The sequence below is a fragment of the Pinus tabuliformis genome, chromosome 7 (genome assembly GCF_031772625.1).
Source record: "Pinus tabuliformis cultivar Carrire ecotype Pingquan chromosome 7, CPIR1, whole genome shotgun sequence".
NCBI classification, from domain to species: Eukaryota; Viridiplantae; Streptophyta; class Pinopsida; order Pinales; family Pinaceae; genus Pinus; species Pinus tabuliformis.
The window spans coordinates 882,781,039-882,853,127 of record NC_142293.1 but is presented as its reverse complement, the minus strand read 5'-3'; the positions used below and the strand labels follow the sequence as shown (position 1 = coordinate 882,853,127).

At 38.6% G+C, this 72,089-nt stretch overlaps 1 protein-coding gene across 1 annotated transcript; it reads left to right on the top strand.

Annotated features, from left to right (window-relative positions):
- The first annotated feature begins 53,902 nt into the window (after window positions 1-53,902).
- Window positions 53,903-54,487, top strand: LOC149250433 (histone H3.2). Its single transcript, XM_089456434.1, has one exon. The coding sequence runs from the start codon at window positions 53,946-53,948 to the stop codon at window positions 54,354-54,356; it is 411 nt and encodes a 136-aa protein (XP_089312560.1). The 5' UTR covers window positions 53,903-53,945; the 3' UTR covers window positions 54,357-54,487.
- The last annotated feature ends 17,602 nt before the right edge of the window (window positions 54,488-72,089 follow it).

Below are 72,089 nucleotides of genomic sequence, written 5' to 3'. Positions count from 1 at the left end.
ACCGAAGAACTAGCCAGATCAAATGTAAGGCTGAAAGACAGACAGGATCAACTGGTTTGGGCACATGCAGAAATTGTATCTTATTCCCCAAAATTCGGGTATAAATTCTTAATGTCAAAAAAAGGTCGGGGAGATCCGGAATGGTGGGCCAAGCTGTTATGGAAACTCAAATGCCTAGCAAAAGCCAGACTTTTCTTTTGGTGTATTCTAAAAAAGAAAATTCCTACCTGGGACATTCTTCAATCCAGGTATAAGCAAGGACTGGGGAGATGCCCATTATGAAAATCTGAATCTGAAACCATTAGACATCTATTTTTAGTTTGTCCATCTGTTAAAAAAGTATGGGCGGAGGTCGGGAAACTCATCAAAAAACAGGTAGATTGGGAAGGGGAAATTTTTCATGATGTCTGGGACAAATGGTGGCGACAGTATCCTGAGGGGAACATGCGGAATCTACCTCCCATCATCTGTTGGGGGGTCTGGATCGCAAGGAACAGGTGTATATTTTTGGATAAGGAAACCTCAGCTGAATCAATAGTGGTTCAATGCACTTCTATTCTCTCAAATATTCCTGAATCAGAGGAGGGAAGAACCCCCAGGCAGATAAGGGAAGAACAAATTAAAGAAGGAGTCCCATGGGCCTACTTTGATGGGGCTTCTCAAAACAACAAAGCTAGAGCAGGGATGATTATCCACCTAAATGAAAACCAGATTTTAAAAGCTTCAGTGGGTCTAGGCACGGGATCAAATAACTTTGCAGAATTATCAACCCTAAAACTTCTTCTTTGCTGGCTCATTCACAGGAACACCCTCACGGTTCAGATCTTCAGAGACTCTTTAATTGTCATAAAATGGGTTAATGGTCAAAGTAGTTGTCAAAATTATATGTTGAGACTTTTATTAGAAGAAATACAGGTTTTAAAACTCTCTTTTAATGTGTTCTCACTATGCCATATCTACAGGGAGCGAAATGTTTCAGCAGACAAGCTTTCTAAGGAAGGTTTGCAGCAGGATCTGGGCAGCTGGAAAGTAGCAGAGGAGATTCATGGACAGATCCGTGTGTCGGATCAGCCTCCACACTTCTAGTTTTTCTTGATGTTCTTTCTATCATTTTTGTTTCACAGTGTGTTTTATCCTTTTGGGACTGCTGTTGTATATTGAAAACTAGTTTTCAAAGTTTTGATTAGTATCTATTTTCTGTTGGGTTGTTTTCCTCCTAAGAGGAGACCCGGGAAATAGATATGGAACTGAGACCTCTTGGTGGATAATGTTTTTTGGACTGTTTTTAGTGTCTTGTTGTTGGAAACGTAAACTGTTCATGAGGTTTACGTCTACAGAGGATACATTGTTAAGCTTTTTGTACAGAAAAGACAGTCACTTTTCTGCAGTAGCTTTATGATATCATCATATAGCAAAAGCAATGCCCGACATATACTATGTAACTTTTTATCTTGTTTATAAAAAGTTCACTTTTTTCTTTGGAAAAAAAAAAAGTCCAGTTAAATTAGTTCCAAATTGTTTAAGGAACTAATAGTAAGTTAACAGTTAGTTGATGCATTAATGCACTCAACTAATGCTACTCCAGTTAACTGAAGATTCCCTCATCAGAAACTCATGCATGTCTATTCTGAGAAAGACCTAGTTGAGATTAATGTTCAAGGACAGTGTACTATCAGTTGCATGTGTTTTCTCATGGAGAAAACGCATGCATGCAGTCAAGGGTTCATCCTTGAGGATTGCGCAGTTTTGAAGGTTTTTTTTCCACTTGGTAATGGGCTAATCATCCACAAGGAACAACGCAAGGAAATAGGAGCTTGGAGGGCAGAGAGGAAGGCTAGAGAGAAGCCAAGATTGCTTGTGAGCATCTGTGAGGATTTTACTGAGATCTGGTTAACTATGAGAGCTAAGGCTTTGTATAATTCCTATGTATTTCCACCATGTATGATAATACAATAGTGTGGGGTTTTTATCTAAGACTTTCCCCAAGGTATTTTCATGTGTATTGTGCCATTGATTCTTCTTCTTCTAGTTATATTGTTCAGCTCGATCTTTATGATTCCACAAATTGATAGTAGAAGGAGGTTATAGTATTTTGCATTGATTTATATTGCATTATCGGGTTAACCTATCACAGATTTTCTACATGGTATCAGAGCTGTGAACAGTATACTGAAAAGAGAATTCGAAGTTTGAAGTTCGGGGTTACAGGTGCAAATCGAATTCATATCATACTTCAACGTTGGCCAATGGCATTCTATGGCTTGAGACTTGAGTATGACTTGGAAGGTAGCTTGAATTACATAGCATGGAAAGATAGAATGGAGGTTGTATTAGAAGACAATGGCTTGAAGGAATTCATTGATCAAGAAATCCCAAAGCCAGATTCAACTAATGCACAAGAGTTGGCTGAGTGGAAGAAGTGTGTGGCGAAGATGAGACGGATCATCCTTGAGGGAGTTCAAGACCATATTGTCTCGAGTCTCCATGGGAAGGATACTCCATTTTCAATGTGGAAGACATTGAAGGACCTCTACCAGAACAATAGCGACCAGAGGAAATTGGCGCTCAAGGATAAGATTCGAAGAATCAAGATGGAGAAGGGCGATACTATTTCCACATATCTGAACAAGCTCACCACCTGCAGAGATGAACTTGACAGTGTGGGAATAACCACTACCGATGATTATATGGTGAGCCTCGCACTCCTTGGCCCTCCAAAGAGTTGGAATAGCAACCAGGACTGTGAATGGAAGGGAGAAATTGCCGGATTGGGAATGACTGTGGTTGGATCTTATGTAGGAGGAGATTAGGAGGAGCACACAAGATGGTTCTTCATCCAAGAATGATGATGAAGAAAATATGGCCTTAGCAAGTAAGGCAAGGAAAGGGAAGGGGAAGGCTTCCCATTTCAAATCGAATTCTTCTCATGGAGGGAAGAAGGGTGACATGTCTAAAGTAAGATTCTTTAATTGTCACAAGATGGGACATTATGAGACTAATTTCCCATCGAAGAAGTCCAAGAAGGGATCCTTGGAAGGATCGGAAGGTGAGGCATTAGCCTCTTAGTTTGAAATGGACTTTACCCTCATCGCATGCATGGTGTCATCGATAATGGGTTGTATCTGGTATCTTGATAGTGGAGCCTCATTCCACATGACCAGTGATAAAAATTTATTCAGTGCCTTGGAGGAGAAAGACCTCAAGATGCGCATAGAGATGGGTGACGAAGGAAGGTATAGTGTTTCAGGAGTGGGAACAGTTGCTTTTCAGAGGAAGCATGGAGCTCCTCTCACCTTGACAAATGTGATGTACGTGTCTGGATTGAAGAAGAACATGGTATCGGTTGCGATGTTGGAGGACAAAGGCTACGATGTTTTCTTCTAGTAAAGGAAAGACGTTCTTAAGACACATAGTTATGGGTCATACCAAGAGGATAAGGATTAAGGTGAAGAATATATATAAAATAGAGGTAGATGATTGTGCAGCATTGAGTACGAAAGCAGAATTAGTGCAAAGCCAAGACATTGGCGAGCTGTGGCATAGGCAGTTGGGCCATTTGCATCATGGGGCTTTGAAGATAATGCAACAGATATCTACAGGACTTCCCAGGTAAACTTGAGCAAGTTGACACATGCAAAGGTTGTACCTTGGGAAAGTACACCAAGTCTTCCTTTCATGATCGAGACAGTTGAGCTGAGGCTATCTTAGAGCGACTTCATACTGATTTGTGTGGACCATTCTTGACGGAATCCACAACGAAGCAAAGGTATTATGTGATTTTCATTGATGACTATTCTCGTAAATGCTGGATTTATTTCATGCAGAAGAAGGACCAAATCTTCACAAAGTCTTGTGAGTTCAAAGCTTTGGTCAAGAAAGAGTTAGGGAAGAAGATCAAGGCCTCGAGAAGTGACAACGGTGGAGAATATGTCTCTCAAGAGTTTAAGGACTTCTGTGCAGTGGAAGGAATTAAACGAGAGTTGACGGCACCTCATAACCCACAACAAAATGGGGTGGCCGAGGGAAAGAATAAAACTATTGTAGGGGCAGCACGGGCAATGTTGCATGACCAAGGCCTACCACTTCACTTGTGGGCTGAGGCATGCAACACAACGGTCTATTTGCAGAATAGAAGCCCACATTGCATACTTGGGATGAAGACACCAGAGGAAGCTTTCTCCGATAAGAGACCAGATGTGGGTCACTTCAGGATATTTGGCTCATCGGTATATTTCCACGTGATAAAGCATGCACAGACGAAGCTTGAGCCAATAGCAGAGTTGGGGATATTTGTGGGGTACACTGATACACCTCACAACTATCAGGTGTACTTTCCTGCCAGTCGAAGGACAGTGGTTCGCAGAGATCTCAAGTTTGATGAGCGGAAGGCCATGCGAGTTTCCCTTGAGAGGGAGCTCCAACTACAGGCTGTGGAGGAACTGTTGGTTCCTAAGAAGGAGGAGCCTCAGACTGATGTAGAGCAGCCGCATGCAAAACTTCCAGGAGTTGAGACATCCACTCAAGCAGATTCTTCCATAGATGGATGGAAGCGCATAAGAGAAGCTGACAGATTGTTGGAGGATGCGAGAGAGAATGTGGGAGCACCATCTTCTCAGTGCAAACAGAGGAGTTCACTTGAGATGTACACTGGATACATGTTCCCTATTGGGGAATGTGTTGAGACCGAGCCATATTCCTTTGAAGAAGCAGTGCAACAGCCGATTTGGGTTGATGCTATGGTGGAGGAGTATGACTCCATAGTTTGTAACAGTGTTTGGGATGTGGTTCTGAGACCGGAGAACAAGTCAGTTGTGAGTTCCTTTTGGCTTTACAAGCTAAAGCAAGTTGTTGATGGTAGTGTGGATACGCATAAGGCAAGATTTGTTTCCCATGGCTTTTCACAGGTCGAGGGAGTGAAGCTACAGGGCTTCACTGATGCAAATTGGGTAGGGAGTCCATCAAATTGGAAGATCACATCAGGAGGGATTTTCAACCTTGGGTCAGCGACAATTTCTTGGTACAGCGGGAAACATAGGTCGATTGCACTCAGCTCAGCAGAGGCAGAATACATGGCTGCAAGTCAAGTAGCATGTGAGGCCATCTGGATGCGGAAAATCCTAGTTAGTTTGTTTGATCAGAGGATGGATCCAACTGTGATCTATTGTGATAATCAGAGTTGTATCAAACTCTCTGAGAATCCAGTATTTCATGATAGGTCCAAGAACATCGACATCTGGTATCATCATCTCAAAGACTGTGTAGTGAGTAGGATCATGTTGCTGCAGTATATTTCGACAGAGGAGCAAGATGCTGACATTTTGACAAAGGAATTTCCAAAGTGTAAATTCGAGTTCCATAGAGACAGGATCAGGGTGGCGATAATCCTTTCTTGTTGAGAGGGAGTGTTGAAATATGGCAACAAGATATTCCAATTTAATTTTTCCTTGAATTAAATTGTGAATTAAAATCGAATTTAGTCTCAACAGCTACTTGGAAATAATTAATTAATTTATTTTAAATTAATTAGTTGGAGAAATTCAAGTTAGAAGTCTTTCTAAAGTCATGCAAGAGTTATCCCTTAAATTAAGGAGATAAGATTGAGTTATATTTGAGTTGTAATTAGTTAACTCAGTTTACTGAGTTAAGTCCAGTTAAATTAGTTCCAAACTGTTTGAGGAACTAATAATGAGTTAACAGTCAGTTGATGCATTAATGCACTCAACTAGTGCTAGTCCAGTTAACTGAAGATTCCCTCATCAGAAACTCATGCATGCCTATTCTGAGAAAGACCCAGTTGAGATTAATGTTCAAGGACAGTGTATTATCTGTTGCATGTGTTTTCTCATGGAGAAAACTCATGCATGCAGTCAAGGATTCATCCTTGAGGATTGCGCAGTTTTGAAGGTTTGTTTTTCCACTTGGTAATGGGCTAATCATCCACAAGGAACAACGCAAGGAAGTAGGAGCTTGGAGGGTAGAGAGGAAGGATGGAGAGAAGCCAAGATTGCCTATGAGCATCTGTGAGGATTGTATTGAGAGATGGCTAGCTGTGAGAGCTAAGGCTTTGTATAATTCCTATGTATTTCCAACATGTATGATAATACAATAGTGTGGGGTTTTTATCTGAGACTTTCCCCAAAGTATTTTCATGTGTATTGTGTCATTGATTCTTCTTCTTCTAGTTATATTATTCAGCTCGATCTTTAAGCTTTCACAAATTGATAGTAGAAGTAGGTTATAGTATTCTGATTTGATTTATATTGCATTATCGGGTTAACCCATCACATATTTTCTACAAAATGGGCCTGCAACTTAGTGTTTTCTTCCAGTCAAAGTATCCTTCTACTTTGAGCTGATGAGGAGGGTCTGATCAGAAGTTGTGAGTACAAGAAGAGGTTGGAAAGCACACAGGGTGATCAGAATATGAATCCAGAAGAGCGGGAAGTCTTGGAGAGAAAGAGAGATCTAGGAACAAGGAGAGAAAAGTCGGCAATTAAGAGCGTTCCCTAGCGGAGTCGCCAATTCTATTGTAGGGATTAATGCATGGATAAAAAAACCCTCTAAGGTCTCCCAGGACCCAAGGAAGATGGAATTAGGTGACCTGCAATTGTTCATAGATACATGCACATATTCATGTTAATCTAGAATCAACAAAGTAAAAGAGAAGAGTTACCTCTTAATCTCTAGTTTGGTTCCATCGGAGATCTCAGTGTGGCAAAGGGAGGACCACTTCACCTGCTCCTAGAGTAGGAACCTTCACATAAACAAGACAAGAAGTAACCTTCATATCATATACATCTTGACAATTAAAATCATTAACATATAGGAATATATAAAACTAGCATGCATCTAAGAGAACCATCAATCTCGAATTCGCATCAACATATACAGAAAATAAGTCTCAACATCATCGATTAGACAGAACTGAGTAGATCATATTATCAAATGAGAGAAGAATGATTACAACCATGGTTTCTGAATCAAGTCTTCCCTTAGCTCCTTGGCTACTTTCCATCTCTCTCTCAACTCTTCGACAACATAACAATACTTGTCTCAATATTTAGATCCCAGTTACAATGGCCAAGCCTCTAATTTATAGTTGAGGAGAGGCTCTCTCCTTTCCAATTTATTCATTAGTTCCAATGAGGCAAAATCTTGAATGTTACCTCGCTTTAGTGCTCTTTCCCTTCCCATGAAGCTCTATTAGGATTAGAAATATCCTTAGTTAGGATTGAGGCAGACGTTTCCTACTTTTCTAGCTAAAATTTGAGTGAAAAGCAGAGTGTGAGTCAGTCAACTCGTGCTTTGACCTCCAGAATCCCATAAATATCCAGTAACACTTCCCTTTAGGCAAAATAGAGCGTTAACCTAGGGACTAACAATTTTTTCTGAGTCATGAGAAACGTTATAACTCACTTTGTCTGTTTCTGGGGTGTGTTACCTAGGAAAATGGGTCTACAACTTAGTGTTTTCTTCAAGTCAAAGTATCCTTCTCCTTTGAGCTATTGAGGAGGTCATTTTGTGTATAACAATATATCATAAAAAAAATACTAACACAAATTTTCTAACGGTTTGAAAGTGGAGTTCATCAAATCTTGAAATGTGGAAGGTGCATTAGTAAGGCCAAAAGGCATGACCAAAAATTCATAATGACCTTCACGAGTTTAGAATTTCGTTTTCAGAATGTCTTATGTAGTCATTCTAATTTTATGATATCCTAAATTAAGTTCCAACTTGGTCATGTAAATTGCTCCATGTAATTCATCCAATAATTCTTCAGTGATGGGAATGGGAAATTTATATTTAATAGTGAGCTTGTTGAGCTCTCTATAATCTGAACACATATGTTATGATGCATCCTTATTTTGCACTGATACTACTAGAGAAGAGAAAGAACTTTGGCTAGGTTGAATTATACCTGCCTCTAGAATTTATGCAACCATACGTTCAATTTCACTCTTCTGGGAACACGGATATATGTAAGGTTCGATGTTTGGAGGAACACTTCCTAGAATCAAGTTAACAACATGAACATGATCATGAATAGGTGGGATACCTTTGGGAGTCTTAAATACCTTGGAATTGTTGAGAAATTCTTAGGCCAACATAGTTAGGGTTTTTATTAATTTGATTTCTCTTTATTTGACACTCTCTTGGGATGTTTCTTATTAGTTCTTCTTTGCAATCATTGTATTCTTATCATCAAGAAAAATGCCAAATAATGAAGATCACAAACACAATAGAGAACACAAGATATAGGCACTCAGCCAGGGAAAAACCCCTATCCTAGGGGAAAACTCAAATTTCTTCTTCTCTTCTTTAGAATCAAATCAAATGAGATCACCTAGACCTTTTTACCAAGACATAAAATTCCTCCATCCACCAAGTCATCCCTCAACACAAAGTTCTTCAAATCGAGTCATATAGAATCTCGACTTCTTCCATGTAACTTCTAAATTTCGGCTTGCACCTTTGGTCCCTGCAACTAGCCTCATATCCCTCACACGTGGCAGAAAACAGAGAAACTTTGGTCTTTTTACTTGACAAAATTCTCCTCTTTATTTGCTTGATTTGTCTCCTATTTCCTTATCCTTTGCATCCTTTTCTTGACACCTTCAACTGCAGATCGAGTTGCTTGCTCGATGATGGTCACAATAGGTCAAATTCTCATCTTATTTATATTCTTTACAAGGTGGAAAAATTCCTTCATGAGGCCGACTAGACAGTTGAAGGAGGCGACTTGGTGTAGGAGGGACAAGACTCATTTTTATTTAAAAATAAATAAAAAAATAAATGCAAAACAAAACAAAACAAAACAAAAACAAAACAAAAAAACAAAAACAAAAAAACTTTTGTTTTTTTGACACAAAAAGTCCAATAAGTGTCTAGAATATAATGAACAATGATAATGACTTAAGATACAAATCTAGAAGCCTTCAATGGAGGCTTGATATAGAAACAAAATACATAGAGCATGAAACTCATGCTCATAGAAAATATTTTTTTCTTTTATAATTATTTTTCTTCTTTTCCTTTTAACAAGTACATTGCATCATGACTCAAATACAATTATGAAGACTAATACTAGTTACATTTAACAATCCCTCTTAACTAGGGAGGTAATCATAATTTTTCAACCGGTTGTTATCGGGAAATCTAGTGTCTATGCAGAGTTGCTAGCCCCACTAAGACGGGTAGCTATCTTAGAAACAAACAGATTAAAGTTACTTTCGTCTTCCTTTATGAGAAGCAAATAGGAGAGGATCAAAGAATACCAACCTCGATCTTTCGCTCGGTTCTTTGCTTGTTCATTCTCCTCACTGACAAGTCTTTGCCGCTTCTCCCTTGACCACTCCGCTTCAAAGAGTACCTGTAAAGTCAAAGCAGCATAATACCTTCAAAGTGCAGAGATCTACAATCATAAGCAATACAGGACCAAATATATATTGACCACACAAATGCATATATTATCATACATACAAGAATGTGGAGGAAAACTTGAATAGCTTTATTGATATAAAGATTAGAAGAGAGGATTACAACCCACTGATCTAACCCAGCGTCATCCCCTCAGCATGAAAGCCCCTCTTCACCTCATGAAAATCTTAGATCACCCAACACTATGATGTTCCACCAAGAAAGAAACAACACTTCTTACAAGATAATAAATTCCAGCCTCTGGATCTCTGGGATGAGGGATCCATATATAGATGATCGCAGGGAGGTGAGTTAGCTTCTGGGATTTTGATTAGTGTCTTCTCTCTAATAGTTCTTGATTCCACTTGGAGATTGATGATCTCTTACTCATCCCTGGGCGAATTCAGAGAGGCAAGTGTCACAGGAGAAGTTTCTGGAAGATTCCATGATCATCCACCTCGCAAACTGTCTCTGCCATTTGTCCATTCTCACCCATCGCACCCTACAGAAGGGCTTTCCAGTATGCATCACACCTTTTACACTAGGCAGGTGAGATGCATCGCACCCTTAGCTCTGAGCAACTTGTATGGTCCAGTTTTGACCAGTTCTGAGCAGCTTTCTGTGGAGAACTTCTGGGAGATGATGTAATCAGCTGACCTTATTCCTTTAGGGAATGAAACAACACTTTTAGGGACTTAGAAGCCCTTGGTTTATGGACATGTATGATTGGGGTTGCAGTGCCAAAAAATTTCTATAACAGTTGCCCCCTAAAGCATGAGGTCGTTAATCTTTTGATGTCGGGTGAAATGCTTTATCATGAGGATCCGAGGTTTTTCGAACTGGAAGGCGACCTGTAATAAGATACAATACAATACATTATCTTCATAATATTTTCATGATCTAGATGAGGCAGGCATTCCCATGCTCAGCTTTATAAATTCATTTTCATGTACATAGGACATACAACTGTCTGTGTGGCAGACTGATGATTCTGATAGAGCCATCATCCTTTGATTCGGATGATCATCTGTGCAGCATTGATGTACATTTGATGTCTTTATTTTCCTAAATATATCGCAGCCCGGATGGATGAAACTAGATCCGAGGTCTTCAAACTCATTCAATCTTCGCTCGAAGTACAAGTTGATCCATGTGAAAAATGTTCTGGAGTCGAACATGGAAAGACATCGCCTGATTACCAGCCAATGATGTAAGTTGTTAATAGGAACGAGAGGAATCACCGATAATGATGATGACCCTCAAGGTACGACAGTACAATTCACGCGGTGTGAAAATGGGACTTGGCATCAAACACCATGCAAAATCTCTCGGTCGAAGGCCATTGATGTAAACCTGTCGCCGAAAGTGAGAAACTTGCCATTGAGGCATGCAAGCTTCAAAGTACTGAAAGGGTTGTTTCCAGGTTGACTTCTTGGATAATGAGTTGATGTCGACAAGAAGTGACCCATCGTAGGAGGGCCTTAATGAATCCCACATCTATGACATGGAACGGAGCAAATGACTTTTGGAGGTGAAAACGATCTGACGATATAGGGTTCAGGGTGGCGGTCATGAAAGAATGAAGCGCAAAGGTGTTGAGACACAAGATGGGTTGGTGAATTCTCTGATCGACTTCTCTTGAACATATCGGCGACACTTGAAATGGATTCATAGCGTTAACCCCAAAGATGGATGGTACGGTGGACCAATGGTAATATGACCGGTGAACGGAATAACCCAACCCGACTCAGACATGGAGTGAAAGTGTCATGTTCAAGAGCGACTTTGCTACCAATAAAGTTTCTTCAAGTTTTCTTCCCAATTTTTCCCCAGTCATTGCTGACTAGTACCTCTTTATTTTTATCAAGCTTGAGGAGGATAACATATGCTTGTTCTATAATTTTCCCTTCGACCAAACCCATCGCTAAGTTTTAACGATCCTAGCGACAGTGAAACTCGTTCTTGTCTATATGGACAAGTTTGTCGCTATTGTTTTTAATGAGTTTAACGACAAAGATAACTCGGTCCTTTTAATTTTTAGAGAGTTTGAAAGGGACGTAAAGGAAACTCCAGTAATCCTTTTTCGTCATATGATCCCTTAAGTCCGAAAAAGTATAAAATAATACGAAAGGGATGAATTTTCGATAGTTTTAACGAGCCGAACAAGACAAGCGCTCAATCTTTTTGTGTAACAATCCCTCAGGTCCAAAAAGATTAAAATCTGGAGGAGGGATAGCACTCCCGGTAGCTTTAACGAGCTGGAGAGGCCAACTGCTCGTCAATCTTTTCATATTTTATGAGTCAGACGGAAAGAGCTTAAAGGAGACTCGTTTTTGAGGAACGAGTGATAATTTCAGGTAGCAGCTGATTCCAGGTAAGGTTTGGAATTTTCCAATCACAGCAGTGTCACAAGGATGGCTAACAGGATCACTCTTCGCAATTGTTCCTCAAAAAGGGGTAAACAATCAAATGGAGGTGAATGATTGGCTAAAATAGAGTGGAGGTGATGATGAGAACACGACCAAGGCTCAGGAGCTGATGATAATGCATTCACAATGGTTATTTACCGGAGATTGGTTCATTTTTTAATGAGCTTAAACTCTGGGGGAAACATTTGCTCATTTCTTAGGTTTAATTTTTAACGAGCTTGAACTTCACATAAAAACTGCTCGTGCCAGTCGTATAATAAGGGTGTCTCATCGATAGATTCCATTTTTATGGAGCTTGTACCTTTCAAAGCTTTGCTCCGTATCCTTTCATTATGCAAATTAGGAACGACCAATGCTACGAGTTTAAAGGGTTTGAGAACCTACAAACTAAGAAAATAAATGGTCGCTCTTCACTTGCATGTAAAAGGTTTTGCATGCCCCCAGGTATAGTGAAGTAAAGTTTCGAGGTTACCCCTCAATTTTCAAACAAAACATTTGCTTTGTCAGGAAAGGCCTACCTTTCATAGGTTACCCCTTAATTTGCAAACAAAACATTTGTTCTATCAAGAAAGGCATACCTTCTAACGGAGGTATCTTATCCAGTCTAATCCCATTTTCCCAAACGGACGGGTCCTCCAGTCTAATCCCATTTTCCCATACGGACGGGTGTCGGACTAGTCATATATCCTTCGCTCAAAGCTACTCTATACCCAGAGTTTTCCTGCCATAGAAAACCAAGGTGCATGCCCCCTGGGTTTCAGTCACGACCCCCCGAATTACCCGCGTTCTTCAGGTGGATGGACTGGAGATTAATGAGACATTCCTTGCATGAAAAGACCATTTAGGGATGGAATTTGACTATTAGCTATGTGTGAGCCAGGGAACGGAAGCTGGTCTACAAGTTGGACCACTCGACGTTCATGCGGGAAACACATTACTCGAAAGAGTGAGGAGACAATGGCTCCCATGCAATAAATATAGTCACACCCAAGGAGTAGATTATAGTCTAGAGGTCCTTGGACTACCATTACATTCATATAAACGGTTTTCATTCTCAACGTTATAGGCACATTGGGGAGGATCCCTAACGGTCGACTGGTTCCTTTATCGAAGCTTGTCAGATTTCTCATCTTAGGCAGAAGCGATGGAAAACCAAGTGCTTTCCAATCAGTTGAGGAATGGATACTCATAGAAGCCCCTTCATCTATGATGGTACTAACCATGACCATTTTGTAAGCTTGTACAATGATTCGGAATGGTAGCCGGTAAACGGGGTCTGCCTAGTAGATTCCAATCGAAGGAAATGACTAGATTTCTGGAGGTGGGACCAAATAGACGGCCGGATACGACTCTGACGAACTTCCTTCCTGCAGTAAAGGAACGGGTAGATTGCCCCCATGTTCATCGGAGTCTGTGTTTACGAAAAGAATTTGAACGGTGTCATTCTCATTCTCTTCAGTGACTGTATCATCTGGAGATGGACCTTCTGAAGGCAAGACCGGGTCGACCGCCGCCTCGACCTTTTGACTTTCATCTGGTGTGGATTCAGAGGGTTTATCTTCAATGATAGATGCTTCGACCGACCACAATGGCGTGTCAGTCGGATTTTCAACTAGTGATGGACTCGGCAAGAGTTTCTTGTATCCAGGAGGAAGCCGTAGTGGTGAAGCGGGACAATTATCCAAGACTCTTTTAGCTTCGTCTAGGAAGGGACAACGGTGGACGACGTGATCGCCTTCACACAATTTACAAGGAAATTTACATTTCCTTTTCTGTCCAAATACTTCGCTTTCACTAGTTGACGGTGCACTTTCAACATGATCTTCAGAAGTTGATGACACCGAATTGTGCAAACGAGGAGACCAGTCCCTTAAGATCCAAGGGATGCAAGGACAATCTTGATGATAGTGGTCTCCTTTGCAAATGACACATGGAGATTTAGGCTTGGACGGTGCAGTGTGTGGATTTTCGCTAGACGATGCCCGGTTACCCCTTTTTTCCTTTGGCTTCTTCTTCTTCTTTTCCTTCTTCTCTTTCCCCTTCTTCTCCTTCTTAGTTACTTGATTTTTTGCTTTACCAGCTTCATCAAGCGAAGAGGAAGGAGGAGAGGGAGAAACGGACGAAGTAGAAGGTTGGGGGGTAACTCTAGTATCATCTAGTTGCTGACTCGATTGTTCAAGAATCACAGTATTCTAAATGACGGAGGTCGAGAAGAACCATATTGGCAAGCCAATCGTCAATCCTGGAAGTGACAATGTGGCCATATGAGGTGCACCGACATCTCCCCAAGAGGAGAAAGGACCAGGATTTCCTCCAAGGGGAAATTCTTGGTTGGTGGACTCCATTTTCTCAACCTAAGACCAACGAGGGAACAGTGATGTTATTCCGATTAAAATAAATTTTAGACGCTTTGACACAACTTGCTTTTTCAATTTTTAAGAGTCAAGAAAAAACAAAAGATGACTCTAGTCGCCTTCGATTTTTAATGAGCCTGAAGTGACAAGTGCTCAAATGGACCTTTTCCTTTAAGGAGTCTAAAAAGGAACGAAAGAGACTACTCTAGAAATCTAGACAGAGGGATTACCAAACCAATCGCAAAACTACAGAATACTTTTTACGGTACGCCAATCAATCTTCCTGAATGTTGTGTTCAGTGCATTGCGATCAATAGGGTGGCAGACACTGCTTCCTAAGGATAAAGGATACAACCTATTGTGGTCTTCCAATATACACTCGACGATACGTGGGAGCACAAGTCCGTACTGGCACTTGTCGTCTCAAAGAGGAGGAATCACCCAACCAACAATGAAAGCGACAGTTACCAGGCTCTACGACACCGGAATATGTCTCTAGCCTAGACTTCTAAATGTTGTGCGTTAGGTTCCAAAGCGTTGTTATGTTCATTGAATTTATTACAGTTGATCTTTCTTAAGAAATTTGCCTTTCAGGTTCACCGTGTGATGTAGGTATACAATTCCTAAAATGCAATCTAAGATGATAAACAATCGTTTAATCTTCTTTTTGCAATGAAAATCCTAGCTACTAAAGAAAGAGAGATGATATTCTTTCAACATAGCGCAGAGAGCACACACTAGATGCACTGTCCTAAATCAAACCAACAAGCAGTCTAAATGCAAATGCACATGCATGTATTTGTTTTCTGCTTTCTTAATGTGTGAATGACATAAAGAATTCTGAGTACAAATCCGAATTATCTTTTCAAAGTGATAGTACTAACAAATTTCTCTTCAAAACGAAAGGAAGATAATGACGACACTTTTGCGACTTTGAATCGAAAACTGCTTTCGACACTTGAAAAACTACTAATTCAAACCAAATACAAGAGTAACTGTATAATCAACCATAAAGAACGATAGGATTCTTTTCTTTGACTGAAAACGACACTTGCGACACTTTCAAATCAAAAGACGACAGCTTGATTACGCTACTTTTTTGTAAAAGAGAACTGTAAATGGCGCACAATACATAAAAAAAAAAAAATCACAATTCTCTGTACTATGGAGGCAGAATCATGCAAAGGAAGGGAGTTTCCACAGTGGTATACTGATCACAGACAGCAAAACTCCTGAATAAAGCTGAAGAGAGTGAACAAAGAAACCAAAATCTGGAAGCAAAAGAGGTCTTATCTGATCAGCACACCTACAACACAGGGAAAGTGCGATGCAGCGCACCTACTGCACACAGAAGGTGCGATGCATCCAGATTCCCAAGAGGAGAAAGTGTGATGGTCCAGGGACGAGACTTCAACTTGGTTCTTGGTCACAGTTTACAGCTTAGTTCAGGGATTAAGGCCGAGCTAATGATAGTCAGTAAATAGAAATCACAGGGGCTGATCTAATGAGGTTACTAGAGCCACCACCAGGGAAATTAGGATGTTTGCAAATCGATTATTCAGTTTATAAAAAAACCAGAGATAGACTGAAGCAGCATTGATCTACTTTTCACTTTCATAGCAAATGCAGTTCGAAGGCTAGCTGGCGTGACTTCAGGATCCGTCTGTAAGTTTATAAAACAAACAAATATAGACAAGCAAACAATCTATTCTTTCCCCAGCGAAGTCGCCATTTTGTTATCAGGAAATCTAGTGTCTATGCAGAGTTGCTAGTCCCACTAAGACGGGTAGCTATCTTAGAAACAAACAGATTAAAGTTACTTTCGTTTTCCTTTATGAGAAGTAGATAGGAGAGGATCAAAGAATACCAACCTCGATCTTTCGCTCGGTTCTTTGCTTGTTCCTTCTCCTCACTGACAGGTCTTTGCCACTTCTCCCTTGACCACTCCGCTTCAAAGAGTACCTGTAAAGTCAAAGCAGCATAATACCTTCAAAGTGCAGAGATCTACAATCATAAGCAATATAGGACCAGATATATATTGACCACACAAATGCATATATTATCAGACATACAAGAATGTGGAGAAAAACTTGAATAGCTTTATCGATATAAAGATTAGAAGAGAGGATTACAACCCATTGATCTGACCTAGCGTCATCCTCTTAGCATGAAATCCCTTCTTCACCTCATGAAAAGCTTAGATCACCCAACACTATGATGTTCCACCTAGAAACCAACAACACTTCCTTACAAGATACAAAATTCCAACCTCTAGATCTCTAGGATGAGGGATCCATATATAGATGGTTGCAGGGAGGTGAGTCAGTTTCTGGGATTTTGATTAGTGTATTCTCTCTGATATTTCTTGATTCCACTTGGAGATTGATGATCTCTTACTCATCCCTGGGCGAATTCAGAGAGGCAAGTGTCACAGGAGAAGTTTCTGGAAGATTCCATGATCATCCACCTCGCAAACTGTCTCTGCCATTTGTCCATTCTCGCCCATCGCACCCTATAGAAGGGCTTTCCAGTATGCATCGCACCTTTTACATTGGGTAGGTGAGATGCATCGCACCCTTAGCTCTGAGCAACCTGTATGGTCCAGTTTTGACCAGTTCTGAGCATCTTTCTATGGAGAACTTCTGGGAGATGATGTAATCAGCTGACCTTGTTCCTTTAGGGCATGAAACAACACTTTTAGGGACTTAGAAGCCCTTGGTTTATGGACATGTATGATTGGGGTTGTAGTGCCCAAAAATGTCTATAACACCGGTACAAAGTTGACCTCAATTTGAAATGTTCTTAAGAAGAGAAGAACAACATACACAATGTTATGGATACCCTAACTACCAATATATCCTTCAACATGGACTAAGGTGCCATCTAGGCATCTGCCACTATAGATACCATCAGGATACAACCTTGGTATCATTCCAACAATATATAAATACCATCTAGTCCTCCATGCCCTAACACTAACCCTTACATGGGATCCATGTATCAACACTAAACCAGAGCTCCACACCATACCCTCCCTCATAGGGATATAGACATCAACTGAGATCTTGATATTAACCAGGGCAATATGTTCTCCCAAGTACCATTATACTAGCAATTTTATGGTACTCATCTCTCCCTCTCAACCAAAAAATATATATCCACCAATCCAAGCATGCTCCTAAAATAAGCTAACTTCTTATTAGGAAGAGATTTCCTCAACACAACAACTACTTGTTCATCTATTAGCATGTATTGTAGCTTCACGACCTCAAGCACTTCAATATGTAGGTTCTAAATATTGATATGCCAACACAATCTCCACGGTCTTCATTTATTCTGATGTTGCTTATGTCATCACAATATTCAAACCTATGTTGAAGGAAGCTTCCTTCTTCAACTTCTCCAACAACACCAAACTCAACCTCAACACTTCCTCTAAAACATCCAAGTCTTGTTCACAACTTCATCAATCACGAATAACCATCAGTAGTGCTTCAACTATTCTTTGATCTCAAACATCCTCATGGCCTTCACATCATGTTATTAACTATGGAGGAGGTTCACTTTTCTTCAACCAAACTCTCTCTAAACTAGGGAGATATATATGTAAGCTACTCCTCAACTAGGGGACAAGTCCATCAAAAATTTTATTTTACCAACCACACGAGCTCTTTCTTTTGCATCATCATATCATCGAAGAACTTTGAATTTCCAAAACTTCATTCCTTCATATAGTAACAAGGTCATCTATCAATTATCAATGTAAAATTTAATGTCATCAGGGTTATTACAACTCCCTCTTTCCATCATGTGCATCATCATCATCAAGTTATTATTAAGTATGAGGTAAGTAAGCATTTTCAACATCTTGAAGACTATGTACCTACAGATCTTCAACAACAAGTACAACCAAGCACAAATATAAAGCATGAAGTCAACTTTATAAATATAGGGTTAGCATGTCATCACAATGGGAGCATAATAAATCAAACTTTAGATATCAAAACCTAAACTCAACAAGGGTTACACCTTTCATACCCTAGAAAACAATATTTGCTAGGTTTTTTGTCACAAACCCTAGATACTATCATCGAAACTAAACCTTAGATATCTAAATCAAATTAGGATTTAAATCGTATTGAAAGCATTATTACATATAGGGTTTCATTATCATGCCCTATAAACTTATATCAATATCTACTAGGGTTTTACTGTAAAACCTAGACACAAACTTCAAAGTTTAATGTTAGATATACAACATCTTGACCAAGCTAGGGATTCAATCAAACAAAAGCATATACGCCTAGGGTTTCATTCCTAGGATCTTACATTGATTATTGCAAGGGTTTTGTCATAAACCCTAATTCATAAAACCATAGAAATATAGGGTTTCATCATATATCAACAATAAACCCTAAAAGGATAGGGTTTTACACTAAACCCTAAAGGTTAGGGTTTTACCAAAGTGAACAAATATAGAGAGTGTGACAAAGGTTGATTTAATCTAAATCACCATAACAAATAAGAATCTTTATGATTCAAAACCCTAGACATGTGAGAGTTAGTAGTATAAGAAAATTTCAAAATTATCGTACCTTTTTAGATGAATAAGACTAGCTATCAATCATATGGTCTTAAACATACCTTGAGTTTCTCTTTTACAATCCTTGTATGGTTTCCTTATATAAGGGCTCCCTTTGAATCTAGCCACAATCCTTCCTTTTTAGAATATACTTGTGAGCTTTCCTTCAAAGGAAACTACGAGAGAAAGGATCATATTCGAGCAATAATAATAAAGCTAAAATAATGAAGGATATACTTATGTTTTGATAAAATTAGTATTTCTTTTATGTACCTACAAATTTTTCTTGTCAAGTACCAACAAAAGTATACAAGTACAAGACTATGACCTAGGGTTTTATTAAATTTTAGAAGATGAATTCCTAGGGTTTTTTAGTACAAAACCTAGACATCATTCAATTTCATTCTTGCCAAGGATTTCCATATATCTTGGACTACTTACAAACCCTAGACATTATGGGATAGGGTTTCTAAGAGGGAACAAGAGAATAGGGTGAAGGTTTTCATATGTACTATCTAGGGTTTGTAATCCTTAGATACAATGAGAACTTGCAAACCCTAGGATCATAAAAGCAACTAAACCCTAAAATGTTATATTGTTTAAAAATAAACATGTTATACATACCTCAAGATTACATACCTTACTCTTCCATGATTGAAATATTAATGTTCCATTGAGCTTATTGCTCTACTTGCAAATTGAAGACATATTGTTAGATGATTGATACATAAAGAACAAAAATAATACTTACATGACTTTGGTAAGGTCTTCAAAGCTTCTTCCACAAGTTGGTGCAAGACAATTTGAACAAGTCATTCTTATTGTTGTCGACTGCTTCCTTCCTCGAGACAGACAAACTAAGTTTTCTCAATGAGTTCTTCCTTTGCTAAGCTATGTATGGAATTCTCTCTTCATTGTCTTTTTCAATGGGTTTTCAGATGCTTTTGAAAAGAGAATTCCACTGCTCTTTTTCAACCTAGTTAGGGTAAGATGTAAGATTTATTGCAGGTCCTCAAATAGAATTCTCATTTCACTTTTGGATACTTTAATTACTATAATATACCCTTCAAAAATAGTCAAACACTAATATTCTCTTTGATCCTTTAAGGTCAGTATTTTATACCACTAGAAGGTTTCAACTCTCCTATATAAATGTGCCCAAGTCTTTGTCCTTCTTCAAAAGAACCTCAGTTCCTTCAACTATTGGAATGATCATATTTTTGTGACAGGCCTACAATGCCTTTAAACAGTTTGGTCTTGGTTTTTTTTTTTTTAAGGACTAACTCTAGTGCACAGAAGATGCTTTGAAATTGTAATTTGACCACCCACCAAATATTTGTAAATGTATTAAATTTATGGATAGAACATTGATATTTCTTTCAAGGATCTTGATCTTGACTAGGCTTGTAACCCAGGTTCACAGATTTAAAAAAATCTTCAAGGATTTTAAGAAATGATATTATTTGACTCCTTTAACTTCTTCACTCTATTAGCCAGGTTTGTGGTCCTAGTCTTAGAATTATGCTCAGATCTTCTTCTTCTTAGGTAGTTTGGCTTAAACATTCTCTCTCGAAGCCTTATTTCTTTGAATCAATTGTGATATTTTAGCTACCTTATATCACTGACCTTGTTAGCCTCTTGTTGCAACAGGTGTTCATTTTTCATGATTGACATTTTTACATGCCAAATATGTCATCTTTCATGCTGCAAGGTTCCATATTTCCAAAAGAGACCAAAGAAGAAGCTGTGAAAGTGTGCTAGTCCAAATGCCACTGCTGAATTCTAATTTTGATGACTTAACCATTTTTAAAGAATGTTTTATAAAAGGGAGGGCCAAACAGTGTAACCTTGGTCTCCCTAGGTTTCAATTTCTTGCTTTAGAATATAGAGAATGATATCTGTCCAAACAACTTAATCTTGGCAGATTTTGTAGATAGGTAGAGAAACAAAGGAGCCCAACTGCTTAATCTGGGCCCTTGGCAGAAATAAGTGTATACTTAGATAGGAGGACAGAAAAAAGAAAAATTGTAAAGCTGGGTCTGCAAGTCTAAGTGCACCCAAACCAAAAAGAAGGAAAAAATGCTAGGAAAGTAGGCTGGGTGGGTAGTGTTGAGGTTGCAGAATGATGATTTATGATCATTTTTTTGTTGTTTCAAAGTGTTATATATTTTCAGATCACAATCAGGATGCAATTTTTCATCTGGAGGAGCTCAAGCTGGACATAACTAACTCCCCTTTCTTCTTATTCCCCAAATCACTCACTAATTTCCTTAAAGAGATCAAGATCTACTTGAGCCTTTTAATTTCATCATGTTCCATAACATTGGCCTTGGTGAAGATCTGCTTCACTTGAGGATTTCCATTCTTCTTTTACAAAGTTCTATTCCCCCAAAAAAAAATAGCCTAAGGTTCCTTACCTTAGCGCTTTCTCATCATCTTCATATTAATTACTGACTCTATTATGTAAATCCCTATCTGTTTTCCCCTTCCCGTATTAAATCTATGTTAATAAACTCCCCTATGTACATATTCCACCTTATAGCACTACAACTATGTATTTTTCAGTCCTGGGACATAGTAGTCCACCTGGGGCTATTGTGAACCCATCCGTGTCATGAAACTGGGATTGGTCTAAACCTCTGGTTAGACCAAGAACCTTTACCCCTTAAAACCCCACATTTTACCTCTCCGCTATCTTTTTCCAAAGATTAATGTTCAAAAGCTTGATTGAACGTCAATTTATGCCCCCCCCCCCGCCTAAACTAACCCAAGAAAACCCTCATGTCCTAAAGTTTTTACCCTCCCCGCCGTGCTATATCAAAATCCGAATATTCGCGCGCCCGTCCATTATTCCCCCGCCGATTCACCTGTCCTGTCCACCGTCGGATCGGTCCCTCCCCATCTGACGGCTCTCGACGATTTCGGAGGCGCCCCACTGCTCGACCGTTAGCTTCCGATGGCGAGGCAGTTTCTCCGCCGTACAAAAGACACCTGTCCGCCTTCTATTGCATCAGAAGGGCTCTGACGGATACCGCTCCCATACAGAAAGCGGTCCGATGAAACCGCTTTCCGCCTTCTGTACGTACACCCCATGTCACCTATCTTGTTCTACGTGTCTACCTCGTCACCGTGCCACGTCATCTACACAGCATCGGCCTCCTGTCGAGTCACCCTTGCCACGTCACTGCCACCTTGTCACTGCCACATCACCTGCCGTACATGCTGACGTCATCATGTTGACGTAATCCGCCGTACTGGGTCCCACCCACTGACGTCATCATCAATTTTTGGAGCGAGAGGCGAAAATCGTGCTTAGGAAGCCCGGATTCAAATTTCGAGGCAGTTTTTCATGCGCGATTAGTGCCGCATGGCTACGGGAAAAGGGCCAAAGTGGAAAGCCCCTAATCATGCAGCCCCCAGCAAGCCCAAAAGGCGCCAAATGACCTGTTTTTCTTCGCGAAGCTTTCAGAATGGAGCAAAAGACAGTTCTAAATCAAACAGAGGGTCGAACAGCGGCCATTAAATTTTGATTTGACCCACAGCAAAGGAGAGAACTGGCCCAATTCATTTGTCAAAGAGTATCAGAGGAAAGATGAAGCGGCAAAGAGTATCAGTTAAATTGTTTAATGGAAATCTTCAGTTCCCAAAGCAGGTCAGCATTGAATGGCCTCCAGCAAAGTCAAATCAGGTGTTGTAAGTCCATCCCAGCTCTCAAATCACAGTTAAGGTAGTTAAAACCACCGAACTACAATGGAACAGAGGCCCATGCACAGTTATTGCAGAAGCACTGCACCAAGCCACCGAGGACAATGCATTAATTCAGTTTTGATACGGCTGCCTTCAGCGCAGCCCATAGATATTTTCTTGCATTTATTACTGATAGGTTTAGGTTAAAGTGATCATTTACTTTCAGACCTGTTTAGGTCAAAGCTATAGTGAACAATTTTGGAGAACTTTTCCTATATATATCACCCTCTGTATTGTTTCAAGGGTTGGTCGATTGATAACTTTTCATTAGAGACTCGCCCTGTATGTCTGATACTTTTTCTTTAATCAAAGATTGCTGAAGAGATTGGAGGAATGAATGTCTGATGTGTTGTTAATGGTCTCTGGAGACCAAATGATGGAATTCTTGTTCTGCAACATGAATCAATAAGTGCCTCTTACCTCTGTTTTCATTTTTCACCATCTAAATAGCAAAAAGAAAGATTAGCTTAGAACTTGTTTAACTGCACTCTAGGATCAATTTCTGATGTTTCTTTATGTTTTTCATCTGAAATGACTTGGACATGAATATGAATTCCCCGTGGCTCATATTTACCCTAATTCACATGTGTTTGACAGATATCTAGGGATTCTTTACTGCCCTTAGATAGATCTCATCCACCCTTCTCTGTTAAGCTGACTGAGAGATTCTTAATTGCCTCTCCTTCCTTAGCATTCTTTCCATCCTTTAAACTTGAAAATTTGTTCCATGTGCAGCTACCTTGCTCCTTATTCCTCCTTTGACAAAGAAAACGCACCAGCAGTCTTACTCCTTGACTCCATGCCCAATGGTTTGAAATCTTCACCTTATACCTGCCTCTTTACCTGAAAACATCAATCTTCCCTCCAAAACACAAACAAAACCCCTGAACTCAATAGCTAGCCTAAAATCATCATCAACAAAGCTAAATCAGAAAGAGAGAGCCCTCTCTGACTGCAGGTGGGCTAGAACCTGCAATCCAAAGTTGGTTTGTGGTTACCTCGGCTGTATCCCTTTACTCCAACCTGGGGGACAACCTGAGTGATAACATAATGGCGACTCCGCTGGGGAACATCCTCAGTTAATTTTATAAAACAGGTTGGAAAAATCGATTTTCTAATTGCTGTATATTCCTTAAAACTACAGATGAAGCCTGAATATCAGCCAGGAAGCCTTTGAAACTATTTTTGCTTTGCATTAACAGAAGTAAATAAAAGCTGCTTCAGTCAATCTTCATGCTAGTTTTAGGCTATACACAGCTATTCCAAAATTCGATCAGTCCATTGCCGACTCTAAAAGTATTCCCAGAAAAATACCAAAAAACAAATTCGGAAGCTGGCTCCTAAGAAGAATCCACGATACACAAGGTCAAATCCAGACCCAAATCCCTCAGTTGCTTTTGAAAATCCGAACTTAATCCCAAAGATTCTTAGGAAGCAAGAAAGACAAGAAGATTTTGCTGAGTTGAGTCCTGAAACAGCTCACCCAAGCTGTGTTCCAACTCCTGTCAAAGTTTTATTCCGTTCAACTCCTACTTCCCCTTGTTCATCTTCCACATCTCAAAGCACTCCTTCCACACCTCCATTCACTGCACATACTACAACTACCACTACTGTTGTTCCAGTTACTCCTATTATTCCTGTTGTTCCTATTGTTCCACTTATCCTTGTGAATATGGCTAATAGATATGCACCCCTGCAATTTCCTGCTAATCCTGGGGCCTTGCCTCAAGATTACCAATCCAAAATCACATATTTTGATAGTACTGGTCCTTTCACGGCACTACAGCATACCAAGAAGATGCAGGACTATTTTGAAAACTACGAAATAGATGATGATAGCGTGAGAATGAAAATTTTTGTTCAAAGTCTAACAGGTGATGTAAGAACTTGGTTCAGATCACTTGCCGCAAATTCTATAACCACTCCTGATGAGCTTTACCAATCCTTTACCAACAGATGGGAAAAGAAGAAAGACCCCTTGCACATACTAGCTGAATATGATACAATTAAAAGAGGACCTCAAGAGACTGTTTTGGAGTACTGTGCAAGATTCAATAATGTCTATAATGCAATACCACAGAACTTAAGACCCCCACCTGACCTTGCCTTGTATAAATTCCCTGATGGATTCGACCCAGATATGGCATACCAATTAAAAGAAAGAGCTCCTCAGACCCTTGCAGACATGCAAAATGTCGCTGTCAGCGTAGAGACAAACCTAATTGCCAAAAGAAACAGAGCTAGAATATAAAGAAGAACCACCTTTAAGGAAGAACCCTCAGCTTTAGAACAAAAGCTTGATGCTATTATCAGTGGCATGTAAAGGTTGGGAGACAGAGTAGAAAGTGTTGAGAGGAAGTCATCATGGGAAAGACAACAGCCCAATACCATAAGGAGCCCAAATTTTAGGAAAACGCAGAACACAAATGTTGGTAGGTCAAGCCCAGATCATGACATAAGACCCCCCTTCCATGAAAATTATGTAGAAGCATCCACTTCTAGTGAACCCATAGAAGACACTCACATGAACCTGATGGATCTAAAGGGTGAGCATCAAACCTTTCTGAGCCAAGAAGACCAAGATGAGCATGACTTCAGTCAATTTTAGACTAAGTCCGGTGAGTCTTTTGATTTTAAACAAGGTTATGATACTGCTGTGTATGAGGTCCACAAACAATATAAGCTGAGAACTAGGACCATTGATATTTCTAAACCTAGCAAACCAAAGGATGGCAAACAACCCAACAAGACTAAAAGCAAGGTTGTTGTAACAGAACCAGCTGATATACCTGTCCCAAATCCGCATCATGTGACTGTAGAAGACATAACAAAAATGTAGCCTTCTATTGGTCAGCCTCTGCCACCTCTTTCATCTGAGCAAAATTCAACCAATGTTCCAAAAAGATCTTCTAAAACTGAAGAACCGCAAGCAATCAATTCCCATAATGCCAATAAACAAGAGCAAATCGTTGGTAATTCAAAAGAAGAAGAAAAAACTGCCATTATCAACACCAAGACTCCATTGGAAAAGTCGTTTAACTTAGAAGCAGAGATTGGAAAACTTAAGATATCCATCCCCCTCTCAAAACTAGCCAAACACGATGTATATAGGCAACAAATTCAAAGATCACTTTAAATCCCAGAGAATAAGGACGATGTAAATGTTTTGGATGATACCCCTGAACTGTTGTTTGGTCCAGAAGTTAATGGAAAGTCGACATATGGATCTGTCTTGCCCTTTTATGTCAGTTTACATGTACATGACAAAATCTTGCACAATGCCATGTTTGATTCAGGAGCATCACACAATCTGATGCCCAAAGCAGTTATGGAAAAGCTGAACCTTGATATTACAAGACCCTACAAAGATTTGTACTCATTTGACTCAAGTCAAGTCAAGTGTTTAGGCCTCATCAAAGACTTGTGTGTCTCCTTAGTCCAGTATCCCAACAAGACCATCCTCATGGATGTGGTGGTGGCTGATATCCCGCCAAAATATGGCATGCTCCTGTCAAGATCATGGGGAGCAAAGCTCCAAGGATCCCTTCAACTAGACCTCTCCTATGCTACTATTTCAGTCTTTGGGCAACCAAAGAGACTCTACAGAGAAACACTCATGAAATATGTGGTAAGTAGTGAGAGCAAGCCTGAAAATTTTCCCATTTACTCAATCCATTCTGATATGGATTCTTTTATTTTGTTTAATGATAATACAAATTCTCCAACTGATGATGAGCCTTTGGCTCTAGAACAACAAGCACAAATCAACGAAGAATCGGTTGCACATACCCATGAGTCTGTCACAACAATTAATGCAACCAGCAGGCTAGAAGAACCTCCCCAAACAGAAATTTCAAATCTGCCCGCTGTAAGAATGACTAAAACTCTTAGTACTAACCACAAGCAAGAAATCACATGGTATTTAGAGTTTGATGGCTCTGTCAACAAGTTAGGAGCAGGGGCAAGTGTCTGGATTCACAATACATATAACAACCATGCAGAAGGACATGCCTACAGACTGAATTTCAAATGCACAAATAACATGGCAGAGTATGAGGCTCTGCTTTTAGGCCTTAAACTGCTCAAAGCTTTAGGAGCTGCAAAAGTGTCCATTCTAGGTGACTCTGATTTAATCATACAACAGATGAAAGGTAATTTTGTTACCAATGACAATAGAATGAGAGCCTATAGGACTGCTGCCACTAATATACTCAATGCATTCACCGAATTCGAGCTTACCAAGATTTCAAGAAATCATAACATTCATGCACACAGCCTAGCTACCTTTGCTAGTACATGCAAACTTCCCTTTGAGCCAAACCATCACTTTACAGCTGAAATAAAACATAGGCCCACTATCCCAAATAACGTTAGAGATTGGCAAGTGTTCGAAAATGATGCCCAGATTTATAATTTCCTCACCCTAGAGCACGAGTTTTCAAATATTAACATCGACACGGATGCTATGAACGATTTAGAACAGCAAACAAATGAAAAACAGCAGGCTGTAACAGCTGCAACAGCCAAACAAATCCTAAACCCGACTGTTTTTGACAAAACAAACATAGAACAGCTGAAACAAATGCATTTGGAAGAAATAGCCAAAACAGAGGCAGAGATCATTGACTTAAAGGACAATTTTCTGCCTGCTGGCCTAACCCCACTAGAAGACATGTTCGACGCCAATGATGTTCCCAAAAAGCCAAAATTACAACCATTAAACGCTGCTATAGAAGAACACAATATTGGGACAGCAGAGGAGCCAAAAATGATCAAACTATCCAAAAATTTGCCACCTGATCAAAAGCCCAAGTATATTGATTTGTTCAAAGAATTCCAAGATGTATTTGCTTGGAGTTATGAGGATTTGAAATCCTATGACACCTCGGTGATCCAACACACAATTCCCTTAAAACCAAACCAAAAACCCTTTAAACAGAAACTTAGAAGAATTAACCCTATGCTTCTTCCCATGATTGAGAAGGAAGTAAAGAGGATGTTTGAAGCAGGCATAATAGCACCCATCAGATTTTCTGAATGGGTATCCAATCTTGTTCGTACAAGAAAGAAGACAGATGAGATTAGACTTTGTGTAGATTTGAGAAACTTAAACCAAGTCTCCTTAAAAGACCACTATCCTTTGCCCAAGATGGATCACATCCTACAAAGAGTAGTGGGGTCATCTAGAATCTCTTTGCTAGATGGTTTTTCAAGTTTCAATCAAATACTTGTTCACCCGGATGACCAAGACAAGACAGCCTTTACCACACCGTGGGGAACATTTAAGTACGTAAAGATGCCATTCGGACTTAAAAATGCTGGTGCAACCTTTCAACGAGCAATGGATATTGCATTTGCCAAAGAAATACATGATTTCCTAGTTGTTTACCTTGACGACTTAACCCCTTTTTCCAAATCTGATGAAGAGCACCTCAAGCACTTGAGGCAAATATTCGTGACATGCAGGAAATATGGCATTTCCTTAAATCCCAAGAAGTCCCTATTTAGCCTTGAAGAAGGCAAACTACTTGGCCACATCATATCAAAAGATGGGATTAGAATAGATCCTGAAAGAATCCAAGCCATCCTCCAAATCCCATATCCCAGAAACATAAAAGAGCTGCAAGCATTCCTTGGAAAGATCAATTTCCTAAGGAGATTCATTCCAAATCTAGCCGAGCTGATAAGATTGTTAAGCAATATGTTAAAAAAGGATGCCAAGGTAAAATGGTCTCTTGAAACCAAGCAAGCATTTGAGAGTATCAAAACGGCCTTAACACAAACCCCTGTCCTCACCAGCCCACAATTTGACAAAGATTTTATCATTTTTTCTTTTGCATTTGATCATACTATAGCTGTTGTCCTTTTGCAAAAGGATGAACAGGGAGCTGAAAAGCCAATTGCATTTTTTAGCCGAGCCTTAAGAGACGCCCCTTTGAAGTACCCAATCATGGAAAAGCAGGCCTATGCACTCGTTAAGGCCATCAAGGATTTCAGGGTGTATATTTTATATTCACATGTGATTGCCTATGTCCCAAATGCCGCTGTAAAAGACATACTAACCCAAGAGGGATTAGAAGGCAAAAGAGGCAAGTGGATTGCAAACATCCTCGAGTATGACATGGAAATAAAACCAACCAAACTGATAAAGGGACAAGGTTTAGCCAAACTGATGTCCAAAACAAACTTTCAAGCCTTGGACATTAACCAACTGGACAATGAACAGGAGCTGGCGACTCCACAGATCAGTGAAACCTTTTTGCAATCCCCATGGTATGCTGATATATGTTTTGTACTTTTAAACCTGTTTTCTCCCCCAGGATTGTCCAGAACCAAGAAAAGATTTTTGAAAATGAAGGCTTTAAAGTTTTGTGTCATAGATGGTGCATTATTTTGGAGAAATCATGAAGGTATATTGCTTAATTGTTTAACCATGAATGAAATTAACAATGTCATGAAAGAATTCCATGCAGGTGACTGTGGAGGACATCTATATTGGAAGTCCACTGCTGATAAAATTTTAAGAGTTGGTTTTTACTGGCCCTCTCTTTTTGCAGATGTAAAGAAGTTTGCCATGACGTGTCACAAATGCCAAATCTTTGAGGGCAAGAGAAAGTTGTTACCTTTGCCCCTGAAACCCATCTCAACCGAAAAACCTTTTCAACAATGGGGTCTTGACTTCATTGGAGAAATCCATCCCTCTTCCTCAGGCTAGCACAAATGGATCCTAACAGCCACCGACTATTTCACTAAGTGGGTTGAAGCCATTCCCTGTAGGCAAGCCAATGATACCATCATTATCCAATTCCTTGAGTGCAATATCCTTTCTAGATTTGGCTGCCCTGAGAAAATCATCACTGACAACGCTGTTGCCTTCAAATCCAAAAAGATGGTTAGTTTTTGCCACAAATTTCATATTACCTTGGGCCACTCTACAGCCTATTACCCTCAAGGCAATGGCTTGGCCGAATCCTCCAACAAGAGCCTCATCAACATCATAAAGAAAGTGCTAGAAGAGAACAAGAAGAACTAGCACAAAAAGCTGGTAAATGCCCTATGGGCAGACAGACTTTCAAGCAAGAAATCCATTGGAATGAGCCCTTATGAGCTAGTATATGGCATGGAAGCCAGATTTCCATCATCCCTGGGCATTCCGACCATCACACTGTTACAGGAAATTCAAGTTGAACCAAATGACATTCAAAGAAGGATTAATCAGACCATTCATCTTCAGCAAACCAGAGAGCAAGTTTATGACAGAGCTCAAATTTTGCAAGAAAAACTCAAAAAGATGTTTGATAAGAGAGTTAAGGCCGAAGATTTCTACATTGGTGACAAAGTTCTAAGGTGGGACTCATGAAGAGAAGACAAGGGCAAACATGGCAAGTTTGATTTTTTATGGAAAGGACCATTTGTTATTTCTGTTGTTCAGGGAAATAACACTTATTTTCTCAAGTCTGTAGAGGATAGTTCTGCTGAAGAAGGCCCTGTCAATGGCCGTATGCTGAAACATTACCATGATCCCTTTTAAGGGATATAGTGCAGCTTTGTATATATCTTTTGTACAGTAATATTTGTATATATCAACGTTTTGTTTTATTTTTCTGAATATTAGAGGAGCAGCAATAAATCTTGTGGAGACACAGCCAATACAAGTGTTCCAGTTTTAAAAGCTCTGTCTCTGTACTAATTTCAACAAAACAGCAAGAGTGGCACAGTCACATCACAACAATTCATGGTAAAGGGGAGTTGTTTGCAGTCTTCAGTCAAAAATATCAAAACAGAGGAGTTTTTTTCTTTTTTAGTTTCATATCAGCACCCTTGGTCAAAGCAAAAGTAAAGCAAACACAACAGTTTTGATCCATGTTGTGAAAATATTTCAAAGGTACAATGCTACAACAACATTCTACATAATAGCAAGCACGCAGAAGAAAGCAGGCAGTGCTATGCATTTCACAATATTTCAGTTGAGCAGAAGGTTGTTCATATTACAAAGTTTCAATTATCTAACATCCAGCACAAAGAAGTTTCTTCAATCAACTACAACAACAGAAGATCGGGCATTCTGACCTGCTGTTCTTGGCTTTTCACGGGGAAAAGCCATCCCCAAGTGGAGCCACTGTTAGCCTCCTGTTGCAACAAGTGTTCATTTTTCATGATTGACATTTTTACATGCCAAATATGTCATCTTTCATGCTGTAAGGTTCCATATTTCCAAAAGAGGCCAAAGAAGAAGCTGTGGAAGTGTGCTAGTCCAAATGCCACTGCTGAATTCTAATTTTGATGACTTAACCATTTTTAAACAATGTTTTATAAAAGGGAGGGCCAAACAGTTTAACCTTGGTCTCCCTAGGTTTCAATTTCTTGTTTTAGAATATAGAGAATGATATATGTCCAAATAGCTTAATCTTGGCAGATTTTGTAGATAGGTAGAGAAACAAAGGAGCCCAACTGCTTAATCTGGGCCCTTGGCAGAAATAAGTGTAGACTTAGATAGGAGGACAGAAAAAAGAAAAATTGTAAAGCTGGGTCTGCAAGTCTAAGTGCATCCAAATCAAAAAGAAGGAAAAAATGCTAGGAAAGTAGGCTGGGTAAGTAGTGTTGAGGTTGCAGAATGATGATTTATGATCATTTTTTTTGTTGTTTCAAAGTGTTATATATTTTCAGATCACAATCAGGATGCAGTTTTTCATCTAGAGGAGCTCAAGCTGGACATAACTAACTCCCCTTTCTTCTTATTCCCCAAATCACTCACTAATTTCCTTAAAGAGATCAAGATCTGCTTGAGCCTCTTAATTTCATCATGTTCCATAACATTGGTCTTGGTGAAGATCTGCTTCACTTGAGGATTTCCATTCTTCTTTTACAAAGTTCTATTCCCCCAAAAAAAAATAGCCTAAGGTTCCTTACCTTAGCGCTTTCTCATCATCTTCATATTAATTACTGACTCTATTATGTAAATCCCTATCTGTTTTCCCCTTCCCGTATTAAATCTATGTTAATAAACTCCCCCATGTACATATTCCACCTTATAGCACTATAGCTATGTATTTTTCAGTCCTAGGACATAGTAGTCCACCTGGGGCTATTGTGAACCCATCCGTGTCATGAAACTGGGATTGGTCTAAACCTTTGGTTAGACCAAGAACCTTTACCCCTTAAAACCCCACATTTTAACCCTCCACGATCTTTTTCCAAAGATTAATGTTCAAAAGCTTGATTGAACGTCAATTTATGCCCCCCCGCCTAAACTAACCCACGAAAACCCTCATGTCCTAAAGTTTTTACCCTCCCCGCCGCGCTATATCAAAATCTGAATATTCGCGCGCCCGTCCATTATTCCCCCGCCGATTCACCTGTCCCGTCCACCGTTGGATCGGGCCCTCCCCATCTGACGGCTCTCGATGATTTCGGAGGCGCCCCGCTACTCGGCCGTTAGCTTCCGATGGCGAGGCGGTTTCTCCGTCGTACAAAAGACACATGTCCGCCTTCTATTGCATCGGAAGGGCTCTGACGGATACCGCTCCCGTACAGAAAGCGGTCCAATGAAACCACTTTCCGCCTTCTGTACGCACACCCCATGTCACCTATCCTGTTCTATGTGTCTACCTCGTCACCGTGCCACGTCATCTGCACAGCATCAGCCTCTTGTTGAGTCACCCTTGCCACGTCACTGCCACCGTGTCACTGCCACGTCACCCACCATACATGTTGACGTCATCCTGCTGACGTCATCATGCTAACGTAATCCGTCGTACAGGGTCCCACCCGCTGACGTCATGCTGATGTCATCATCAATTTTTGGAGCGAGAGGCGAAAATCGTGCTTAGGAAGCCCGGATTCAAATTCCGAGGCAGTTTTTCATGCGCGATTAGCGCCGCATGGCTACAGGAAAAGGGCCAAAGTCGAAAGCCCCTAATCATGCAGCCCCCAGCAAGCTCGAAAGGCGTCGAATGATCCGTTTTTCTTCGCGAAGCTTTCAGAACGGAGCAAAAGACAGTTCTAAAGCAAACAGAGGGCCGAACAACGACCATTAAATTTTGATTTGACCCACAGCAAAGGAGAGAACTGGCCCAATTCATTTGTCAAAGAGTATCAGAGGAAAGATGAAGCAGCAAAGAGTATCAGTTAAATTGTTTAATGGAAAACTTCAGTTCCCAAAGCAGGTCAGCATTAAATGGCCTCCAGCAAAGTCAAATCAGGTGTTGTAAGTCCATCCCAGCTCTCAAATCATAGTTAAGGCACTTAAAACCACCGAACTACAATGGAACAGAGGCCCATGCACAGTTATTGCAGAAGCACTGCACCAAGCCACCGAGGACAACACATTAATTCAGCTTTGATACGGTTGCCTTCAGCGCAGCCCATAGATATTTTCTTGTATTTATTACTGATAGGTTTAGGTTAAAGTGATCATTTACTTTCAGATCTGTTTAGGTCAAAGCTGTAGTGAACAATTTTGGAGAACTTTTCCTATATATACCACCCTCTGTATTGTTTCAAGGGTTGGTCGATTGATAACTTTTCATTAGAGACTCGCACTGTATGTCTGATACTTTTTCTTTAATCAAAGATTGCTGAAGAGATTGGAGGAATGACTGTCTGATGTGTTGTTAATGGTCTCTGGAGACCGAATGATGGAATTCTTGTGCTGCAACATGAATCAATAAGTGCCTCTTACCTCTATTTTCATTTTTCACCATCTAAATAGCAAAAAGAAAGATTAGCTTAGAACTTGTTTAACTGCACTCTAGGCTCAATTTCTGCTGTTTCTTTATGTTTTTCATCTGAAATGACTTGGACATGAATATGAATTCCCCGTGGCTCATATTTACCCTAATTCACATGTGTTTGACAGTTATCTAGGGATTCTTTACTGCCCTTAGATAGAGCTCATCCACCCTTCTCTGTTAAGCTGACTGAGAGATTCTTAATTGCCTCTCCTTCCTTAGCATTCTTTCCATCCTTTAAACTTGAAAAATTGTTCCATGTGCAGCTACCTTGCTCCTTATTCCTCCTTTGACAAAGAAAACGCACCAGCAGTCTTACTCCTTGACTCCATGCCCAATGGTTTGAAATCTTCACACTATACCTGCCTCTTTACCTGAAAACATCAATCTTCCCTCCAAAACACAAACAAAACCCCTGAACTCAATAGCTAGCCTAAAATCATCATCAACAAAGCTAAATCAGAAAGAGAGAGCCCTCTCTGACTGCAGGTGGGCTAGAACCTGCAGTCCAAAGTTGGTTTGTGGTTACCTCGGCCGTATCCCTTTACTCCAACCCGAGGGACAACCTGAGTGATAACAGACCTAAACTCTGATACCATGTTGAGAAATCCTTAGGGAAACATAGTCAAGGTTTTTATTAATTTTATTTATCTTTCCTTGACACTTTCTTGTGATGCTTCTTATTATTTATTATTTCCAATCATTGTATTCTTATCATCAATACAAATTTCAAACAATGAAGATCACAAACACAACAAAGAACACAAGATGTAGGCACTTAGCCAAGGGAAAACCCAAAATTTATTCTTCTCTTCTTCAGAATCAAATCAAATGATATCACCTAGACTTTTGACCAAGACACAAAATTCCTCCATCCTCCAAGTCAATCCTAAACACAAACTTTTTCAAATCAAGTCATCTAGAATCTCGACTTCTTCCTTGCAAATTTTGAATTTCGGCCTGCACCTTTGACCCCTTCAACTAGCCTTAGATCCCTTACATGTGTGGCAGAAAATGCAGAAACTTTGGTCCTCTTACTTGACAAAATTCTCCTATTTCTTTGATTGATTTGACTCTTATTCCCTTGTCCTTCACATCTTTTTCTTGACACCTTCAATTTCAGATTGAGTTGCTTGCTTGATGATGGTCACAATAGGTCGAATGCTCATTTTATTTATAGTCTTTACAAGGTGTTCAAATCCCTTCATGAGGTTGACGAGACAATTGAAGGAGTTGACTTAGTGGAAGAGGGACAAGACTCATTTTTTATTACCAAAAAAAACTTTTATTTCTTGACATAAAATGCCCAAGAAGGGTCTAGAATTTAATGACAATGATAATGACTTAAGACACAAACCTAGAAGCCTTCAATGGAGGCTTGAACTAGAAACAAAATACATAGAGCATGAAACCCATGCTCATGGAAAATGAATTTTTCTTTTATAATATTTTTTCTTTTCTTCCTTTTGACGAATACATTGCATCATGACTCAAATACAATTACGAAGACCAAAACTAGTTACATTTCTCAACAAGAATTATTATCAAGGACTCTTTGTAGATATGGAGAAATGGATGACTTAGATGTTTGAACATTTAGTGAGCATAATTATGCAATTACCCTAGTTGTTCCTTCTTCAAAATATTTGTCATGCCATTAGAGCTTATTATCTTTCTGAGTTTCCTTATGATACCCCTTAATTCAAATCACTTTCCTTTCCAAAAAAAATTTAAGAAAAGTTCTTGAAAATTAAAATTTGTCATCCCCAAAGATTGTAACCATTGGAATCCCAATACAACATCAACACCACTTATCGGAATGGAAAGCATTGGCATACTCAATATGTATTCCCCCATTGTTAGATTGATATTATGGCACTTCCCTGAGCAATTTATAGTTCCTCCATTTGCAACCATCACTTGACACTCTGTGATAGATATAGAAAGAAATTCAAATCCTTGGCTATCTTGCAGTGAAAGAAATTATGGGTACTACCCGAATCAATCAACACTATTACGTTTTTCTTCTTGATATATCCTTCTATCTTGAGAGTTTAAGGAGTGGTAATTCTTGTCAATGCATTACATGATATGATCAAATTTATTTCTTCTTTTTTAACCCCTTGGGTTGGTTCCTAGTGTATAACTTCTTATTTTGATGTTTCTTCTTCCTTTTCTTCCTCATATTCACAATTTATGTAAAATACTTTCTTATTTGCAAACTTGTGACCTTTAATATATTTGCTATCACAACTATAACAAAGCCCTTTTTCTCTTTTTTCCTCCAGTTGTTGTGGTGTCAACCTTCTAGGTTGTGGGAGGCTAGGAGCGACAACACTTTCATATTTATAGTTGTGATTGATAAACCTCCTTATTGCCATAATTTTGCTTTCAACATTTCTTGCCACCCTGAACACATTCTCCAATGACTTATGTTCCCAAAGGCAAACATCATGTGAGATGTCATCCTTTAAATTACCTATGAATACATCAGTGAGATGCTCCTATGGAATATTCATTACCTTGATATTCAATCTTTGGAGGTTTTTGATGTTCTCCGCAATTGAATCCCTTTGTTTGAGATTTATCAATTGGCTAAAGGAGGTATTTATCTTTATATCCATATAATGTGCTATCAATTCCTCCGTAAAAATTGTCCTAGTAACAAGTGATTTACGAGAACAAAGGCATCGATACTACACAAACTAATTGGGTTCTAAATATAAAGATGCAATGTGTACCTTTTGTGTGTGTTGCACAATGCGTAGATCAAAGAATTGCTCCATCTATAATATCCATGTTACCAAATCCTTGCCATCAAACTTCCTCATATTGATCCTTGGAAAGTGTTTGGTCTTCCACCCAAATTCGGAGTCTCTAAAATCACAATTACATTCCTTTTGTTCTCATCATGAGTTTCATGGAGTACGTTGTTACCACCAGGAAGCATTTCTTGTAGCAATTTTTTCAAACCTTCCATGTCCCTTTTTATGTTTGCTGTTAAACCATCCGCCTTCACATTCATCGCTTCCAATTCATCTTTGGTTTCTTTTTGTGAGAGTGAAATTTGTTGCACTTGGTCTCGTAATTTTGATATATTGCTTTGCATTTCTTCCTTTTCTTCATGCGTCATAGTAAAGCTTTTTGGGGGCTTAATGGGTGTAACAAATTTTTTTTCTTTTGGAGAAATTTTGGAACCAAATAATGATATATATGCTTCACTAAACCCTTTAAATCACTTCAAATTGATTTTTCAAACAAAACTTATGCAATTTTTAAAATACACACCTTTTTTGTTTTTAGGAGCTTGTTGATCTGTTTGACCTTGAAACTATTGTATCTTATGTGATTTCAACCTCCCAAGGTTTGAAATATTGTCTTGAGGTATCTTTTTTTGTCTTCTTTCCAACCCCATAACTTATACCAATATTGGATTCTTTAGTGTAAAGTTATGCGAAATCTCCCACAGACTGGTTCAGTGTAACAAACTTGTACGGGATGCCACGTGTCACTGTTTTAAACTTTGGTCCTAAAACTAGTGCCCAAAAAACTGCATTCCATGCAATTTTAGTCACTTCTTATGGAATTCAAATCTGATGCTTGAAGAGAAAGTTATGACGATTTTCCCCAAGACACCTCTTTCAGACATAATTTTTGAGCATACAAAAACCCTAACTGCCTTGGACCATATCTCTGAAATTATAGTGAACCGAGGTCTGAAATTTTAACCAAATGTTCATCAAGATTTTGCCTCCACGTGGTAAAAATTTCACAGTCTGAAGCTTTAGAGGAAAAAAATTTATAGCAAAAATGCCACGATGACCTGTTTGAAGTAGCAAAACCCTAGGATCAAGAGCTTTGATACCACATGTAATGATTCTTGTGACTTAGAAATCATAAGAAACAAATAATTATAGTCCAATTCAAGGGGGAAACCTTCTTTTACAAATAGTACAATGAAAAATTCTTGGATGATTCAAATGACATGGCCTCCTTGGTATGTATATGAGTCTACAAGGTAAAATGTAATTAGGGCCTACATAACAATAATAATGTAAGGGAATAACAATAACAATATAGGGTCTACACTAGTATCACAGGGACCTAACAACTACATGGGATTGAGATCTATTCAGCTGAAAGTCATAAAAACCCAACCATGGGAATCTATTAATACCCGTTAAAGGAGAGGTTTTCTCGACTAGAAGCACAAGTCACAAACATAAACCCTAATGTGAGCTTCCTAATGGTTTCCCTAGCCAATAAGTTTGGGCCATTCGAATAATATGGAGGTTATAACATTGAGGCTAGATCGAAGGGGGAATCAATAAATATGGAAGAACCAAAGAGAGAATCTAAGAACGAACCTAAAAAGGATCAACCCAATTTGAGTGCAGTGAACCTTTCGCAATCCCTATTCAAAATGGAAGCAAAGGTCGAAATCAAGCCATATCAAGGTGAGATTGACACTCCTAATTTAATCATTGGTTGCAAAAATTATAAGTTTATTTTAGTGTTAATCATATAGAGGAAGAGCATAAGATTGTGTTTACTTGGCTGAAATTAGAGGGGCATGCCTTGACTTGGTGGGAAAGCCACATGGATACCTTGAGGTTGGAAGGAAATCGTATAATGACTAAGTGGGAGGGTTTCAAAACCCTCATAAAATCATAATTTTGCCCTATCAGGTATGTAGAGGATTAGTGGATCTGATGGCATTACTCTAGGAAGAAGCAAGGGAAGAGTGTACAGGAGTACACCACAGAGTTTAAAAAGACAACTATAATGTTGGGTATATCCCAATGAACCCATATGTACTCCTCAATTATCTTGGGGGCCTACATAACCATTTTCATAATTAAGTGATGTTGTTCAAGGTGGATGAGGTTTGTGTACAAGCACAATACCTAGAGAACATAAGCCAAAATAAAGGGAAATCCAGTGGGTCGAAGTAGAAGGAGCACCATGACACTTCTAAAGAGGGGAAGAAGAAGTGGAAAGGGAGAAAAGACAAAAGACAACAACCACATGACACCAATGTAAATATCCCAACAAACATTGTAATATTGATAGTCATATAGAGGAGAAGTGCTGGAAGTTGCGTCTAGAGCTTAATGTGAAGAACATAAAGAAATATGTAAAGAATAAGAACATCATGGCCATTGATTGGAGCAACTAGGTTGAAAGTAGCTTAGACATGGATGAGAAGATCATCTATACGTTAGTGCAAAAGGAGCTAAATATGAGTAGCCTCTAACAACAAGAAGAGAACGAAAGGACCAAACTCTTCCGTATAAAGATATAGATTAAGAAAACAAATATTTATGCTCTGTTCGACTCTAGATCACAATCATTGCAACAAATATTTTCAACATGGAAATATACAGTGGATGAGTCACTATAAATTGTTGGGATTCTTACTGTATTTTCACCTATTGATTGAGCACAAGAAAGGATCCAAGAATAAGATAGCAAAAATGCTTTCTTACCCACCCATAAAGAAGATTGCAGTAGATGGGTTGATAGTGCAACTTGATCCTTTCACTCATGATCTTATTAGTTAAAAGTATGAGGGAGATGAATATTTCGGGAGTATACATGCACTTGACAGAGAAATTGGGCATTACCATGGAAAGAAATGAGTATCACCTCAAAGATGGGATACTATACAAGTTTGATAGGCTATGCATGCCATAAGACAAAAGGATTTAGTTGACGACAAGAGCTCACACTTCTACAGTTGCTTGGAAATTTGAATTGACAAAGATAGTGATATATTTGTAGCACTATGTGTAATGTCTAAAGATACAGGAGCAAGTGGAAAAATTTGCTAGAGGTTGTGTTCTTTGTAGCACTAGCAAGCTAAGTAACTAGAACCATAGATTATACATGCCATTGTTAATACCAAGTAAGCCTTGGGAGAGCATATCCATGGAATTTGTTGTAGGTTTTTCCATGTGTTGTAAAGGCCATGACTATTTGTTTGTAACCATGTACCGTTTTAGTAAGATGTGTGTGTTGATTCCATGTAAGAAGACAATCTCTGGATGAGAGATAGCTAAAATATTCTTTAGCCATTTTTAGGTACATTTTGGGTTTCCAAGGTTTGTCATATCTGATCGAGATAGTAGGAACTTATGTCGATTTTGGACAATGGTTTAAGAGATAATGGATACTAAGCTAAGGTATTCCATTGCATTCCATCTGCAAACTGAGAAACAAACTAAAGTTGTTAATCAAACATTGGTATAATGGTTGAGATGTTACAATAGCAAACATCTAAAGATAAAGAATGAGACATTGGTTTACATTCAACACTCCCGCAATGAAGCACCTCATTATTCCACCAAAAATCTCCTTTTAAGACCTATTTTGGTTATTGACCTCCTTCACCATTTGAAATTGTGTATGGACAAAAAAGGATGAAATTGACCTGCAAGGAGATAAAGAGAAGGTGAGCAAATTCATGGAGAAGATCAAATAGATACTTCTAAGGGTATATGAGTAGCTTGAGAATAGCCGACAATAGTATAAATCTAGACATGACTAACACAGGGAGGATCATGAGTTCCATGTTGGGCATAAGGTGTGGCTTCACCTTCAAAAAGAAATTTCAAGGAGCAATGAAGAAACTTAGGTTCCTCGGATACATATTGTTCAACATCATTGAGTAGGTGAATGAGAATTCATTCAAATTAAGACTTCCTCTTTATATGTAAAATAGTTCAATGGTGAATGTGGAATACTCGAAGTTGTTTAGCCCTTTTGCACCAAATGGATAAGAGAACCATCAAGTTCTCCCTACTATCAAAGACTTGCACCACACACTTTTGAAGAATTAAAAGAAGATTTTTTCTATAGTGTAAGAAATGGATAACTCACAAATGATGACAAGAGATATCGCATATTGGTCATAAATGACATACTCCAAGGGAGGAAAAATAGTGTGTGAGGAACTAAATTGCAAACAAGTTCCCTTGCCTATTCTTGGAAAGCTTTTGGGGACCAAAAGCCTCCCAATGTGGAGGTGTAAGCTAAATTGTATTTGCATAAAAAATATTTGTTGTTGGCACAAGCTCTATGATGATCGACATCATCGTGAAGGCTTGAGGTTGTGGATGAGGAAGGATATTGGATTGTTGGTATGAAATGCCCTATGCCATCATGATCAATGCCCACTTTTGCATTAGGTCAAATCACAAGGCAAGCATATGAGACGTAAAGTCACAAGGAAAAACATTGAACAAAATATCATGTATTAAAAAAAGAGAACCATGAGACATCTTCTTCAATGTAGTAAAACAAAAAGATAGTGGAGGAGAGTTAGGGTTTGAGACCCTTCAATTTCCAACTATCTCCTAGCCAAGCTATCCTCTTATGTGATATTTCCCCACAAATTAAGATGGGTTCTTTGGTTGGAGTGAAGGGATTGCTGCCTAAACTTCCCTAAGGAGCACAAGGGTGAACCTAGGAGCTTGTAACCTGCCTAATATTGCATAATAAAGAGCTTGGCCAAAGTCAATTGAATGTTAGTTTTCCCATTTGGGTTTCTAGAGCAGATACTGACTCATATGAAATTCTTTTTTCCATATATGTGTGATTTTCTATGTTCATTTACTGACTACATTGACTAATAATTTCTTTGTATGTGTTTTAATGGCTACTAGTGGGCATTGAGATTGCATATAAGGGATATTTATCATTAAAACTATCAATTTTTCACATTTTATGTTTGTTGTCCATTAAAGATACCAATAGTTAGAAAGCTCCACCACTGAATGCTCAACCAATATCAAAGTTTGATGGTTTCTATTATGAAGCCGTTGTAATAATTTAGGGGGTTTCTAAATTGGATGAGAGAAGTTTGGTTGGGTTTGTTGGATGTTTTCAAAGTAGTTGGATATTTTTCTCTTTCCATAGGCCTGCACACCTTCCTCCTTGATTTGATTTATCCCTTGTTTAGACATCTCTCTTTCCCATAGGTTGTACACCTTCCTCACTAGTTTTAATTTCTTCTTAATTGGTCGTTCACATCCCTTATAACTGCAATTTTGCCTTGCCTAGTCAGATGCATCCTTTAGAGTTGCAATTTCTTCATTGACTTGCTGTACACTATTCCCCAAGCCACATGCTCTCATTAGTTCATTGTATTCCCACCACCCAAGCTGTGCTTCCTGGGTGTTGTTCACATAACATTGGATTGAGTAAGAAATTATATGATTATGGGTTGGATTTTACCTCATTCTCTCTGTTGGATTATACTCACATAGTTGATGGAAATGAGAGTAGTTTTCTTATAAACTAGATTTGGTATAAAGTTGTCCATGTCCTAAGAATATTAGAGAAGTATGAGGTGTTGTGGGGTTTATCACAAGATAACCACCATTAGCAACAAACAAATAAAGGCATGTGGAATGTTGCTAGTTTAGTTGAGCATAGATATATAAACATTTCAAGACATAAAGGAAGTCATTCATAGCTGGATATACCTGAAGCATAGGTAGCCCAAATAATTTTTAACCATTGTCATATTTCCCATCTCAAAAGCATCTACAAGACATTAGTGAATCTTTTTAATATCTCAAGAATCCTTATTGGTGAAATGGATAGGCTATAAGTCTATGTTTATGGATCTTGATCACTTGCAATAATTAATAAAGTTTCAAAATGAATATCTAAGCAATAGAAGTAAAGGGTCATTGAGTTAATTATATATATTTCAAGTGGTCGGGAGAAATGTTGCTCTCCTCCCACCTAAATTTAGTTACCATATATAACATGTTGAGTTCATAATAAATATATCTTTGTAATGGCTTCTAACCTTCACAATAAAATAAGTTTATACATTTTAAAAAGGGAAAATCGCTGTCCTCCCCACCCAAATTCAATTGGCATGTTGAGTTCATAATAAATATATATATAACATGTTGAGTTAATAATAAATATATCTGTGTAATAGCTTTTAACCTTCGCCATAAAATAGGTTTATACATTTTAAAAGTGAAAAATTGTCCTACGTGTCCCTAAATAATTGAAATTCAAGAAAACAACTGTTATGGGAGATAATGTTTGTTTAAATAATTACGCCGTAAGGCGTTCCTCTGGGAAGAACTCCCCTCCAGTGCCACTCTGTACCTTCCTGCGCCCTTGATTTCGTTGTTAGACGATGGAATTGATATTAGCCGTTTGATTCGAGGGGTTCGATTCATTATCCCTCCCCCTCCCCGCGCATAGCATCTGGCATTTGGCCGCGCATGGCATATGGTATCTGGCAAGCATGCAAATCGCCATATCTCACAGTTGGCAACAGAATCGCCATATCTCACAGTTTAGGGCGATATCATATCTCTGTGTCGGTAAAAGCATATCTGTGTACCTCTTAACCTTTACATTTCTTAATCCCTCGCACGTCTTTGCCTGTATCCTCCTGTTCGTCTCCAGTAAGCTCTGGAACCTACATCTATGTAACCGTTCGATTGGCTTAAATTGGAGGAGGGGCTGCTGCGGCGGATTGTCTTTAATTGCAGAGTATTGACTCTCATTGAAGGAGGGGCTGCGGCAACCGATTGAAAATCTGAGTTATATTTCTTTCCTGCTCATTGTTTTCACAATTTGATATGATAAAATCGCAATGATCAGAGAATTTCATAAATAAATTGCCTATCTAACTATCTATATAGCTCATCTCTGAAGGCACACCGCAAGATGCCAATCGACTATTGCATGAGATTTTAAGAAAGGTTTCACATTAATATTGCGACATATTCTGTCCTAATCAACAAGTTCTCTAAAGATATTGCTGAAATGCAACCCTAAGGATTCAAAAGTGAGTTAGATGCACAATTGGTGAAGTGCGGTGATGAATCTCGGAAAAATGCACTAAGCAATTTACCTGAAACAGGTTTGGTCGCTGAGCTTGATCACTTGATCTGAGTAGAATTCACATAAGTGTGTACTGGGTGTTTTATCTGAGAACACATTTGCCTTAGTGGGTAGTGGGCTCCAGATGATTAATCACACCAGTTGTTCAATCTAAAAGGGTTTGGCCTAGCAGTTAATGCATTGCAGCTAGCAATGGATACGACGGTTACACTGCCTCAGGTAAATTACAATGATCGGGCATCCATATGTTTCTATGCATTTTCTGTGGACAAGGGTAAAGGGTATGCTAGTTTTTTTTTTTTTTTTGGTTTCTTTAATTTAATTCTTTTTTTATATTCATACATTTGTGATACGAGGGTCACTGATACATGTAAAACTGAACTTTTGTATACACTCTATTAACATGCCTGAGGTGAAAAAATGCACTGAATTTTCTGTGTGCAGCTTGGAAGTTGTTTGAATATGGGACACTTGGGTTACATTTCGTCAGTCTCTTCATTAATTGATATTCGAGTTGGTTGTCATCAGCTAAGATCTTCATTTGTTACTTTGTGCCTCAGCTTCTTTTACCTTCAGATTTAGCCGTTGATTATGCTGGAGGAAAGTCTATAGAATGTTGTTCTGCATGCTTGTCAACAGCCTTTTGGTGTTGAAAATTTTGGTACAGATGTATGACGTTCCACTTCAAAAAGAAGTGTGGGTTTCTACTTTTCGGCGAGGTTGAAAAATTCCACTGGTTTAAATGTGAATCGGATGACTATCCTGCCAATTGGGTGCATAATCCAATTGTTTATTCAGGCTATTGATCAACTAAAAAGCAGATTTTGTCTTGCTGATAGTTATAATTACGCCGTAAGGCGTTCCTCTGGGAAGAACTCCCCTCCAGTGCCACTCTGTACCTTCCTGCGCCCTTGATTTCGTTGTTAGATGATGGAATTGATATTAGTCGTTTGATTCGAGGGGTTCGATTCATTATCCCTCCCCCTCATTATCCCTCCCCCTCCCCGCGCATAGCATCTGGCATTTGGCTGCGCATGGCATATGGTATCTGGCAAGCATGCAAATTGCCATATCTCACAGTTGGCAACAGAATCGCCATATCTCACAGTTTAGGGCGATATCATATCTCTGTGTCAGTAAAAGCATATCTGTGTACCTCTTAACCTTTACATTTCTTAATCCCTCGCACGTATTTGCCTGTATCCTCCTGTTCGTCTCTAGTAAGCTCTGGAACCTACATCTATGTAACCATTCGATTGGCTTAAATTGGAGGAGGGGCTGCTGCGGCGGATTGTCTTTAATTGCAGAGTATTGACTCTCATTGAAGGAGGGGCTGCGGCAGCCGATTGAAAATCTGAGTTATATTTCTTTCCTGCTCATTGTTTTCACAATTTGATATGATAAAATCGCAATGATCAGAGAATTTCATTAAATAAATTGCCTATCTAACTATCTATATAGCTCATCTCTTCCAGCTGCAGAGGATTGGCTTTAACTGGAGGAGGAGCTGCTGAGGCGGATGGTCTTTAATTGAAGAGGATTGGTCGTCATTGAAGGAGGGGCTGCCCCGGTGGATTACTATTTAATGGAATTGAAAGACATTTTCATACAAGGAGAGGTTTGTGAAAAACCTTATTTGCACTGATAAGAAATCGATGTGCCTTCGCCTTTGCTACAACCCATCCTGGTGCCACCGACGTCGTCGCTGTCTATCTAGAAACTATATTATCTTTCTAATGAAAACCTACAATGCCCAAGGTTTTATATTTAGCAGCTGGGGTAGCTGCACTGCGCAAAAGGCCTGAAAATTGATCCAAAGATATATACACTCCAAATATTGTGGCAAGTACCATGTATAATGTCTACAAAAACATTTCAATTTTTAATTTTAACGGTTTGCAGAACCTATGCATTTTACTGAAAATTTTAGAAAAGTAAGCCTGTTTTGTCCCATTCAAGACAAGTCAAATTAACACAAGAAGCCTGTCTTGTCTCATTCAAGACAAGTCACATAACACAAGATCATGCCAAGCTCTATCATATGTAAGTGTTTCATTCTTTTAAGGGGAGGTCGGAGTAGTTTCAGATCCTTAAATTGCAATTCCAGGTGCTACACCGGTAGCAGAGAAAGCAGCAGCAGATTAATACGCAGATCCAACCATTGATCCAGCAGTCGATCTAGCTTTTTATATTGGCAATGCTATTGACGATGTTATTGAAGCACCACTACCACCATCAATAGCAGTTGTTGAACCAGTAGCTCTGGATCGAGAGCCGGATGCACCAGTAGTCAAGGCATAGCCAGTTGGTTCACCATCACTGGAAAAGGCAGAGGTAGCAGCATATGATCCACCACCATTAGTAGATTGGTTCGATCAGCAGCACCTGACAAGCGGCACTACCGGCACTATTCGGCTTTGGCTTTGCACCCGGCTCCGCATCTGCTAGCTTCGGTATTTCTCCATAGTCTGATGCTCATGGTAGAGATTATTAGTTTCGTGATCAAGATCGTGATAGGTATTTTAGCGATCGAAAGGAAGAGTCTGAGGGATCGAGACCCGCCCTACGGGACCAAATGCTACAGGACCAGCGTGCTTAGTGACATCTCCTTAGCCAGCGGAAGTTCCGGCTCCAGGGGGTACAGAATCAACGGCTTACAGGACTATAGGATACAGGGCTAAACTGCTATATGTTTTTGCTGATAGCACTGCTGCTTCTTCAGGTGCCTTTGCCTCCGTTGCCTCTCGCACTTACTCCCTTCCCACTACCCTTGCTTTTGGTGCTGTTAGTTCTGCTCGTTCAACCGGATCTACTGAATCAACAGAGTCGACTGGATCAAGATCAGAATATGAATCATCGAGGTCTGAATCCCGATCTCAATAATCACACTTTTCACCTCGATCACGATCATCAACACCTCCCTATAACGATCACGAAATTCATAATCCTTCCCGTTATAAGACCCATAAGAATAGGTACATTCTTTTAATCAAACAAAGCTCTCCCAACATCATCACTCCCATGTCATATCTTCTCAAATCATTTCAGTTTCCTATGTTTGTCAAGGAGTTGTCATAGCTTCTAAATCTGATTTGCTACAACTGCCCTGACCTCTTAAACTCAATGTATGTCTGTGTCCTATGTTTATTAACTGTGATCTAGATGTCATATTAGCATCTACACAGTCCATCTCTTAGCATCTACACAGTCCATCTCTTGAAAACATGGATTTTTATTATTTAAAGTTTAACTTTAACGGAAAGGAAGAGATCAAATCACTGATATGTAAATGCAATTGATGATTTGCATAAACATAACAAAACAGTAAAGGGGACTAGCTCAGTCATCAACTGCAGAACCCACCTCCCATTTGCTGAAGTGCTAGTAAAACCATGTTAGCTCTTGTTCTTCAAATCTTTTGTGTTGGATTTTCTTGATACAGTGTAACTGTTGTATACATACCATCATATGTTGTCTTCATGGAAAAAAATAATATTTTATAAAGTCCAATAACAGTTTGTTAATCCAAATAAGTACTACTAGTGCAAGCATTGACAAAATATTAGAAATACATACACATCTAACTGGATCTATTCGCTAAGGTGACACAATACTGGCATTGAGTGGAATTAAAGTGAATATGCATAGGTGTATTTCAAATCTTAATATTGCTATAGAAATGAAAGTACACGCTAGATTTGTAGATATCTCTTCGTAGATAACAACAGATAATAGCATTTGAGCTCTTCTGCAATAGTAGGTTGGCTAATGGAGCTTAAGATGCATGCCGTTTTACTGTAGACTATTTAAAGCTTTGTAGTTATTTGATTTTTAAGGTGTACCTCTTTGCATCCAATGTACAATGCTGCAGGTTTTCAGTTTTGTTTAATTTGTTTCCTTTGCTTTGATGCAAGTAAATTGTAATTTATAATTAGATCACTCACGACTTTAAAAATTTGCCAAAAATCACCAGTTCAAATTGAACATCCTTAAATTTGTTACATCCAGAGTACTTGGAGCACTGACTTATCATATGTATGCAGCTTATGGAGGATTTTCTTTGTTAACCTAGGTTTTAATTTAGGATGTCTTGAAGCATGCAACATAAGTGGTTCTGAGCATTTCTATAATCTTCATTTACAGTCAAAATGGCAAACAGAAGTTGGCAAGTATTGCAAGAGTCAAATTCTTTTTATTATTTCTTTTGTGAGATTCTGGGTTGTATTGTTTTTATTTTTATCTAATAGCCATTTTATTCTAATTCATTGGTGCTCATTTTTCATGGGCCTTAGATGTTACCAAGAATATAGATGTCCTATTGCTGTTAATGAAGTCTTCATGCCTTCACAAAACTTTGTACATTTACGGAACTTCTTGGTAATCCTTATCCCAAAGCTCCCAGAATTGCCCTAATGGAGTATACATGGCAAACATCCAAAAGGAATCCCTTGAGCAAACAAATATAAAAGGATAAGTCAAAGTCTTCCAGGCTTGAGTAAGAGACAAGCCCAAATTTCTCTAATTGCCAGACCGAGTACCACTCTGAGGAAAGCCAGAATTGCCCAAAAAACACCTTCAAAATCCAAAGTTGAGAATGTAAAACAGCCCACAGAAGCAGACTAACAAAAATCAAAAGGATGTGATACCCAAACTCCCATCTACAAGCCTAAACATAAAGATATGATAGGTCACTAGGTTAGACTTAGGAATATACAGTATTAAATAATTGTTTTTCTGGCTGATGTGTTCTAACTTTTTCTACATGATAATGCAGAACAAATTATAAGGAACCACGAGGTTCCTATAATGTGGTCACCAAATAGAATTGCAGTTTTTAACTTTTATGGCACTGTTGGAGTTTGCATAGCAATAAAGAGTGAGAGAGATTTGTTATCATGTGGCATACCAGATTTTGACAGTGTACTAAATCCCCATGGATATGTACTACCTTTCAATGAAGGTTATATAAAGGCAATGTCTATGAGTGTACCAGATGCCCCTGTGTACTTTCCACAAGCTTTCAGTTTTCATACGTACCCAACACATACATTGAAGCAGGGACTTATTAGTCAAAGGAATTGGGACTACATGGTGCCACCAGGAAGCAGTCTTCATAATGTACCTTTTAAACTGCAACCTCAAGGGAATGCCCCGGAACTGCAACTACCTTTCAAACTGCATCCTCAAGGGAATGCCTAGGAACTTCAACTCCAAGATTTTCAGTACTTCGTTGTGATTGATTTTGAGGCAACTTGTGACGTGGGTACACGTCTTAGTCCACAATAGATAGTGTTTTTATTTATTTATCTCATATCTGGTTCTTATTTGTGGCGATTTCCTTTCCATTTATGCAGATTATGAACAATGGAAAAGAGGGGTCGTGCCCTCCATTTCCATCCACTTCTTTTCATGATCATTCCAAGATGGAGAAAAAGGAATGTTTTGATAATTGCAAGATCCATTACCGTTTCGTCTCAAACGATCTTCAGACATTCTCAATGTAAGAGAATACTTATCGTTATACTTGAAGAAGTGTATTGAATGACCACTGACCCAGGACCGACGAGGATATGACAAAGATGAATCCTAGTATCCATATCAAGAGTCAAGAGGAGTGTTTCTGCTGAAGACGTTATTTGCCCTTAAAGGAATTGGTGACTGGAAATAGGTTTATAACTCTATTACAATTTTGTCATGTCAATTAAGCTGATTGGATCCATGCCTTCTTTACTTGAAAGGTGATGGGTGGTAAGGTGGACATTTATCTGAAATGAAATTTTATTAGCATCCACGGAAATCCCTGAACATCTACACGAGGACTAAAGCAATCACAGTTTTACGAAGAATTTATCTCCCCTTTAACTCCAATCTATAAGGGATCTAAAAGTATATCCGGTTACACTGTATATATTCCGTGTCTAAACCGTCTAAACATGTTCTCTGATATTGCAAGACATCTTTCATGTAGATGGCAACTTGCTTGGCAGAGAAGCAAAGCAAACTCTGTATAGTCTTCACATCTCACTTTATTAAGCGTTTTTCTCTTATCTGGTCGTCTCTTGCAGAGTTCAACATCACATGTACATTATCTTCAATTATTTCAAATCTTAATATTGCTATAGAGATGAAAGTACACGCTTGATTTGTAGATATCTCTTCGTAGATAACAACATATAATAGCATTTGAGCTCTTCTGCAATAGTAGGTTGAATCTATGGATTGTCAAGTCTGTGGCTAGCTCTGGCTAGTGGAGCTTAAGATGCATGCCATTTTACTGTAGACTGTTTAAAGCTTTGTAGTTATTTGATTTTTAAGGTGTACCTCTTTGCATCCAATGTACAATGCTGCAGGTTTTCAGTTTTGTTTAATTTGTTTGCTTTGCTTTGATGCAAGTAAATTGTAATTTATAATTAGATCACTCACGACTTTAAAAATTTGCCAAAAATCACCAGTTCAAATTGAACATCCTTAAATTTGTTACATCCAGAGTACTTGGAGCACTGACTTATCATATGTATGTAGCCTATGGAGGATTTTCTTTGTTAACCTAGGTTTTAATTTAGGATGTCTTGAAGCATGCAACATAAGTGGTTCTGAGCACTTCTATAATCTTCATTTACAGTCAAAATGGCAAACAAAAGTTGGCAAGTATTGCAAGAGTCAAATTATTTTTATTATTTCTTTTGTGAGATTCTGGCGTTGTATTGTTTTTATTTTTATCTAATAGCCATTTTATTCTAATTCATTGGTGCTCATTTTTCATGGGCCTTAGATGTTACCAAGAATATAGATGTCCTATTGCTATTAATAAAGTCTTCATGCCTTCACAGAACTTTGTGCATTTACGGAACTTCCTGGTAATCCATATCCCAAAGCTCCCAGAATTGCCCTAATGGAGTATACATGGCAAACATCCAAAAGGAATCCCTTCAGCAAACAAATATAAAAGGATAAGTCAAAGTCTTCCAGGCTTGAGTAAGAGACAAGCCCAAAGTTCTCTAATTGCCAGACCGAGTACCACTTTGAGGAAAGCCAGAATTGCCAAAAAAACACCTTCAAAATCCAAAGTTGAGAATGCAAAACAGCCCACAGAAGCAGACTAACAAAAATCAAAAGGATGTGATACCCAAACTCCCATCTACAAGCCTAAACATAAAGATATGATAGGTCACTAGGTTAGACTTAGGAATATACAGTATTAAATAATTGTTTTTCTGGCTGATGTGTTCTAACTTTTTCTCCATGATAATGCAGAACAAATTATAAGGAACCACGAGGTTCCTATAATGTGGTCACCAAATAGAATTGCAGGTTTTAACTTTTATGGCACTGTTGGAGTTTGCATAGCAATAAAGAGTGAGAAAGATTTGTTTTCATGTGGCATACCAGATTTTGACAGTGTACTAAATCCCCATGGATATGTACTACCTTTCAATGAAGGTTATATAAAGGCAATGTCTATGAGTGTACCAGATGCCCTTGTGTACTTTCCACAAGCTTTCAGTTTTCATACGTACCCAACACATACATTGAAGCAGGGACTTATTAGTCAAAGGAATTGGGACTACATGGTGCCACCAGGAAGCAGTCTTCAGAATGTACCTTTTAAACTGCAACCTCAAGGAAATGCCCCAGAACTGCAACTACCTTTCAAACTGCATCCTCAAGGTAATGCCCATGAACTTCAACTCCAAGATTTTCAGTACTTCGTCATGATTGATTTTGAGGCAACTTGTGACGTGGGTACACGTCTTAGTCCACAAGAGATAGTGTTTTTTTTATTTATCTCATATCTGGTTCTTATTTGTGGCGATTTCCTTTCCATTTATGCAGATTATGAACAATGGAAAAGAGGGATCGTGCCCTCCATATACGTCCACTTCTTTTCATGATCATTCCAAGATGGAGAAAAAGGAATGTTTTGATAATTGCGAGATCCATTACCGTTTCGTCTCAAACGATCTTCATACATTCTCAATGTAAGAGAATACTTATCGTTATACTTGAAGAAGTGTATTGAATGACCACTGACCCAGGACCGACGAGGATATGACAAAGATGAAATGTAGGTGTTATATATAATGTGCTAAAAGGGAACTACCGAAGATGAAATATAAGTGTTATATATAATATGCTAAAAGGGAACTACCGTTGTTAAATCGCTTTCATTATATAGAATATATGTTTATTCAACTCGATTTGCAGTTTTCTAAATCGTCAACATTTAAAATTTCATCTTTTTGTGCTTATCACTTCAAATCCTCATTTTAGATTGGAATTCATCCATGGTTCTTAGCTAAGACCAATCAAATTATCAAGGAAATTAATCCTCTAATCTTACTATAATAGAGATCAAATTTTGTTACTTTTACGAGGTGCCCTAAAGATTTGTTGCAAACGCTGGTCATAATAGGGCTCGCATAGTGTTGGTATTCTAGCCTTTTGAATTCTTATTGTACATCGTAGATGTATTTCATGTCAAATATAATAAATCTCAGGAGCCACTAACTATTGACAGACATTCGTTTTGAAGTAATAATGTTACTGTTATGAAATATCTTCTTAAAGTTGCTCCAGAATTTTGTGCCATGCGTACTTTTTTCAATAAACAGTTGGGAAATCCCACGAAGATGAGACAACTCAGGTAGCAAGATGCGTGCTTGGAAACAAAAGAAATAAATTTAAAACGTGGTTGGGAGAGCTCAAGAAACTATGTTATCACAAATAGGTTAATACCCATACTATAAAAGGAGACTGAAATTAAATGCAGGGTGCACACCGAATATTAAATGATAGTACCATGTTTAGATCATCTTCTGCATTTTTGCATTTTTTGAAGAGATTCAAATGGACATGAAGTTTGTCAGGGTAAAAATCCAAAAAAAGTGGCCCAAAATCTAGTGATAAGGAGGGGCAGCAACCCAGGTAATTTCCATTGCAACTTGATTCCATATTTTTACAAGTTCTTAACATAAATGGTAATTTTTTATTAAATGGTTGAGTGGCCCAAAATCTAGTGATAAGGAGGGGCAGCAACCCAGGTAATTTCCACTGCAACTTGATTCCATATTTTTACAAGTTCTTAACATAAATGGTAATTTTTTATTAAATGGTTGTTCACAAGTCAACATCTCTTTCTACCTGTTGTAGAGATTCTTTAACTTTACAAGTTCTTAACATAAATGGTAATTTTTTATTAAATGGTTGTTCACAAGTCAACATCTCTTTCTACCTGTTGTAGAGATTCTTTAACTTTAATTGACCTGTTATTATAGTTAGAAGGTTATTTGTCAAATTTCATATCATAGCTATTTAAGTCTTGTCACAACCTATTGCTTATTTCCCATTTCATATCTATGATATCTTTGTCTTATTGCCGCCTTATTATATGTAATGGTTTTTTCTTCAACGAAAATGGGCACAAAGGTTCTTTAGCCAAAATTTAAGGTTCTTTCACACGCCACACCCTCATTATTTGAGTATCCTCATCCTACAACACCTCCAAAAAAAATTTCTACAGTAAAAATGCCAATGGTTGTTTTGTATCTATTAGCAAAGGCTAATGTGAGAACAAAGAAAGAAACAAATCAGAAAATTGCTATGGATGAGGGAAAGATTTTTGGTGAAGAAGGACCAATGAAAGGCCCAAAATCTAGTGATAAGGAGGGGGAAGCAATGCATGTAATTTCCACCTACAACTTGATTCCGTACTTTTACAAGTTCTTAACGTAAATAGGATATTTTTATTAAATGGAAGTTCATAAGTCAACATCTATTTCTAGATTTTGTAGAGCTACTTTTCCATTCATTGAACTGTTATTATAATTAGAAGTTTATTTTTCAAATTTAGTATCCTAGCTATTTTAGTCTTGTCGCCAATTATTGGTTATTTCCCATTTCATATCTATCATATCTTTGTCTTATTGTCACCTTATTATATGTAATGGTTTTTTCTTCAGTGAAAATGGGCACAAACGTTCTGTATAGAATATTATAGTTGAGATCTAGGAATGGAGTGTATCACACCATTGTTGTTCATGGTCATGGTTGTATTCAGAAAATCAGGGTCAATTTAACATTGTTATTTGAAGTTTATTTCTCCTTCATTTTATGATCTTGGGCTTCTTCTTAATTTTTCCATCTACATAACCCACTCTTCCTCTATGCTTATTCAGGTTAATTTAATTTTTGCAAGTGGATATTGCATCTTCAGTAGCCATTTTGTGAAATTATCTCAAATGTACCTTCAACATTATTATTTGTGTACTCATAGGGTGATCAAAAGCCTATTTTCTAGGCCTTTATATTGTTATTTTTCATGGTAATAAATGTTGACTAAATGATCTTGAACATTGTAAATATATCATTTTTGAAACATTATAATGTTCTTGATTTTACAAGACACATCAAGCTACTAGTTCATTTTCTACTGGCTTGCCTTGCGGCTTTTTCTTTGCAACATTAAGTGCAAATGCTAGTTGTAATTCAGCGGAAGAAAAGTTTTGGGAGATAATATTGGCCGAGCAATGTATTTTCTTTTTTGGGTCATTGAGCCGACAATGTAGAATGGAATGGCGAGTATGCAGATCCGTGTGATGAGACAGGCGGAGAACGAATATGAGTCGTCGATTAGCGGAAGAAATCGGACGGTCCGATGTGTTCGAAAGGGCGCGAATAGGAATTTTTGAAAAACTCGAGGACGGGTTTTATATAAAAGGAGAAGAGACACAGCATTTTGTTCATTGTGACAATATTCTTGTGAAGAAATTGTATAACAGAGCAGCAGAGAGAAAAGGGAAAAAAGATGGCTCGAACGAAGCAGACTGCCCGTAAATCCACTGGTGGGAAGGCACCCAGGAAACAGCTCGCAACTAAGGCTGCCAGGAAATCTGCGCCCGCGACTGGCGGAGTGAAGAAGCCTCACAGATTCAGGCCGGGTACTGTTGCCCTCCGTGAGATTCGAAAATACCAGAAGAGCACTGAACTTCTCATAAGGAAGCTGCCCTTCCAGCGTCTCGTCAGGGAAATTGCTCAAGACTTCAAGACAGATTTGAGGTTCCAGTCCTCTGCCGTGGCGGCTCTGCAAGAAGCAGCTGAGGCATATCTTGTGGGTCTCTTCGAGGACACCAACCTGTGCGCCATCCATGCCAAGAGGGTCACTATCATGCCCAAAGATATTCAGCTCGCTCGCCGCATTCGTGGAGAGAGGGCTTAGTATTTCTGTGACATAAGCAATAATGCAAATGGTGTGTTTCCACACCACACCACAGTTTTTTCTGAGATTTGTTCATTCTTATTTCCATTTTCTTCATTGGTTTTTAAGGAAGAAAATGCATGTTAACAATATTTCAACTATGCATGCTAATAAATGTTCATTTTATGATAAGCATGGTTTGAACAAGGCTGTAATGCATATAGGAGATCTGCTGAATAAATTTGAACGCATTTAAAGTATTTGCTATATACAAATTTCTAAATACATATTCCAGAAAGACTGGAGAATGATAAGGAATTAGTGAGGCTTCTTAATTTGATTTCTGTTCTGCGATGTCTCATTGGTCCATTAAGCTGAGCCTTGGAGGTAGGTGAATGTGTTGCAAGCACCAGTATGTGTGCTCGGAATGTCTTCCTATTAACTTTAAAACTGACATCAGCACCATCACTGCTTTCCAGTAATGCTCTAAAACTATGATCCAGATCTGAGGTTGTTACTGGTATGTTGTACTGCTTTGGTCCTTTCGTATGGCTTATGACTACCCTTACGGTAACGAATATATTGAGGCTGTCATGCTTAAGGTAAATTGATGTTTCAAAAGCTGCCCTTTTGAAGAAGCGTTTGTAACCCCTGCAAATCTTTCAAAACTTAGTTACTCTTATATGATAAGCCCCTGAATTTCCAGTAATACCATGGCTATTGAGGTTGAACCTCACTCTTGAGCAACTCAGATGTACCATTACCAGTTGAACATTTCAGCTACTAATAAAGCCAATATCATTTTTTTTTTCTTCCCAAGTAGAGAGGGCAATGCTGGTTTCAACAAAAGCAAGAAAACTTTTCACATCAGTCTGTTAAAATAATTTTATAGCAGAGACGCAACAAATGACCTATGGGAAATTCTTGCATGCCCTAGATAAAAATTAAATTCAATGGCACATGTTTTTCAGCAAACATCAACTATTTCAAAAATATTTCTTAAAGGATGTGCTACAGAAATACCACCCACATGATCTCATTAAAGATAAAAATAATTTAATGTATCAGCTTGGAAATTCTAATTAATTTATGGTCTTGTTTAAGCACACCATCATTTGGAAAAAAGAACTGAAAAGCACTGTGTTAAAAAAATAGTAAGTCTGAATGAGAAAGCTAACCTAGCATGAACACGTGCAAGCACACAACTCCATGTTTTTAGTTTTTGCTTGCCAATAATCATGGTTGAATAACAGGGGCAACCTCCAAATAAATATTAGCAGACAAGTTCTCTTGAGTAAGAATGTCATAGAGATGGACTACTCAAGAAGATAAAATAAACTAAATTATGATAGTGCAGCCAAAGTTAATCCGAGATCAGGATGTGCTGGGGCTGGAGGAGCTTAAAGGAATCATGGGGGAAATCTTAGCCATCCAGATACAACACATTTGTATGGAGAACGACTACCGAGTTTAACTCTCAAACTTTAATAGGATGGATAAGAGCTCACTTAAAACTAAGATATAAGAAAATTGCAGTACAGTGTACACTGATGTTGATATAGGTCTCATGCTTTTTGCCTCTTGCCAAAACCATGCCTGAAATATTTGGCACCTTTCTCTGCATGTGAAAGTTCCTTAATTATGTCAGTATGAATATATCACTATAAATGACAAAATACTTGGAGATGCTCTAGGATTTTCGATTAGAAAGAGTAAGTTGATGGCACACAGATCCAAGAAAGCTTTACTCCAAGAGCTTGGGCAATATTTTGTGATTTTTTATTTTTAAGACCCAACACATTACTCTACAAAGTTGTCTTTTATGGTACACCAAGTTAGGGAGAACACGACCATTCTACACGGATTCAGGGAGAAGGTGGGGAAACAAGTACAAAAATATAAATGCCACACATCCCTATCAAGATTCAGACACTTGATTAAAAAATGCCAAAAAAACCCAAAACTGAAAATTTAATGGAAGTCTACTTCCTTTCGTGAGTTTGATGTATTTTGCAGATTTATAGAGCAATCATTTATATCTTATATACTTAATTATTGTTTCAGCAACGATCCTCTAAGCTTATGTTGATTGTAGAATCAAAATCAATGGTTGAGTTGAGTTTGTATAAGAATGGCCTAATTATCTTTTGCAATTTAATTGAGTTAGTTGATGTAATTTAATTTGATTCAGATTGATGAATTTGGTAAAAAAATGCACTAGTGTATACTTATGATCCAAAAAATGTGACAACCTAAATGCAATGATAACATGTTTCTTTGACATCAAATAATGCATCAATGTAAACATATCTTTCTTTATCTAAGTAGAGTATTATGTCCCAAGGCTCATTGGTTCTCCCCATTTCTATTTTAGATCTATGTTGGTTAATGGCATCATTTGGTATGCACAATGATTATAGAGTAATTTGACTATCATAACAACCCAGATTATCTGGTGTTATGATGAACCATGCTAAGGAATGTTACTATGATATATATGATCCAATAGATTAATATAAATATAGCCTTTTTCATACTAAAAAAAACAGTAATTCACTAGCATTATAGATAGATAAACTCCAAGGCTCTTAAAACTTTACATGTCTTCCTATGATTGTTGGATTAATTTGCAATAAAGAATTTTATAGTGCATCTATTGGCCTAAGATGCAAGAATAGGTAGCTAGGTTCATAAGAAGATCCATATTTTGTTGTACCAACAAACATGGTTTATATTATCCTTTACTTGTATCCATTTGTCCTTGGGAAAACATTTCCAAGGACTTTGTGGGAGGTTTACCAACAACTAGGAAGAGACATGGCTACTTGTTTGTGGTAGTTGATAGTTTCAACAAGATGTGTGTTTTGATGACTTTTAAAAAGGCTACAAGCAAGTAAGAAGCAATGAACTTGTTTTTTAGATAGGTTTGGGTGCACTTTGGGATATTGAAGTGTATCATTTCAGATAGGGACATAAGATTTCTTAGTGTATTTTGGACTACATTGTATGAGAAGATGGACACAAAGTTAAAGAGGTATACAACATTCCATCTATAGACAAATGGGTAGATAGAATTAGTCAATATGACTAGTACAACTTTTGAGGGGTTACAATCAAAAGTATTTGAAGACCTGGGCTGAAAATAAGATATATATATACAACACTATTTATAAACAAGTAGTCCATACTTCTATTGGTAAGTCTAGAATTAAAACTTGTTTTGGATACTTATCACTTTCATCTTTGGATATTGCATATGAGCACCAATGAGGAGTGCAGGAGGATGTTATAGGGGATGCTTTAAGTGCATGAAAATTTTCCTAAGAAAATTAGGAAAATCCATATACAAGTGCAAAGGATATTGCAAAAGTCATTATAAAAATATAAGACCAAGGATGATCAACATAGAATGGAGAAGTCCTTTAGGGTGGGAGATAGAGTGGTTACATTTGGATAAGGAGTGACTATAGGGTCTTGGTAAGAAAATCAGGTATTTGCGATATGGTCCCTTTGAGATATTGGAAAAGGTGAGAGATAACCCCTATAGACTCAATATACTTGCATACATGCACATTTGCTTGGTGGTGATTGTGAAGAATTTGCAACTTTAAGGGCCTTCTATGTTAGATCAGGAAGATGAACATGTTCTATATTTTGTTGAGGATATGAGGCTAGATGTTTAGGCAAAGTTGATAGAAGATATAATTTTGTATAAAAGGTCCAAAACTATGAAAACAACATGACTTTTGGTAGATTAGTTTGAAAGGATAATTTCAAGGCAAAGTTAAATGGTACACCCGAGAGTAGACATTTTTTTTAATAGAAGCTTTTGGGGACCAAAATCCTCCCAAAAATGGGGAGGTGCAATTCAGATTGGATCATTATATTGTTTGCCATACTTCTCGATGCTTTTAGAGTGGAAAAAGTGGAGGAATCATCTCATAGGACTATTTTTATCTGTGAGACATAGTTTGGCAAATTGGGGTTTGAAACTGTATGGGAGTAGTTTGAGACATCAAATAACATTTGTTTGAGGGTAAATCTTTGCTACTTTAGTGTAACACCTTTTCCCATTATTTGACAAACATAGAGCTTTCCAATGGCATAAGAATTACTTCAATCGAAGTCCATATGCAAAAATTATGCCAATCGCAAGTTGACTTTCCTATTTTGACTGCCATATATTTGAGAGGATGCCACATTAGTTGCCATTATTCATGGAAAAGAGGCTAGCCACATGCACATGATGAAGAAGATTTTAGAAGAGTCCATATTGTAACTCTAGTTAAGAGTTGAAGGAGTCAAACCTAACCACTAGTAGAGTACTAGGAGGAAAAGAAGGGATATGGATCTATAAAAGAACTACACTTAATAGTAGATATAGTGACCTTATAGTCCAATGATATGCAACAATCTTTTTTCTTGATCTATTCAACTAAGAAATTCAAATTTCATTTCATTTTACCTTTTTTTCTTTAATATTGCAATCAAGGAGATTTGAAGTCATATTTTAAGATCTAGATTTTTGAATTTAAATCTTGTGGCTAATTATCTTATATTTAATTATCTTGTGGCTGATTTGAACACATGTTAAATCATTTGCTTCACAAGTATATCTATTAATGATTTGCATATATTTCACTTATTTTGCTCTTAATAAAAGTCCAACTACTTGATTTGGATTTTGGTTTAAATTTAAATATTCTTAGATAGATCTAAGTCACATGGATGAATAAACTTGACAATGTTTAAATTTTAAACCTTCTTTTCACTTGACTCCTAATGACCTAAACGTAACACCATTAAATCAACATCCATCTTAACTACAAATCCATCAAGCGCCAAGAGATACAATTTCTCAAGATACAAACTTTTTTTTGAGTGCAAAACTCGAGGAAAGATTTGCACCTTAAGAGATTTGATCCCTCTCAACACTTGATACATTTGGAGTCAAGATGAAATTCTGTTGGTTCTCTATAATACTTTTTTTCCCTTGGAAAAAGCGTAATTTTCATTAATAGTATAAGAAAATTACATGTTGTACAATACTGCATGTATGAGATGCTGTCACCAGAAGGGCTTAGTTCTAAATATTATAAGCATTTATAAAAAGACCATCATGATGTAAACTGATAATAAACTTCAAAGAAGTCTAGTAATCATCAGGAAAAAGTATATACCAGAGTTTGTTCCAATAAACTGTAGAAAGACTGTCTATGTGCATAGAAAAAGAAAAAGGAGGAAAAAACTTGAATGATCTAGAGATCATTCAGTGGGCGCTCATTCATATCCATGAATGGTCAGTGATAATAGCTGTAGAAAGTGTCTTCCTTGTATTCTTGTATTTGCCATTGACCTTTGTTCAGCTGCGCTGCCTCTTTGGAAAGACGATCAATGATCTCATTCCTTTCCCTATATATATGTAAGCATGCAAAGGAATCAAATTGGGACTTTAGAGAAATGATATTAGTCAGAATATCTTTGAGTGTGTGCAAGTGACATTGATTAACTTCATTGGTCCAATTTATAGTGAGCTGTGAGTCGCCAAAGATCTAAATTTTTTGACAGTTTAGTTCTCTTGCAGTAAGGAGGAGGTGTTTTAGACTGCTCAATTCGACAAAATTGTTGGTGCCTCTACCTAGGCCAACTTTGATTCTATAGTTCACAATGTTGTCAAGATGCAAAATGGCTCCAGCCCCACAACCATTGGCTTGAGCTGAGCCGTCAAAATAACCCCAAGGGATATTTGTATCAATGATTTCCGGAGTGATGACCCGAGGGGGTTTGACATCTGGGTCCTCCGGGAGCAGGTTGAAGATGGCTAACAACGAAATACTGGAGGCTTCCCAATCGATCTTAGCATCCATGAAGATGGTTTTGTTCCTGTTAAGCCAGATTCCCCAGCAAATGAGCAGTGGAAGGTTTCTGACTTTCTGTGAGTTGGCTTTTAACCACCAACTATGCCAAGCCTCTTCAACTTTTTGCCCCGTCTAGTCAATATGAAAATTCAGTGAAGTGAGGATTCTTGACCAAAATGATTTCGAGACAGGGCAGGTAAGGAATAAGTGAGTGGTATCTTCCTCATGTTGCAAACACAGGCAGCATCTGGAGGGACCGGAGATAGCACGACGCATAAGCATTAGTTCGGTAGGAACTTTATCCATTAAAATGCACCACATGAAAAGCCTGGTTTTTGGGGGGGCTTTTAATTTCCAAAGATGTCGCCACCACCAGGAAAAATCCCCAGAGTGTCTGGCAGCCATTGAGTACGCATAGCTTGCTTTGGGGAATAGCTGCCTTGTGAATCAATTGCCCAAATAAGGACATCATGTTTGTCAGTGATCCGCACGTTGGCCTCCTCCAGGGTTTCGATGAAAATCTGCCAGTCCGCGACCCAAGCATCAAGAATGTTGAGCATTCTGTGATCCTTCCAAGACTGGCTTTGCCTATTGTCCTGATTAGCAGTAGCTAACTGTGCTAGGTGAGTGATGCCAGAGGTCTGTAGGAAAATGAAAAGTGGTTTGGGAAGAATATGGGAATTCCCACAGCCACTCCAGGCATCAAGTCCGATCCGCACTTGCTCCCCATTGCCAATTTTCTAGGCCAGACCTTGCTTGATGAGGGGAAGAGACTGAGAAATTGCTTTCCATATTATGGAGGAACCTGCCGAATGAACAGAGTGGCTGCGGATCCAATCCAAAACTGTGAGTGGATAAATATATTTGTAAAATGTAACTTCCTGCCAAAGGCTTCTTGAGTTTATAAGCTGCCAACCCAATTTTGCAGCCAAAGCATCAGCAAATAACTGCAAGTTTTTTATGCCCCAGCCTCCTAGTTTTTTTGGTTTGTCAATGCGGTCCCAACGAACCCAGGCAAAATTCTACTTGTCCTTTGTTCACGCCAAAGGAAACAGCAACAAAGCTGTTGAATTCTTTTTAAGATGCCTTTAGGGATCCAGGCCAGCGACATCCAATAAACCGGGATAACTTCTAGGACAGATTTGAGCAGAGTGAGCCTGCCTGCTCGAGAGAGCCAGCGTTGTTGCCAAATGTTGATTCTGCTTTCTATCTTAGCAATAAGCCAAGCCCAGTCTGCTATTCGATAACCATTTGGTTTCAATCTGAAGCCCAAGTATTTTAGGCCAGCATCTAGGTCTTGTCTCGCATAAGCAAAGAGTTGACTGGCCAGTCTTGCTTCATTCGGCTGGCAAGTGACTATGATAATTGTTGATTTCACAATATTTGGCTCCATACCTGTAGCTTTACAAAAAAGGGATAGTATGGACTTGAAAGCATAAGAGTCTTGATAGGAGCCATTTAAAAAAATCAGAACATCATCTACAAATAAGAGATGGGTTAGAGAAAACATATAAGAGATCCAGACACCAGCCAAGGAGCCTTCCTCTTGGTTCTCTATAATACTATTTACATTATATATACATTTTACATCTCTATATGTAGAAATATTCTTATTTTTAATTTGATTTAAATCCTCATGCTACATTATAACATCCCGCTTGTTACTCGGTTGCTGTAATGTTAAAATTGTGACTGTGTAACGCTAACACGGAGGCCATGGATGGTAGAGACATAATGTTGTAAATAAAAAAAATTAAATGTGAATTTTAATCAACAGACCTAAATAGAGGAACACACAGATCCAAGGTTTGAGGGGGTTGCTTGTTGCGTGTTTGTTGATTGCCAATGATGTTCTTGTTGGGTAGATCCATACTGACAACATTTAACGTTGCCTTGACCAACCACCAGCTTGTGCTGACACGCTGATGAGCTTTAGTATTGCAACAAGAATGTTGCAAATGCCAAAGCTACAAGCTTTACTTTATCAACCCGGGGTTTTGTACAAACTTAGAGGTGACAATGCTATATACACAATAGATGCATCATCCAAATCTTTTCGCTCTCAACTAGGTCATTTGATAATTAGGGTTCTAGACCATTCCTCTACTGAACTGAAAGGAGTCTAACTACTTGAGAGAAAAATGTAAAGGCTAATCCTAGTGCAGAGAAAGTAAATGCTTTTTAACTTAGAAAATGAATGCTGTCAACTTGTAAATGCTATGAAAGGACACAAATCTTATGCTAATTTGCAGAAAGAACCTATGCTAACTTGCACTCAATCTTCTAGCTATCAGGGTTGATTGAAAACATAAAATTATTCTACCATTTTCGTAATTCAAGAATGCATGCATTGACTATCTAATTCACACTTGCAGAGTAAATAAAGTTCTAATTGCTAAATTTAGAAATGAAAGAACTAATGCTATCTAATCTTGCAGGAAAGGAAAAGGAGTGAAGGGACTGGTCTAGGCGACACTTCTGGTCATGGAATCCACATTTAGGGGTCAAACTACTCCTATTAAATAAGCTGGGCTATCATTGTAGGTCAAAACATGGTCAAAATATACTGCTACAAGTGTGCTACAGGATGTTGTTACATGATTTTTGTATTGCTACAAGATGTCTTGAAATGCTATAGGAAGTTGGCTGAGAGGGTTTGGAGGGTAAGAATGGTGAGATGAAGTGTTGGAAGGTTGTATGAAGGTTGTGGGAAATGTAGGGAAGGTGATCAACACCCTTAGCCAAGCCCAATACTTCAAGAAGGCTAGATTTGGGCTAAGATGGCTGCTCATGGTGACCGAAAAACAGAGATCTAGAACATGGGTTGGCATGCATCAAAAGAAGGTGGAGAAGACCTAAATGGAGTTGGTGAAAGGGTTCCTTGCCTGCAAATCCAACAACCCTGCAATAACACATGCACCTATTTCTCTTTTCATTTGCAAATTATTACAAGTCAATGTGGAAAAGATGAGTTGAATTTGGAAAAGCTTATCTAACTAATGCTAAGAACTTGATCTATGAAATGAACTACCTCCTAAGCTACAACAATCATGAGAAGAAAAATAACAAATGTAAATCTTTCCAAGAAATCATAAACAACTATCTAACTAATGCTAAAACTTGATCTATGCAATGAACATGAAATCACACTCTGTTTTTGGGCTGTGATAGTGGGGTCCTCTAATCATGATCCCATGAGGGAGATGAGATAGGGGTCATTGTCACAGGATTTTTGATGGACTTTACTCTATTGAACTGCAACAACTAATCTACCTTCTAAGCTAAAGGAAGCATGCATGAGCAAAAACCTAATCAATCTTCTAAGCTAAAAGAAACATGAATAAACTTCAGCAATTACTCAACATTCTAGACTAAGAATATAGATACAAGAGAGGAACTTCTGCTACTAGGGTTGGGCCCTAACCCAAGAGCTTCAACCCTCTGAGTCAACTCAGTGCTAGATCAAAACAAAACTTCTCATTATCATTCAAAAAGTGTCAAATACATCATCAAAATAATAGTAAAATGTGCTTCAGCTTAATGGCCTCTTGGCTACAATAAAACTTTGAATCCTAATGAGTCCCTTAGCTTGTTTATTTATACAAAAGTGGAGCTACCAACAACTCCCTAGAAAATAGGGATATTTGACTCCCTAACTTGAGAATAGGTGAATCTAACTCTTCCTTGACTTGCACTGGCTCGACTGCCAATGAACTCAACCTACTTGGTTGGCAATGACATCGAGTTGATGAGATAAAGTGGGGGACCTTCAACTGTTTGGAGGAGTTAAGGAGGTGGACCAACTCCTAGAATCTCTCTTTTTTGTCTACTCCAAGTTCCCGCACTCAAATTAGCTCAAAATTGCTCCAATTCCTGCATTCAATACACATTAGGCTACATGACATAGTAACACATCTTTACTCCTCACACTAAGCATAATATAACAAAATTTGTAGATAAATGTGAGAAAAAGATAATTTAATAAGCTAGAGGATGGAATAATGATCCGTATAACATCCCTATTGATGAGCCTCATCATTATCTCCCTACTGAAACTGTTGCTCATCCTCTGAGCAACCTAGTCATCTATGTCCATGTCCTTCATGGTCCAGGTGGCCTCTTTGACATCCCAAACTTCTGTAGATGGTGTGCCTTCTTGAGGATAGAAGCCTGCATTTTTCTCTATATCTTCCCACTGCTTCCTTTCTCCTTCTTCCTTCCTTCCTGTAAACCCAACAACAAAGGTGGACTGAGCTTAAGTCCAATCCAGTTGATCTTCAATCTCTGCATGGCCCTTTTGTACAAAGGTATTCTATCCAATGCATTCCTCAACCTCTCAGAAGAGTGGTACTTCCTGATCTAGAGACTGTGGGGTAGGGTATTCCATATTCTTTGACATGCTTGTTGGCTCTCTGTCCTTAACAGCCTGAGAGTGTACTCAAAGTGGGAGATCCTCTTCTCTTGGATGACAAGGTATCTAGGTGCAAACTTAGCATCATTCAAAATGATGCTATGATTACTTATTGAAACCATGGAACTTATCTGCTTTGCCCGGATGTAGAAGGGTTATTTTTATTCTTTTACCAATACTCTCTTCACCTCCTAAGTGTTGGTCTCCTCATGACTCATCCAAGATGCAAGGACCATCAGCTGTAAGTCTCCCAACTTTGCATTGGGATCCAAAACATTCATATCAGTTAAGGTGAGGTTGTGTAGGTAGAATTCAACTAATTTGGCTTTGTCTTCAATGCTACTCTTGTCACACAACTCAATGAACTGCTTGTAGTCCTGGAATGGCATGGACCCATGTTGTGCTAATGTCTTGATCTAGAACTACATCCATTGGTCTTTGAGGAAAAGTGCATAGGATTTGGATGGAAGTCTACATTGAAGTGCCTCCATGGAGAGGCTTGCCATTGTGGTCAATTTGGTTTCCTTCTCTTGCAATTTCTTCCTCAACCATCTGTTTTCTGCCTGCAACTGTGTTCTCATTGTGTATTCTCTATCCCTTAACTCACTCAACTCCTTGCCCATTTCTAGGAGCTTTTCTTCCATAAGGCCCACATCTTCCACCTTCTTGGATTTGGCAATTTGCATCCATCTATGTGTCCTTCCTCTTTCTGCCTCAAGTTCAAAGAAGAGAGGGACTGCAAATTTATGTGGGATCACTTTGCCTCCTTCAATGAACTTGTAATAGGAGCTCAAATTGGGTTGTGGACTAGGCTCTTGTAGCTTTGGAAAATCTCTCTCAAATGTTCTTGGAGAAGCTGCCCCCTCCTGTAACTGTTGTGTTGCCTCTTTGCCTTCTTTTTTCCCCTTCTGCTCTTCCTGTAGCACTATCTGTGTTTCCTGTAGCAAGCCTTTTCCTTTTTGGAGTGTGATAGGTGCCTTGGGTTGCTTAGAGGAGGTTGACCTAGTAACATGCTTTCTTACATAGGTTATGGGAGTCTTTGAGATGGCTCCAGGAGATGTGACTTTCTCAACTTTCATTTCAATGGGTTCTAGCTCCTCTCTTTTACTTGGTGATTCTTCAATTGTAATAGTGGTCTTTATGGTAGTTTGAGGCTTCCCCTATTTAATCCTAGTGCTTTTCCTTGTTTTGAAGTAGAGGGGAGTTTGCATCTGCCTTTTATTCTTAGGTTTGATTAGTGTGCCCAAGGCAACTAGGACAACAACTGCCTCCTTTTCAAGGTGTTCAGGAGACAAAATTTGCTGCTTTGGGGACACCCCCTCTTCTCTAGGCGATTTCTTAGGGCTTGGTTCTTCCTGCTCCTCCTCCTCTTCTTCTTCATTTTTCTCTTTCTCAACTTCTTCCTTCTTCTCCGGTTCTCCCTATGTTTTCTCTTCCTCTAACTCTTCTTCCTCTTCTTCTGCCTCTGCCTCTCCTTCCTCTTTTGTCTGTGCTTCTTCTCCTTCAACACTAGAGGCTGGGTTCTCCCCAAGTGCAAGGACTAGAGTGTCAAGGAAGAGTGTAGGGGGTCGGAGGATGATGTTAGGGCCTTGGTTGAGTAGTGAATGGCTGTGGAAATGAAGGGAATGTCCTCTGTGTTTTTTTTTGGAATTTTTTAGATGAGACCGAGCTTAGGGTTAGTTTTGAAAAATAGTGATTTTTGTGAATTAGGGACACATGGAGGATGGGTTAGTGGTGGATCAAGGTGTGATTACCCTCATTAACCTTGAATAGGTCATGCATGATGATTTTACCAATCAGATCCTTTTCCTGTAGAATTTCGAGACTTTCTTGTAGTGCTACAAGATCTTCATGTAGTAGTTGCAACACATCCTATAATAGTCCAGAGAGGGCCTACAAATGGGTTTTTGAGCCCCGAGGATGGGTGAGAGTGGTGAGGACATGGTTTTCATGGAGGGTATGGAGTGGATGGAGGGAAAAATTGAATGGAACTTGAGTATGCTGTCCCTGTAGCTCTGTAGTTTACATATCTCGTCAAAACCTGCAAAATGACAGGAATTATTAATGGACAGATTGTAGATCCCTGTCATGGTATTCTCCTTTGTTTTTTTGTTTTTTTTTGAGGGATACACAGGGTGCCTCAAGAGAGGTTTTCCACCTGCGTGTCTGCCCTAGGTGCCTCAAGGGAGGTTTTCACCCAGGGATCTTTTTTTATTTTTATTTTATTTTATTTATTTTTCACTCATGGGGTGCCTCAAGGAGGTTTTAAACCCAAGAGTTGGCCTTAGATGTCTCATGGAGGTTTTCATCCAGGCTTCTTATTGTTTTGTTTTGTTTTTGCTTTTTTTTTTTTCACAAAAAAATAGCATCTAGGCATGCTCTGACTTGGAAGCTAGGACACTTCCAATCACATTCACTTCTCTGCTAATGGTGCTGATGAACTCTTCCTTGGACATAAGCTTTTTGTAAACTTTCAATCTATAGCCATTGACAAGCAATGGAATCCCTTTCTCATCAATGGTCCTAATTTGAACAACTCCATTGTCATGGCATTTCTCTATCAGGTATGGGCCTAACCACCTTGTCATCAATTTTCCTTTGAAGTCTTTGAACCTAGAGTCATATAGTAGGGCCCAATCCCCTTCTTGAAAAAACTTGTCCTTGATGTTCCTATCATGCCAGACCTTCCTATGCATTTGGATAAATTCAGTGTGTAGGAGGGCCTGCATTTTGAATTCATACAAGCCATTTAAACAAAGAAACCTCTCCTACTGTGCCTTTGTAATATCTAAATCCAATTGTGCCGCCATTCTCAAAGTATTGTATTCAAACTCAATGGAGAGCAGAGCCTTATTTCTATAGACCAAGTCATAAGGGGTAAAACTAGTAATTGTCTTCCAAGTTGTATTATAGGCCCAAGTGGCCTCCACTAATCTATCTGCACAATCCTTTTTGCTACTGCTCACAACCTTGATGATGACGCTTTCTAATGCCATATTGGTGACCTCTAATTGTCCATTGCCCTGAAAATGATAGGCAATAGATTTTTTGTGCTTGATATGATGCTGCCTTAACAAATTCTTGATCAGATGTGATGTGAATTGAGCTCCCTGATCGGTGACTAGCTCTCTGGGGTACCCAAATTTGTAGAACACATTCTCCCTTAAAAACTCAACCACTTTCTCCTCTGTTGCTACCTTGACAACCTTTGTCTCATCCCACTTTGTCAAATAATCAGTGCATACGATGATGTACATTTTTTGCCCTGATAGTGGATCAATTGGCCCAATGAAATCCATGCCTCACTTGTCAAATGACTATAAAGCCACTTGAGGTTGCAAGGACATTTCATCCTTAGGAGTAGGTGTAACAACCCTAGTGAAAAATTCCATGTAATAAAAGTTAAAAACAATAACCATGGTCGATGAGACACTTATTCCAAGATGAATGTTGGGTAAGACATCCTAGGGGGTGTTCATTTGGTTTTTTATGGCTAAAGAAATTGGAAAAGACGATGGATAAGGGTTTGGAAAGGCAAAATGACATTTTTGGGACAATTATTTATGAAAAAATGGAAATTAGGAGAAAAAGTAGGTGAAAGGTCACAAGTTGCGTGTGAGGAGGAAAATGAAATAAAATAATGGAAAATGAAGAAAATAAAGGCCTCATTCATAAAAAGGCTTCTAAGGATCAGTTGATAACCTTTTGTCAGTTGAGTTTTGGAGCTCTCTCATTATTCTCTCTCTCTCACTCTTGGATGCTTAGAGTTTCTTGGAGCACTTTGGCATTGGAGCAAGAAATGAAAATAAGGCAAGAGGAAACAAAGATCAAGCAGGGAAAAGTAGGATCAAACAACTACAACATGCTTCATTGCATGTATCGACTTGCATGTGTATTTTATTTGCTAGATTTAGCATGCATGGTATTGCATGTGGTTCTTTTCTACCATGGCATGGGTTTTGCTAGGTGTGACAATGTTCTTAAGCCTACCTTTGCCATTTCCTGATAGCCTTGATGAGATGGGTTCTCATATTCAGTTAATGTGGGATGACCAGAGTAGAATTGAAGCTAAATGGGGTGGAACTCCGAACTGATAAGCACATGACCTAGTGGTCCCTGAACCAGACTGTGGATCACGGTAAAGCCACTAGCCTAGTAACCCCTGAACTGGATTGTGGGTAACTTCTGGTAAAGCCAGATTGTGTGCCTCAGTGGGCCTAGGAATCCTTTCCGGTGATTGGCGGGATATACGGTAAAGCCAAGAGGTGTATTTGCTCTCCGTTGGGCCTAGTAGTCTCGGTATAGGATGTACGGTAAAGCCTGGAGAATATGTCTCGATGTATGGCCCAGTGATCCCTGGATCATACTGTGGATTGCGGTAAAGCCTGAGAGACTAAGAGGCACTCAAATTACTCATGGTGTAGGCTGAGAACTCCTGTGGCATCCATGCTTGTTGGTGTGTTCTATGAGTCCCACATTCATGCTTGGAATATGGCACGGGGTTGATTGATTGAAGAGAGACTTGGCTTAGGCAATCTCTGGTCGGGTGGATCGTGGTAGTCCCATATTTGGTTGGTTTATTGCATTCATTAATGAGAAATTCATTTCCTTGATTTTCATGTGTAAATGTACTGATGTATATATGGATTTTATGGCTGATATGTTTATGATATTTCTGTTCCTATTATGCTGGGTTATATGTATGTTTTAGGACAACAAACATGTATGGCTTTCAACATTTTTTTACTTGTATATGAATGGATAATGTGTCTATGACCTAATAAATGATAATGCAGCAAATTACACGAGGTAAAAATGGTTCATAGCGATTCTCAGATAAGTATGAGATCCCTACACTTAATTATGTTGTTTACACCTGAAGGTTACTTGTTGATGATATGTTTGACGAAATGCCTATCATGGCTAGTAGGGCTCTAGTTAATGTCTTGTTCAAATTATTTTTTTGCATTATTGTTTCCCTGTAATTTTATTGATTTTAAGCTATCACTTCGTTCTGGGTAGTGACTTGGGCTCTGGGCCTGAAAAAGTGGCTTGGCACAAAACTGACAATTTTGGTCTTTGGTCACTGACAGGCAACCCTATGAGAGCGAATTTGGGTTTCTGGTCACTCCCTTGCCTATAGCATGTGAGTGACTGAGGCTTAAGATGTCCAGAACATCAGTGGGACCTAGGGACATGCTATCTGAGTGGCTGACATGTCTCCTGAGGATTATGAAGTTGATGTTGGATGACTGTGTGTGATGTTTTTGTTGATTCCACTTCCTTAAGGTCACATAGGAGGTCGAATCCAATCACAGTGGCCTCTCATTTCATGTTTACCCTGGTTGGCTAGTTACTTGGGTAGATGTGGGAGGAGGGTATTATAACATGGTTCACCCCTCAGATTAGATGGGGGGTGTGTGTTGGTCATGCATCCATGTCAGTTGCATGTGTGTCTCTTATACTTGAATTCCATGTGTTTGTTGCATTTGCTTGATTATGGTTGTAGTAATGTTGCCATGGAAAATTGGATATTGATTTTGTGGAATGCATTCTCATGAATATATGACTAGTTGTATATGGTTATATGTCGCTTACATGTTGATTTTATGTCACCTACTTACATCATTGTATGTTAGGTTACATTCTTGAATATTTTTATTCCATGTATCAGTCTTGTAAGTTGATTACAAGAATTGATCACTTATGCTTGACTACATACGTTTATGGGAATTACTTATGCATATTGATGGTTGCATGTGGCAAGGTGTATAATGGAGTGATGGTTGTTGTCATGCATGAGGTCATAGCATGCATTGTTGATATGGCCTTACATTGTTGATTGGACCCTCACTAGAGTGATGTTTATGTGTTGACACATTTATTTGCAAATTTATATATGTTGTCATGTTTATTTTATATATGTATCACACTGATTTGATAATTTTGCAGACAAGGCATCCTCCCCGAGCTATACTAAGTTATATTGATTTATTTTGATTTGATTTATCTGACATATTATGCATTGCAAGAAAGAGATCAAATGGCTAGCAAGATGGTTGATTACAAAGACTCTCCCTATGAATCGAAGCACAATATGGTGTTGGGAACTTTTCCAATTTGGGACATTAGGAAAATTTTGTGGTCTAAAATGGGCCTCCTAAGAAAAATGTAAAACTAAAATAAAATTTAGAAGAACCACTAGGATTCAATATGATGATGTCAACCATGGGGGATGATTCACCATTTTTGGAGTAAAAAAGTAAAAAAGGATAATAAAATAATAAAACTATTTTTTCAACTCATATTTTAAACTTAAATCCCTAAGGTTTTACTCAAATTTCAAGCGGGAGTACTCATTGATGCAAAATTTAATTCCTCATCCAAGGAGTACCCATGTTGCATACTTTCGATGGACCCTGTTACACGAAAAATGAGAAATACATGAAAATATGTGAGTGCAATCACGTTTTTCATGTATTTCTCATTTTTCATGTAGCAGGGTTCATCAAAAGTATGCAAGATGGGCACTCCTTGGATGAGGAATCAATTATGCATCCAACGAGTGTTTCCACTCAAAATTTTAGTAAATCCATAGGGAGATAAGTTGAAAATACGAGTTTAATTTTTCTTTTTTCCCTCTAAACTCTAATGATGTAATCAAATCTTATTTTATTATTTCTACTATTATTTTATAATTTCCTTAGGAGGCCCATTTTAGACCTCAGAACTCCCCTAATGGTTACATTGAGAATTTTAAAGGAAGAGATAAGGACTTGTAAGGAAGATAATGACTAAATCATACAGGCACAAGAGAAGCAAACAGAGGTTAATGCAATACTTCTTCAGAGCTTGTCAAACTTGCAATGATAAGGGCCATTTCAAATCAGCCATGCACATGGGGATGGAACTAATGGGGCATATGGTAGTAGGTCTCCTGGTAGACACAGGTCAAATAGATATGACACAGTGGGAGATGGCAGGTTGATGGACACTCCAGATAGGAGGGGTGATGAGTATAGGTACTATTCTGGTTCTGGTTCTGATAGACATCGTGATCATCATCGTTATCATCCTTACAAGAGGAATGATAGGGGATACTTTCTAGATGAATTAAAGAAATAAAAAACACCTAATTTTGATGGAGATGTGAAGAAGTCGGAAGATCAAAAGGCTTGGATACTTGGGATGAACAAATTGTTTGAGTTGCATGAGCACACAGATAACATGAAGGCCAAAATAGCTATCTTCATCTTGAAAGGTAAAGCAGACATCTGGTGGGAAGATGTTAAGCGGGTCAGAGACATCAAGACAGATGACTTGAGTTGGCGGGAGTTCAAGAGGATTTTCAGGAAGAAGTACTTGTCAAAGAGGTACTACGACAGTAAAGCTAAAGAATTCTATGAGCTAAAGATGGAATCAATGACAGATGAAGAGTACACAACCAATTTTCTGGAGCTATTGAGGTATGTACCATATCTTACT

What these genes read in the sequence shown, in the direction of transcription:
- LOC149250433 (XM_089456434.1), top strand. Translation starts at nt 53,946, where the DNA reads ATGGCTCGAACGAAGCAGACTGCCCGTAAATCCACTGGTGGGAAGGCA.